This window comes from Urtica dioica, chromosome 1, assembly GCF_054948205.1.
Source record: "Urtica dioica subsp. dioica isolate 48M chromosome 1, U.dioica_male_clone48M_v1_H2, whole genome shotgun sequence".
NCBI lineage: Eukaryota > Viridiplantae > Streptophyta > Magnoliopsida > Rosales > Urticaceae > Urtica > Urtica dioica.
This window is the reverse complement of record NC_142756.1, coordinates 58594524-58655471: the sequence shown is the minus strand read 5'-3', so window position 1 is coordinate 58655471 and position 60948 is coordinate 58594524. Positions and strand designations below refer to the sequence as shown.

At 38.7% G+C, this 60948-nt stretch overlaps 2 protein-coding genes across 2 annotated transcripts; one reads left to right on the top strand and one right to left on the bottom strand.

Annotated features, from left to right (window-relative positions):
- The first annotated feature begins 18420 nt into the window (after positions 1–18420).
- Positions 18421–21276, top strand: LOC149408246 (proline dehydrogenase 2, mitochondrial-like). The gene is made up of 5 exons (XM_089616393.1): positions 18421–19124; positions 19736–20116; positions 20182–20446; positions 20524–20764; positions 20931–21276. The coding sequence occupies exons 1-5, from the start codon at positions 18579–18581 to the stop codon at positions 20965–20967; spliced, it is 1470 nt and encodes a 489-aa protein (XP_089472519.1). The 5' UTR covers positions 18421–18578; the 3' UTR covers positions 20968–21276.
- Positions 21277–35524: 14248 nt separating this feature from the next.
- Positions 35525–36229, bottom strand: LOC149408245 (uncharacterized). Its single transcript, XM_089624620.1, has 2 exons — positions 35961–36229; positions 35525–35882 (listed from the first exon to the last, which is right to left on the bottom strand). Exons 1-2 carry the CDS (start codon positions 36227–36229, stop codon positions 35525–35527), a joined length of 627 nt encoding a protein of 208 aa, XP_089480746.1.
- Between the last annotated feature and the right edge of the window lie 24719 nt (positions 36230–60948).

Below are 60948 nucleotides of genomic sequence, written 5' to 3'. Positions count from 1 at the left end.
GTTCCGTCCCGCTGAGCTCCGGTTCGGCGAATCTCGGCCGGAACCCCCGGAAAGCCAGACTCTGATCACAACTTGATTTTCTCTTTCTATATATTTTTTTTGTTCTGCACCATGTTCTCGACATTTTAGTTCACTTTTGTTTATTCATGTTGGAAAAACAAGTTGGTATCAGACACGAACAATCACTCTGATATCACTTGTTCGGAATTAGACATCTCTATTACGGTTGCGAAAAATAAATAATTACGCTAACAAACTAATTATTTATACGATTATATAAACTAGATGTAGATTTGCAGATTTGAATAGAATAGAGCTATATTTGAGAGAGCGATTCAAGCAACCGATTGAAAGACGAGTTTTCATATTACTTACATGTTTGGTAATATGTTATTGACACTTCAATCGAGTTCTTCAAGATCCAATTCTGAGCTCCAATAATTCGATCTTCTAGTTTCAGTTCCGATCTTCACTTCGGGAACGACGACAGGACTCTCGTCGTTTGGATCTCGAGAGATAATATCGTAATCTTTCGAAATGTAATAAGAAGAAAGTGTGGGCTCACTTGTTATCTCACAGCAAATTTAGATATTCAAGGTCGTGTTTTTGGGAATGGAATCATGAATTTCGAGGGAAAGGGAGAGAGAGAATAAATCCGTCCACCTTTAGGATGTGATGGGCGAATTTTGCTACTGCACTTGTGTTTTTATTGTGTTCTCATTGACCCCTTTTTATAGTGCTAGAAATGAGATATCCTAGGAAGCTCGTAGAGATATTTTATTTTCCTTTATTCTTTCTTATTTTGTAGTTAAGCATGAACCATTGGATATTGACTGCAAATTCTACTTTTTCTCTCATCCAACATATCAGAATGTAGGATATTATATTTCCTTATTTTTCTCATATATTTAAGGAATCTAGATATTTGAGAATAATGAGGACAATATCTTATTTCCTTATTTAATGTAGAGAATATCTCTACCATTATTATTCTCGTAGACATTAGGAAATTAATATGATAAAGAATAAATGACAATATCTTATTTCTTTATTTAATGGAGAGAGAATATCTCAACCATTATTATTCTCTCTCTTATTTGTTTAGTTACATGATTTCTTTTCCACAAATCTAGCAACTAATTAAAGAGAGAATATTGGGTAATTGATATTCGTAGTAGGCGCCTACCATAGGGTAATGGGCCAATGAATTTTCGAACTTTACAATGTCCATAATGCCCAACTAAAAGTTTAATTAATTATTTACTTGATCCAACGATAAAAAATTAATTCCACAATAAATGTCTTGTTATGTCAGAAAATAGTAGAACAATTGTCTGCCGATTACACGTATATGCCAAATAGACTCGGTATTATAACAAATGAAAAGACGGGATTGTTCTTATATCAGATTAATCTCAATATAAGAAGTACAAATTACAAGGGAATTCAAAGTAAAGGTCAAATAAAATTGATAATTGTGGGGGGTAGAGTTTGCCTCCTTCTAATAAAGCGACATTGGACCGTACAATAAACTAAGCCCATCTTATAAAACGACACGTAAAATTTGTCGTTTACTATTCATTGATGTCAACGCTTAAAGAATCATTTGGGTCTGGCCGAAATCAATTTACAAGCACAAAGTAACTTCGTCAAAGATCACGATGAAGTCGAATTCAGCGTAGGAGACACGATCTCGCCTTGAAACCTGAAAAGTTGTCGACTTATGTTATAGGGTCAAAATTGACCCTCGAAAAAAGATAAAATACGATGGCCATTCCTTGCCGCCACGGGACCAACCTTCGACCAACCCTGGGTGAGGCCCAAGTAGACCTCTCGAGCCTCTGGCGAAGCACATCCTAAAGGGCAGGCCTTGCGGGCCTCCAACAATTCCCCAAACAACCAAGAGGTCCCGCCAAAAGGATGGACGAGGCCCAGCTCGCTGGAGCAGGCCTCGCGAGCTCCCAGCGAGGCCTAGCCTCAGCAAGCTTTGCAAGTAATCTAGGGCAACCCCACAACAGGGCCCCGCCGGATAGCTTAGGGAGGCCTCACCCACCAACGGGCAGGCCCCGCCTCGAGTCCCACAGGCCTCACCCACGACGGGCAGGCCCCGTCTATGACCCGCACCTCCAAGCAAGGCACATAAGCCCCCGCGCGAGCCTTCTCAGCAAGGCTCCACAGGCTTACCTCGGAACTTGGGCCGCGCACGCCCTCAACCCGTCCACCTATAAATATGGACTCCTACCCTTCATTATGTAGGTCAAATCTTACTCGAGAAAGCCTAAACTCTCTCAAACCTTCATAAACTACTCTAAACGCTTTACGAGCTAAGATGACGTTCGTCCCATACATATTCACGTTACACCAATACTAATGTTGAGGATCGGATTGCCTAAAGAATGGAAACCTTCCAGATCCCTCTAGTTCACGTTTGTTTCATTTAACAGGTGACATGCAAAACCTGACTCCCGATGATCTTTTAGAGGTGGGTGATCTTAGATGTTTGACGACATCAGCCTGCAACCTCAGGACCCGACCTTAGGTGGAACCGCCAACGGCTCTTTAGTGCTAATCCGATTTCCAAGCGTTAAAAACTTCCACCAAACCAATTCAAATAAGGAAGTAACTTGGTAGAAGGATAAGCAATGGAGGATAAAGTCGCAATCACATGCCTCCAGAGATACCGCACCTCGTCATAGTATAAATTCTCTTCTCCTAAGAAAATTTGAACTTTTATTTCTTTTTGGCTATTGTCGAAAACATCTATCTATCTATCTATCTATCTATCTATCTATCTATCTATCTATCTCTCTCTCTCTCTCTCTCTCTCTCTCTCTCTCTCTCTCTCTCTCTCTCTCTCTCTCTCTCTCTTTATTGTATCTTAGAGTTCGTCAGTCACTTATGAATTGCCGAACTCGTCATTTGTACTTGATAAAAATATCAATAAATCGCTCACTTTCTTATTTAATTTTCGAATACATTCTTATAACTAATTTATATTTGTTTCTATACAATGAGTTTATGAGATCCACATAATAAATTAAATCAAATCAAATGTTTAATCCCTTTCTGTTTTCTTCGTGATTGTCAAGGCTCGGAAACGACATCAACAACAATGTTGTGCAATGCAGGTGTATTGTGCGAATGAGTCTCCAACTTTTTTTGTTGAGGGTCTTGTGCTTTTTATAGGTGGAGGTCGTGTACGGACGTGGGCCAGATCAGTTTTTACTTCCTAGGTGGTTACTTGATAACCGTCCATATCGTGTGATATAATTGTTCTGATAACTGTTCGTGGGTTATCGGAAGTTATTGGTGCTTACGTGGCCATTAGAAGTTTTATTTCGATTAGTCTTTCTTATACCGAACACTTCTCCGAACTTTTCAGTTCTGTCAATCGGTATTCGAAACTTAGCTTAGATTCCTGATCATTTCTCATACATTTACACCTCGAACAATTTTTGTTCGGTGTTTTGTGGATGTTCGGTGTTATGACCAATTTCGATCATAAAATGTTTATTTTCTAATAATTATTGGGATGACAAGTGTTTTTTTAACGTGTTCAAGCTAAATATTCAATTAAAAGTAATTAATTTGAAAAACAACGAAAGTTTATATAAAACTAATGAAATAACTAAAATATACAAGTATTAAATTTCAAAAAAAAAAAATCGATCTCGTGACTACATTTTTTAAAAGTGATAAAAATATGTATAGAAAAGTGACAACGTCGTCAAATAATTTTAACAATAACTTTTTTATTTTAAATTTGTTATATTATTTCGCTTCATGAAATTTCCTTCATCATATCTTAAGTGACGGATCTACATGGGGTTCAGGGGGGTCACGTGACCCCCCTCAATTGTTTTTTTTACATTTTTAGACAATTTTTAAAAAAATTAAAAAATTAGCCTAAATCCGTCGTCACTGAATATATACATAATAAATTTTTAACGAGGACTTGACAAAACAATACACATAAATCACAATCTCATTGACACTCTCTCCTTCTGAAGTCCTCGTTTAAATACTCAAAAGAGATTTATGATAATGGAAAGAGAAATTTCATTAATTAAGCTTAATAATTGATTAAATATCTAACTTAGACCCTAACTTAATGAAATATCTTAAAATGGACTTTTGGATCAAAAGCGGACAAAAATAATCCTGGACCATATATGTCTCACTCATTTCGCTCGCTCTCTCTCTCTCTCTCTCTCTCTCTCTCTCTCTCTCTCTCTCTCTCTACCTTACTCGAAAAAAATGAAAATCAACCCATACGATTTCATACGACCATATACGAGTTCATACGAGCTTATACGATTCCATACGAGCATATACGATTCCATACGAGCATATACGATGGCGCACGATGGAGTTTCCGGTGGCGGGGGATCTCAAAAATCTCGAGCTTCAAAACCAAGTGAAAATGTAAGTTTTCATCTAATTTCTTGTTAAACTTCATTGAAAATAGTTAGCATAGGGTATAGGACTTAGTTATTATCTGATTTCAGTTGATTTGAGCTGATTTGGGTCGGATTTAGAATGTTAGGGTTTGAAATTAGAGCCAGTATACGATGAGGTTGATCCATCGTACGATGCCGTACGATGACATTCATACATCTGTACGATGTCATACGATGTCGTATGATGCTGTACGATGGGTTTAAGAATTTCCAAAAAAAAGTCTCGTACGATGCCATACGATATCGTACGATGTTGTACGATATCATAAGATGCTAGACGATAGTTTTAAAAAATATATACGATGATATACAATGTAATACGATGAAATATGATTCTCACCTTATTTTGTCATTTTAAGACAATTTGAAGTACATATACAACGTCCCATTCCCGGGGCGTATCACCTACGGTGGGACGGGGATCTTGACGCTGGTACGGAGGAGATTTGATGAGCTCGGGATAAAAGATCAAATCCTCGAGACTCCGTTCGAGCAATTTTTTTGGAGAGTGAGTTGGTTTCTCACCGGTGCTCGTATATACTTTCCTTCAAAAAGAGATCGAGGCGACGGCACGGGGGGAGATACATTTTCGTATAAGAGGCAAACTAGTAAGATTTGGACGCCTCGAGTATGCACTCGTCTTGGGGATGAGCTACGAAGACGGTCCGACCAAGGCCAAACAAGACGAGCGCAACAACGACCGATTGATGACGGAGCACCTGAACGGCGTTGTCGGATGCAAGTTGAGCGTGTTGATCAACGCGTTCAACATATGTCAGAGCAATGACGATGCATTCAAGCTCGGGCTCGTGATATTTGTGTATGGATATCTTTTAGGGCAGCCAGCCAAAAAATTCATCGAGGAAAGGTGACAAAAATTTATGTACATCGTTGAAAACATCCCCTTCTTCTTCAAGATGCCTTGGGGAAATATAAGTTGGCCGGAGACGTATTCCAGCCTCTCGGTGAACCTGAGGCACTATCACGAGACGTTGCAGAAGAAGTTGAAGAAAAAGCCGGACGTGGCTTAGAAAGAGGCCAAGTACACATTGACGGGTAATCTCCATACCTTTCACTACTGGGCGTACGAGGATATCCCAGAGATCGTGATGAGGTTCGGGTCGAACCAGGGGATTCGTGTGCCCAGGATGCACTCGTGGTCGAGTAACGTCGTCATCATGGGCAAAGACATCGATGCCGTCCTGAATAAAAAAACGGTAACTTTTTATTATTTAACTTTTATTGAATGTATGTTACATTATTTTGGAATATTAATAAGGGTAATTAAGCTAAGTAGACTCCTGAAAATAGCCAATTTATTTTTAGCCAACGTTCTGTAAATAAGTGGTAAATAGCCAGGAGGATTTATTTACAACAAAAATTGGCTGAGACTACCCTTCCAACCGTTCCCGCCCATTAACATGCTGAAAATAAAACATTTAATACAAAATATTCTGATATAACCGCCCATTAATGTCATTAAGATTATTAATTAAGATCATTAAGAGAGAAGAAAGAAGAAAGAAGAAAGAGAGCCGAGAGAGAGAGAACCGAGAAAGAGAGATCAAGAGATCGGTGGCTGCGACACAGGTGAGGGCGGCCGCGAGGAGCCGCGAAAAGGCGAAGGCGGCCAAGGCGGAGTGTCCGCGGTGGAGGCCGAGATGAGGCGCCTCCGCGTCCAGTCCGACCAGTGGAGGAAGGCCGCGGAGGCGGCCGCGGCCATGCTCTCCGGCGCCGGCGACAAGATCTTGGACAGGGCGGGGTCCTTGGACTACAACAGCCCTGGGCCCGCACCCAAGTTCGGCTCCATATTCGGGGACGACGCCGCGCCCGAGGACGACGATGACTTGCCGAAGATGAAAAACGGTAACGTGCTCAAGAAGATTGGGGTGCTTTGGAAGAAGCCGCACCAGAAATAACAGGGGTTTTTTTTTTTTTAGAGCCACTTGATGTTTTATATGAATTGTTTGTGTAGTTATTTTGAAAAAAAAAGAGGTCTTTCTCTGAATGTGAAACACGCTGGGAATCAAGTTCATTCATGTTCCTGGAACGCATGTGCAAATCGACAATTTCTTGCTGAGAGAAGTTTATGGTTTTTTTTTTAAATACAGTATGTTCGTGTTAAAAGATAGCATATTTACAGTATGTTCGTGTAAATAGATAGCCTATTCACAGTATGTTCGTGTAAATACGAAGCTTAGTTACAGTATATTCACTGTAAATACAAAGCCTATTTACAGTGTATTCGTGTAAATAAACTGAAAAATTCTGGAAATATTTTGAGCACGAAGATTCTGGAAATTATGAATATATGGAAGACAAAATAATATCAATGAATGAAGAATTAATTCGAAATTAATTACCTAATGAATTGCAACGAAAATAGAAACTAATTACCTAAAGTCAACATTGAAAATTTCCAAAAACATAACAATAAATGGGCTATTAATTTTCAAAATCTGCAGGAAATTTCAAATTTGAAAACTTCCCTATTCGGTTTCTGCGAATTAAATAAGGGCAAAAGTGTAAACCTAATTTAATTAGTAAGCTGTCACGTAAGCAATATGGCTATTTACAGCATATTAACGAAAGGTTGGCCAATTTTAAATTGCTACACTTTCCGTGGCTTAAGCAGCCAATTATTTCTATTAATAATTGTTTTTAATTTTGTAGGTGGGTGTTCTGCAGATGATGAGACCAAAGGCAACAGAGAAAGAATTTTTCACTCTCCTCGAGACGCAGACGAGCAAATGTCTGTATCCGATAGACGTCGAGGGAGAAGACGCGACGAAGCCGTGGGATATCGAGGAAGAAATAGATCAAGTCGCGACTGTCGCAGACGAGGCCGATGTCATCGTCGGAGACTCCAACGACGAACACGTGTCAGACACTCCACGTGTCCGTCTTGGTAGTCCGACCACTCCCGCAGTGGGATCGAGGCCCTCAGCGACCCCTCGTTCCGACGTTCTCGAGCCCTTTGTCTTAACACGGGAAATGTGGGAAGAAATGCGAGCCTCACAGGAACAAATGCTGCAATCACAAGGAATGGTTTTACAAGCTCTTAACACGAGCGGGCGTAGAATCGCGCGAATCAGGCGAGACCAGGTTAGATTTAATTCAAGTTATGTTTAAATTGAATTTTAAATTTAAGTTATTTGTAATTGAATTTTAAATTTAAGTTCATTTTAAATTTAATTTTAACGTTTTAGGGTTAAGTTTAAATTTAATTTTAAATATAATTTTAACATTTTAGGGTTAAGTTTAAATTAAATTCTATAGTTAAGTTTAAATTGAATTTTAAATTTAATTTTAACGTTTTGGAGTTAAGTTTAAATTTAATTTAACGTTTTAGGGTTAAGTTTAAATTTCATTTGCATTTTGGTGACAAGTTTAAATTTTGTGACATATTTTGTTACTTTGACTTGCATGTGGCGATGTGGATGAGGCTGAACATTTTATTCGAGGTCCTAACGGGCTTGCATGTGGGTGAGATTCCCACGACCGAAGCTGATGGTCGTCGTAAACGCCGGACCACTTCTCCTAATCCTCACCCTCATCCTCATCCTCCTCCTTCGTCTGCTCAAAAGTCGGCGTCTTCATCGCAACGCCGTCTTATTTGCATCGCGAGTCATCGAAGAAGTCAAAAAGCCGTCTTCATCGCACACACCGCCTTCTTCGCATCTCGAGTCGTCGAAGCGATCAGTGAACATGCCACTGACTTCGCCGACGTTGTCGACGTCTTCTTCGTGTCCTCGTAGAGAAGACGTTCCGGATAAGCTACGCCCGCTCACGATTATGCTTAAAGGGAAAAGCAACAAGGCACAACTTACCCCGCCACATCCAGATTGGCAAGTGCGACAGAAGTCGTCACGTTGGGCCGATTTCACTGATCCGACGAGGCCCAAGTATTCAGAGAAGCCGATCCCCAAGTTCAACCCATTGAAGGACGCGAATCTAAAGGAGTTTAATAATTTCGTGAAGTGGATGCGGAGAAACGACAGATTCATGAATTCTACTCGCCTGAAGACTTGCAACGGAGATACGAATTTCTTCGACACGATGTTGACAGAAACCAAATGGCTACATGATTCGGTACATTATTTATTATATTTTGCATTCCCTTTTAATTTAAAGTAACGCTATATTTTTCTTATTTCTCAACATACTGATGCTATAATTCACATGATTCGGGCTCGCTAACGAGCTCTCGACGTATATCGACAAGACGTCCGAATCATAGATTGTCGGTGGGTCCAACACGTGTCTGGCCGATTCACAAAGGAAGAAGCGAACATCAAGAAGGCCATCGAGCTGGGGACGGAGCCCGAGCCAGTAGACTGGGACATGAGGGCGACCATTACCCCGATGACTGGGTATAGGGACACCGATATTTTTCCGTGGAATGATGCTCGCGAGATCATGTTCGTCGTGAACTTCAAGAACGTTCATTGGTTCACATTTCGGATCGACATCGAGGGTTGGACCATTACCGTCCTCGATTGCCAAAAAGATCTCATGCAATCACCGAATAATCAAATGGACTTTACGGAGATGATGGAGGTACGTAAAATGTTATTCACAATTATTAGGTTTATTTGCGGTTATTAAAATTAGAAGGGTTATTTGTCGTTGTTAAAATGTTTATTATTCAGACCAGGACTCGAGCATTCGCTAGGATTCTGGCCATAGGTGGTTTCTTCAAAAATCATCGCATGTCTTACCGGGAGACTGAGCACGGTGAAATTAAGTTCACATACCCGACATGGCTAGTCGATCAAAATGTCCCACAATGTGCATACAGATAAACATGTTTACTTTTTTTTTTTACAAGTTATGTTAAAAAAGTTTTTTTTGACAAGTTAATTCAACTTTTTTTTACAAGTTTTTTACAAGTTTGTTTTTTTTTTTTACAAGTTATTTTATTCAACCTTTTTTTGACAAGTTTGTTTTTTTTACAAGTTATTTTATTCAACTTTTTTTTGACAAGTTATTTTATTCAACTTTTTTTTTACAAGTTATTTTATTCAACTTTTTGTGACAAGTTTTTTACAAGTTTGTTTTTTTTACAAGTTATTTTATTCAACTTTTTTTTTTTGAAAAGTTATTTTATTCAACTTTTTGTGTTGTAGCGGTGATTGTGGGATGTTCGCAATGAAGTATGTCGAGCACATAGTACTGAACGAATCATTTGACACTCTTCAAAGTGTCAATATGAGAACGTTCAGGAAGAAATGGTGCGTGGACTTATTCTACAACCACCTTATCCCGTGATTTTGTATTTTCGGATGTTTTTATTTTGTACTGTATGTAATACTACCTTATATGTTATGTTATTGTTATTTTGTGGTTTGTGTTATTGTTTTTAAAGTTAAAGTAAATGAACGTCTAAAAGTTTTTAAAGAAAATAAACGTTAAACTCAAATAAACGTTGAATTTTTAAACTTAAACATAAAAGAACACCACGTCTATAAGTTTTTAAAGAAAATAAACATTAAACTCAAATAAACGTTAAACTCAAATAAACGTTAACATGACTTCTTCAATCCCTCCAAGTGCATGTCTTTCTGTTATGTCCCCTACCACCACATTTCCCGCATTTTCGCTGGATAACAACCTTTTCGCCTTGAGATGGGGTCTTCCTTGTTTACTTTTCTTTGGTCGACCGACTTGCTTCTTTTCAACGGGGTCTGAAACTTTCATGTTTTTTTTATCTCATCCGGGACATCCCACTGATCTTCATTGCCAATCGGATATATGGCTTCCTTGTGCATTTCAATCCACGTCATCTTCAAATAAAAGTCACTGCATAACGAGTACACGTCCACGCTTCGATGTTGGGCTGATGCGATGGAATGCTCGCATGGGATATTCAATTGTTGTGGTAGTCTGCAAGTGCATGTCTTCGCCATAAGGTCTACATCGAAATCACTCTTGCGTCTTTGATATGACATTCAAATAGACCAAGCCCGTACGCATTGACGAATTGTGCCTTATTATTTAGCTGTGCGAGATCATTTTGCCACGCCGTAATGGGAAACGTCCTAGCATTCCTTGTTTTGTTGTTGAAGCTTTCTGCGTTGTTGCTCGTCATTAGGTCGTACCTATATAAAAACAGCAACGTTGATGTAATCAACAACATTGAATTTCAGTACACAAGAAGTTCTAGACTTTTACCGTTTTCCAGGAAAGAAAGCTCTAGCCCACCGATCGACACCAACTTCTTCGAGATACTTTGCCATCTCGACATCTTTCCGTCTCAATTGTTTAAAATTAGCTTCGAATGCTGTTTTACTGAAGGCGTAAGCAGCATCGTACAGTTCAAAGCGACAATGATCTGTCTTGAACTTGTGTTGGACATTCAGTTGTAAATGATGGTAACATGCTCCGTGAGGGATACCAGGAAACACAACCTCGACACCATGTATGATGCTAACGTGACGATCAGATATGATCGCCAAATTAGGTACGTCTTCACTGATAGCTTCTCGCAATCTTCTCAAAAACCAAATTCAAGAAGTATGATACTCGCTATATACAACTCCAAATACAAGTGGATATAATTGTGAATTCGCATCCATTGCAATTGTCTTCAGAAATGCACCGTCCAATGATATGTCCGATCGACATGCTTTGAAGCCTCTACGACACGCCCTAATAGAAAAGAAAGCATACTTGAATTTGTCACCATCTTGCACAAAGTCTGTTAACGTCACAGGATTCTTTTGCTTCAAAATGTACAGCCAAGACGGTAACTTCTGTAGGTGAAACGGGCTCGCATCAGACACGAACAATCGCTCTGATACAACTCGTAGGAGATGATTCCACCATATAACCATATTAATGCGGAAAAATAATTAATTACGCTGATCATAAGCTAATTAAATTATGGTTATAATTAACAAGATCTAGTTATGTTTAATTCACGTGAGCATGTTTATCAAGCAACCGATTTGAGCGAAAAACGAATACTTACATTGATTTTCGGTTCAGCTACAGAACGCTCCAAACCAATCGCGTACTCCTTGCGTCGTCTTGATGAAGGACTCGAGGATGACACCTTAGTCTTCCGAAACGTAATCTCCGAGGCGAATAAGAAAGATGAGTGGGCACAGTCTTTATCTCACTAGATCACGAAACTAGATGTTCCGAGATCTCGCTCTTATTTTACTAAGAATGGAAACGAATTTACGAGGGGAGGGAGAGGCAGATGCACGGCCAAGGGAGGCTAGTGATGCACGAAATTTTCACAAAATAATTGCTTATTTTTGCCTTCTCATGAACCCCTATTTATAGTAGTAAAATGAGATATTCATGGAATCTTCCAGAATATATTATTTCCTTTTATTGTGTTCACACTAGAGGATTTAATCTAGGCCATTGGATCTCAACAAGTGAATCATACTTTTTCTCTCATCCATCAGATCAATATCTATGGGATATTATTCTCTATTTAAATAGAGAATATATTATTTAGTGAGAGAATAAATGAGAATATATTATTTCCCTTTAAATATATTCTCATATATTCTCCTAAATACTTTCCTTTAAATAATGAGAAAATATACGACAATATCTTATATTATTATCTCTTCTTTATTTAAACAACCAAAGAGAAAATATTGGTAAATACCAATATTATAAAAATCGAATTTTAGGCACACGGCCAAGGGGAATTTGCGCAAACCCTAGTGCCAAAAACCTAAATCCGATTTTCATATTTTGTGCAAGGCCCAATTGCTTAAAACCCAATTAATTATTTATTTACTTGGTCCAACAATAAACAAATAATTAATAATTGTTTATTTACTTGATCAAACAATAAATAAACAATTATACCATAAATATTTATTTAATTATGTGAATACCCGTTTTCCAGAATTAATGCTGTCAATCACAATTACAGCAAGTGAGATTAATAATGATAAACATTATTATACGAAAGTTCTTATCCGCCTTTATCAGAGCCGAATCGGGGACTATGGACCTAGTAATAGAAGCTTAACAAATCCGATGAAAAAGACGAAATAGTCATTTCTCTTTTTCCATCGATTCGTTTAATCTTGGTCAAATACTCCACCTTGTAAGCCAAGACTGAACTCTTCTTTATACTAGAATTATATTTACTCATCGTGACGAGTGTCCACTGATATAGTCAGTTCGTGATCAAGATCCTCCAGGTTCAACCCGTATCGAGAGAAGTCAATTTTTTCGTTATACTTCTCTTGATACATATCAGCCCTAAGCATTGTTGCTTCCCCAGTGAAAGATTCTTTCGAACGTTACTTACTTCGAAAGTGCTAGCAATCTATCGGTTCTGGAATCAACCCTTAGGTGAGAGAACATTAACCTTCTTTCAGGAAGGCTGGATTCCGTATCTGTAAATCATTTCCCACTCGAATTATGCTCTGAGAAAACTCCCAAGACATAAGCTGTGATTAGCATGAATAGCCTTTTAGCGAATGAGTCAAAGAGCTCAGTAACATAACCCAGTGTCCATGATCACTTCAGGATTTAGATCAAGTCTCACTGTGACCATCATAGTGGCCTCAGTTAGTGTGCCGTAACGGTCCTTAAACGACACATCTACACCAAGACCTGTCCAAGTCGTACACTTACCACAAGTGTAGAATGCTCTCACATAGTGATCAGCCTTCACCTATGTGTTCCACATATATGACTTTAGATATAGCTTTCCAGGCGTATATCAGTCATCGACCTCGTTTTAGCTCACCGCCCGAACTCAGGTGCCCAGCACGTGACTCAGTTTAATACGGAGGCTATGGAAGATAGTTGTTATTGATTCTAATTGTTTAGAACTCAACCCACTAATCATATAATGCTAATAAAGTAATCTTATTATCGAATTTAGTAATCATTTATTCATTATCTTCAAGTAGGCAATATTCGCAACAACTCCTGGTAGGATTGTTCCGGTGTACCCCGCACGTACCCAATAGCTTTCTCTTTGGATCTCAAAGCTTTCAGATACGATATATTCACACCTCATCTTGTCTTCACTTCTTCCCTGGCGTTATGCGCCGAATACTCCGCCATAGAGCTAATTGAGTACTTGTCTTTAAATACTTGACCGACTACCCATGGTGCAGCTCCTCGATGGTCCTCTATTCGAACAACACGCGCACATGAGTGTTTACCCTCGTACGATGTAATCTCCCACATCTCAGACCACTGCATGACACCCCTCAACCTCCATGTGTATTTCTCGTCTTTGCATAGAAAATACCATCTCTTTTTCGAAGAAGATTTCACTCTAAGTTCGAAATTATTTTTCAACGCGTACACGTGGATATGTTTCTTCAATTCAAGTTTGTTTTCAAACTGCTGCCCAATATATATTTCTTATATGCTACCTGTTACTTTCAAAGGTTAACTAAACAATAACTTAACATATTTTACTTGAAAATTTAGATCCACTTAAATTACCTGTAGAAGAATGACTTGGATAATGACTCGGTTCTTCCTTTACAACATCATCGGCGGTGAACTTGGGTGTTTTCCAAGAATAAGGAACGATATGTGATCCGATCATCAGAGGCTCATGCTGACAATGACCCGATGGCTCACAATGACCCGTTGGTACTGTAAAAGTTTCCACAAACTCTTCATATTCTTCCGGACTGGTGAATTCTTCAAATTTTTCACCTCTACCATTGTTATCTCCATCATCTCTGTCACCTTCGTATTCATCACCATCGCCACCATCGTATTCATCACCTTCGTCACTATTGTGTCCATCATATTCGTCACTGTTGTGATTACAATCTCTATCACGCCTGTATACTTCGTCACCGTTTTTGGCACCCTTGTACTCGTTAAACAAGTCATCGTCCCATCCACCGTCTTCGTTTTCAATTATAGGAACATTTTATCGATCCTTGATAACAAGAGTATTCCGTCTCTTCTTCGGTTCATTGCGAGACACCCTTCCAACTTCCACATCTTTCCATTTACGTACTCCTCGATACACAATAGGCGCAATGATCTGTTTCGGTACCAAACTAATACAAATCTATTACGATAGTTGTGCTTCATAAATTACGAAACGTCACCATTGTCCTTCAAAACGGCAGGACCCATCGGAATTGTACCCATTGTGTATGAGACTTCGAGTTTTAAGTCGAACGTGAATCTGTCTAATAACTTGAGCTTCTCGTGTATAAAATCTACTAACTCCGTGTACGTTATCTCTCTTGGAATTTCGAATGCACGCGTCTCTGCATTGGTGAACCTCCATATGTGTCCTTCCTTCTCCCAAGTGCCATTAACCATGATAAAAACTGCAAAAAAAAAAAACAGCCAAACTATGTAAAATTAGCTTATCCATCGTACATCACCGTACAACATAACATCGTACAGCATCGTACAGACCATAACTTTTTTTTCCAAATTTCATCGTACAAAAAAGTTAAATCTCATCCTATCATCTGGTATACCATCGTACAAAAAAGTTAAAACTCAGATTTTGGACTATGTTTTTCAGATCTGATCAATTTTTATCGCTACATTCTATCATATACAATCAAAACTTATTAAAAATGATTAAGTTAGTAATCTTACCCATGATTTCTTTGAAATTCACTTGAGTAGAGAGGATTTGAGAGTGGGAGAGAAGATTGAAGTGATAAAATGAAGAGAAATGAATGAGTGAATGAAGTATATGGTTCAGAATGGTATTTTTGTCCGATTTTATGTCAAAAATCCAGTTTTAGATATTTTTCAAAATTAGGATCTAATCTTGATATTTAATCAACTATTGAGCCCAATTAATAAAATTTCTCAATGAAAAAGGGATATATTAAAAAAAAAAAAAAAAAAAACACATAACTTGCACTACACCACCACCTATAATAGAAACGAAATGGTGACGTCGGTGGATAGAATCTCCTGGATGGAGTAGATTCCGTGGATCCCGTGTAGGTGATACTGACAAGCCAATATTGTCATTAACAAAGCGCGTGAGATTCTTTTTTTTTTTCTTTTTCGGACGAAGCTCCATCGTCCTGTCCTCCCGCTTATAGTCTGATCGAGTGCATTCGATCACAACAGCATCAACTCGTCCACCTTTTGTGGGACCCAACGATTATTTATTTTAATCACTAAATTTAAATTAATTTAATACTAACATGAGGATGGAAATCTTTTTGAGAAACACGAGGATGGAATTCTTAATATTATCAGCTCGCAATATTTAATTACAAGTGGAAAGAAAAATAATAATTAATTGCTTTGATTTAGTGGGCAGTTTATCTAAATAAAAAATAATAAAGAAAAGTTAATATTTGAACGATTTTTTTGAAACGAAAGTGTCTTTAAATTTGTTTGGGAAAAATAACACATATATACCTTTTGTTTTAATAAAATGTCGAATTAACATTTATTTTAAAAAATCTCGAGTTCATATCATCTGTTTAACTAAAACGATGAAATTATACCATGAAATAGACAACAAAATCACGAATCTTCTTTTAATTGATTTTTCATTTACTTGACTATAATATTCATATATAAACATCAATTATCTTTATTCATTCTCGTCATATATGTAATTTATTTATAAAAATAAAGTCTTTTAATCGTGAAGAACACCATAAAGAAGCAAAGATGTAAAAATCGACAGTTGATACTCATCAAAATCATATATTCGAACAGAGAATCCACAATTTAGAGTTGTAATTCGAATATGGGATGAAGTCATCTCTCAGGATATATGAATTTTATTATTTAATCTCAATTTAAGGCTATTTTTATTTCAAAATTGGGAATTTGAAAGTTATGGTACTGGTTTGGATTTGATTCGATTTTTCTTATATAAGAGTTAAGATCAATGAAAGAGAGATTTGTGACACTATTATCCATTTAATAGTATAATTTCGTCAATTTAGTTAAACATAAGGTATGAACTCGGAATTTTTGAAAATCAAAGGTTAAGCTCGACATTTTATTAAAACACTAGATATATATGTGTTATTTTCCATTTTTTTTTTAAACTAGGACCATTCTTCTCATTAGAATACCACTAAAAAAAATCGTACAATGGAACGTGAAATACAAGAAGGATGATCTAGAATCCAATTAACATCGTTATGAAAAGTAAATGATTCCTGAGCAGATGTGTGGGCCACGACATTGCATTTGCGTGCAACATGTGAACAAGAACCACCATCCAGCTCGAAAGAGAAGCCTTCGAATGTCGATGATGATTGGATTAACAATCGTTGAAAAGTTTGGATTGACCGCCAAGACCACCTCCAAATAGTCTGTCTCTGTCGTCTCCAATTGAACATTGTGGACTTTTGCAAAACAATCTCAGTGCAAGGCGCTCTACAGTGAAGGCGTCAAACGTGGTAGGCGAGATGCTGCATTTCACTCCCAAAACCAGAATCTCGATCATCGCTTGGAATTGCCGCGTCCCTGTTCAATTTGAAAGCGCCCATCGACCGAGGAACCCGGCAATCCTGAACGGATCTCGTCTCGGCCCCTTTATGTCGTGTCACCATCCACGCCTTCTGGATTTCCTGAATCCATCTATCAGCTTTCATCGGTATTTCTTCGTTTGGAGAGCACTTGTCTTGATGAACCTTCTCATTTATGCCAGTCCACAAGAGAAAACAACAAGCACACAATAACTCATGCTCACACGAGGATAACCCTGGCCAGATAGCCATCAAGAAGCCCATCGTCGATGCCTGACAAGGTCTGTGAAGCTATTTCCAGAAAATAGTGCCACTCTAATGTTCCTACTCCGCAAACAACGAAACAGGGAGTGAAAAGCGGTCTCGTAAGCACCGTTGAAGGGGCAACTTTGAGAGCACAGAACCCGCTATATATGAGCGCCACTTGTGATGGGAGACCGTCGTGGATAAGACACCGCATAAAGACTTTCATCTCCGAGTGAATATTTAACCTCCAAAGAGAATTCCAGAATTTGAAAATTCCACAAGTCAATGACAAAGACGAAGCAGACTTGTTAAAGACACGATACCTAAACCGAATGGAGTGATGTCCCGATTTTTCAAAATCCCAGATTATCTTGTCCTCACTCGATCGAATGCCAAGAGGAATGCTCAGAATATCGGGTATATCCGATGGCCATAAAGTTTCCTTGAGTCTATCGCTATCCCACTCTCTCGTATTAGCGTTGAAGAACTCTCGGACTAACAAGTGTCTCTGTTGTTCATTCTGGATAGTGATTGGTCGAAAAGACGAGGGTCGTCGGGTCCATTTATCTTCAAAAGCCATCACTTTATCACCATTACCGATCATTCATTTGCATCCTTTTTTCAAGATCTCCCGACCTCATAAGAACGAATGACAAATAAAAGAAGGTTTACTTTTTAATTCAGCGGAGAAGAAGAGAATCCATCGGGTAGTACTTGGACTTGAGAATATGAGCCGCGAATGAGTTCGGATTCGAAATAAGCCACCAACCTTGTTTTGCTAACATAGCTTGATTAAAACGACCCAACTCCTTGAAGCCTAAGCCATTCATAGACTTGGACTTGCAAAGTGACTCCCGCGATTTCTAATGAATATTCTGATGTTCTGACGAACTTCCCCACCGAAACCTCACCACAAGGCTTTCCATATCATCACAAAACACACTCAAGTGAAAGTGGGGAAGTGCCGTTAAAATTTGTCTACATATATAACGATTGAGAACCTTGATCTCCGTAAAAATTCAAAACACTATCTCAAAATTGCCAGAATCGTAATTATGATGCTAAAAATACTGGTATTACGTTGGAAATTTAAAATATAGAAATCACCGCTCAATAAATATCTATGCAGGCTTGGATTGGACAGTTTCGTAATTTTCATATGTAACAAGATTGTATCCTAGTCATGGTATACGCATTCTATGATTCTATCAGAATCCTAGTAACATACAACTCATCCCCAATTTGTACATCAACTTGTATAAATCATGAATTACCCAAAATAACCCTATTTGCGGAAAGCCAAAAATACAATTTCCTATATATAATCCCACCACCATTCCATAAAGCATTTCGCTCATAACCAAAGAAGGGAAAGAAAAAAAAATTAAACACACAGAAAATAGATATAAAAAAAAAACAAAAAATAATCAGCCGATTGATGGCAAGCCTATTTTCGCGCCAAGCCCTCCTTCTCCGACGAAAGCTACCCCGGAACACCGCCGCGAGAGTTCTCAACTCCCCTTTTTGCTCCGCCGCCTCCGTCCATGCACCGACGCTGAGCTCGGCGGAAAACTCGCCCGAGGAGCATCCAGTTTCCTCGGCGGCGCTGGATCTAGACGACGCGGAAAGGCTTTTCTCAGCGGTTCCGACGGCGAGATTGCTTCGCGCGGCGGCAAATCTCCACGTGGCGGCGTTCGAGCCGGCGGTGGACCTCGGAAGCCGAGTTATGGAGTCGCGGCTCATGGAAACTCCGATCGTGAGATCAGCGGTGCTCGGAATTGTTCGGCACACGTTTTTCGAGCATTTCTGCGCCGGCGAGGATTCCGAAGCGGCGGCGAAAGCTGTGATGAGGCTCCGGGAGGTTGGGATCAGAGGCATGCTGGTCTACGCTTTGGAGTACGCGTCCACCAATGAGGCCTGCGATCGGAATCTCGAAGGATTCATCACCACCGTCCGATCAGCCAAGTCGCTTCCTCCGTCGTCGGTGAGTCCCTTCTGGTCATCTTATTCTTAAAATTGCTCGTTTCCAGGTTGTGCCTTGTGCGCATGGGTCAATATTTTTACTTAAAAATAACGGAATTAGTAAGATTACGCCACGTGTTAAGTATCGGTTGTCCCGACGAGGACTTTTCAGAATGCCAATTATAAGACGCGAGGACTCTTTGGAAATATAACTTCTTAATTACTCAAATTAATTATATGATGTTAAGAAATAGTAACAATATATTAAAATACGTATGTGACGTATGATGACAAGACTTGCTAATAACACCAACGAAAATAGGTTTTAATCCACGGTTAAAGAGGCTTTTCGATTATTTATTTTTTGAGAGAATACAAATCATCTATTTAATATTTTTGTTAAATTAGAATTATTGAAATTTTAGAATATTATTTTGTATATCGCTACACTTGAGGTTTAGCGGTAAAAAATATAGTTAGCGTAAAGAAACTGTTATAAATCTTTGTTATACTAAAATATATATATATATATATATATATATATATATCTCAAATCTTGTGGAAACTCATGTATAGCAAATTAGACAAAAGTTTCTGACAAGGACGTGTTTCTTTGCACCCAAAAAAAAAAAGGCGAGTTTTATAATAGCGAAGATAACGGCGATATGGCCAATGAAAGTGCTGGAGCGCGTGAGCGACTTGCTGAGGTGGCAACACAAGAGGCCTTGGTTGAGGCTGCCGTGGAAGGTGAAAAGCCTGCCGGTGTTGGCGGAGTCGAGCCCAACGTACCACACTCCGAGTGAGCCGCCGCCGCTGAGCTCGGAGGAGGAGCGCGACCTCCGGCTGGGCCACGAGAGGCTGGACAGGCTCTGCCGCGAGTGCGCCGACGCCGGACTCCCTTTGTCCATCGACGCCGAGCACTCCGCCGTCCAGCCCGCCATCGACTACCTCACCTACGCCGCCGCCGTCCACCACAACTCCCACGGGGCCCTCGTTGTCTACGCCACCGTACAGGTACGCGCGCAATCTCTTTTCATATTCCCTCTATATGTGTGACTAATGCTTGTGGTTTGCGGCAGGCGTACTTGAGGGACGCGCGGGAGAGATTGGAGGCGGCGGCGAAGGCGGCGGATGATATGGGAGTGGCGCTGGGGTTCAAGGTCGTGAGGGGGGCTTATATGTCCAGCGAGGCCAGGATTGCGGCGGCGCTTGGACACCACTCGCCGGTGCATACGAGTATCGGGGACACTCACCGCTGTTTTGATGACTGTGTCTCGCTTATGATGGAGAGGATCGCCGCCGGGCCCGGCGGCTTGGTCCTCGCCTCGCATAATGTTGACTCGGGTATTTCCTCGAACACTTGTTGTGCAACAAAGTTGTTTTACTTGATGACTAATTTTCGATGTGGGTTGCGATATCAGCGAAATTGGCGGCGGCAAAAGCGCACGAGGTGGGGATGGAGAAAGTGAAGAGGAAGCTGGAATTCGCGCAGCTGTACGGAATGGCTGAGTCGTTGTCGTTTGGGGTCAGGAACGCTGGGTTCCAAGTGAGCAAGTACATGCCTTTTGGGCCCGTTGACAAAGTCATCCCATACCTCCTCAGGAGAGCCGAAGAGAATCGAGGTCTTTTGTCCGCTTCCACTCATGATAGACAACTCATGAGGTAAACTTTTTCTATCTTATCTCCGGATAATATATACAAATATAGACACGATTAAGTAATGTTTATTTCTCAGTCAAGTACGAATGTCAAGACCATTCCAGATCATTTTTATTATTAAAATAACTCAACTATCATACATATCCTAAATTTTTATTATTATGCATAGGACGGAGTTGATGAGGAGGCTGAAAGCGGTGATCTGAGGTGTGGTACCGATGCGTTGGATGGAATAGCTGCCAGATTTGTAAATAGAATATAAAGGGTAATTTGTGTTGGCGGTGCATTTTATTTATAATTACAAAAAAAAAAATGTAAAGCTTAGGTAAATGCCTAAATGCTTGATTGTGTTTGTCTATGTATCATCAAGTTATCCATGAGGAATGGAAGAAGAAGATATATGACTTTCCTTTGTGCCCAAGTTAGAAATTGTGATCAAAGAATGTTAGCGTACACTTGTATTTTTCTTATTATCTAGATCATATGTATAATGCAAGACCTGATTTCCATGGTAATCTACTCTCATTAGGTTCTTGCATTTGTTTTCGCCGCAAACATGCTGCATTAAACTCTGTCTCAACGTGTAGACTTAAAATGGTTTATTATTTGAATTTATCATATTAATTTTATGTGTAGGAAACGTAAGGTTAAAGCTTAATATTACTTATTATTTGTGATATAAATTACTGCCTTTATTTAGATAAGTATTTTTTGTAAGTATTAGAACGTAAAACATGAATAACAACTCCCATATTTTTATAGAAATTGCCACAACTAGGAGTATATTATGGGATTTGGACACATTACTATCTTTTTTTGAAAAACGGCACATCTAGGAGTGGTTATTTGAATCTGATGTGTACATTTACAAATATGCATTTGTCCCTAATTATTTCCCTCTTTTCATATAAACGTTCCTTATATATAAACTTCCCGCGACTGTTCATTTCCTCTCCATCTCTTCAACGTAACCAATGAAACCACCGCCGAGTCCTTCACCGTCATCCTCTCTTTCCTTCACGTTCCTGTTTCTCCCACGATCTTTGGTTTTGTGGGTGCGTTGATACCTAATCCTAAATAATTTCTTCCAAATCGCAAACCCCTAAATCGCGAACCACAAATCCCAAATCGCAAACCCGAATCGCGAACCCCAAGTTCAACCACCATTACCCTTGTCCGAACCCTGTACCATTTACAGATTACCCAAAAATGACGAAAAGAAAGCTTGTAAAAGGCCATGCAAACTCCCAAAAAACCAAAAATCCAAACTTCTAGATCAAACTGCACCGCGGCGGAGTGTTAGGGTCGGTTCGTCGTCGATGAAGAAAAAGGCGAAGAAGAAAACTGAGGCCGAGTCGTCTAGGTCCAAGAAAAAGAGTCCGGCAAATAGAACCCCAAATTCAAAGCGTCGGAGAGTGAGCGAAGGCGAGGAGTCCGATTCCTACTATGACGTTAATCTGAGGCAGGAAAACTTGATTCCAGTGAGTTTAGGTCATTTTTTCAAAACTTGTTTGGGTGGATATTTGGATCGGTTGTAATGATGTTGAAATTTGTTGGTATAGGCTAATTTACTCATAATTTTTCATGACTAACCAATTTGGTTGTGAGTAGAAGTTTGATTTCGAAGACCCATGGTTGAAGACCATTGTTTGTGACTAATTTTGTAACGTTACTATTTTTTTTAATTGTATAGGGTTGAAATTGATTTGTTATATCTGCTGGTGTTGAAAATGATTTGGTATATCAGAATAAACTCTACCCATGGTTGAAGCTAATACACAAAATTTAGTTTTCACTATGTAACTTACATGTGTATTAGTTACAAACATGTAACTAGGTCCTGCTTAAACAAAGTATGTAACCACTAGAATCTGTTAAATGTAATTAATTTAGTAATGTTGCTGTTTTATTTATTTATTTATTTATAGGGTTGGACCAGATACGTGACAGATGATTCTGTGGGGCAGTTCAGCTTCAACTTCCACGGATGTCGTTCATTGAAGAAGTTGCCATGTCGAAACAGGAATCAAACTTGTTTAGAGAGTCCTTCTTTGGCCATTTTTTGGAGATGTCCTCGATAATCATCTCCTCTAAGATCCTCAGTAACCTTATGCTGAGGACGAGTTACTTTGACGGACTTCCCAAAGCAGAGGATAGATTACATTTAGTGACGTGTATGTAACTAATTCAGATAGTTATGTTCCTTTATTTAAGGATAGATTAGCCAATCTGGAGAAAGAGTTCAGTAACATGCATACTGATTTCATTGATCTTCATTGAGAGATCAAAAGGATTTTAGAGGACATGAAGTATGTCCTGGATACGCTGAACAATTTCTCGGCACAAAAGACTGCGAAGCAAAAGCTTATGGAGGACCAAGCAGAGAAGTTGTCGAAGGAGAGAAGGAAACGTGACCAGGAGGAAGAGAAAGAGAAAGAAGAGCAACAAAAACAACAATAACAATAAGAAGAAGAGAGAGAAGAGAAAGAAGAGCAAGAAGAAAAGGAACAACAGAAAGAGAAATATGGGAAAGAAGAGATAGCAGTGATTTCCATCACTGAGAGGTCTGTCACAGTTTACGACTCGTTGCTGATCGGGAGATATGTTGTTATCGATCACATGGCGGAGCTAGTTCCAATAATACTCTGTAAACGGGTTTGGTGTGTTCGCACAGATGAATATCATATCTCATTGCCTTTCGACGTAGTGTAAGCGTCTTTCATGCCACAACAACGTAACGGGTAATGAAAACCTATTATACCATTTCAATTTATGTGATCATGAGTTACTTGAATTTAACAAAACTACTTTTGCGACCTTTTTGTAGTGGGGATTACGGCATGTTCACCATCAAAGCTGCATAATTTCTTGTGCATTACTCTCCATTGGCCAATCTGAAACAAGATGACATGGGAATGTTTAGACAGAAGCTGTGTATCGAACTGTACAAGCATGGGGCACTTAAAAACGCAAGTCCAAATGTTAATTCGGACTCGGAAAATTATATATAGTGTTACTATTTCGGGACAAGTATCTGTTATTAACCATTATACGTTGTATTTTGGGATAAGTATTTGTAATTAGGTAACTACGACAAGTATGTGTTACTATAGTTCTTATTTTGGGACAAGTATTTGTAACTATTTCTAGAAAAATATATTAACTCTAAAAATATGTGTAACTATGTCGTGGATAAATATATTAAGTCTCAACAACCTTGTGTAACTATTTCTAAGATAATATATTAAGTCTCAACAACCTTGTGTAACTATTTCCAGTACTTGTAACTAAATCATAACATTAGTTATATATACGTAACTAAAATCTATAAATTAGTTACATAGACGTAACTAAAATGTATACAGTAGTTACTGATATGTAACTAATTCATAACATTAGTTATATATACGTAACTACAATCTATAAATTAGTTACACATACGTAACTAAAATCTATACATTAGTTACTCATTTGTAACTAATTCATAACAGTAGTTATATATACGGAACTACAATCTATAAATTAGTTACACATACGTAACTAAAATCTATGCATTAGTTACTCATTTGTAACTAATTCATAACAGTAGTTATATATACGTAACTACAATCTATAAATTAGTTACACATACGTAACTAAAATCTATGCATTAGTTACTCATTTGTAACTAATTCATAACAATAGTTATATATACGTAACTAAAATCTATACAGTAGTCATATGTAACTATTTCATAACATGGCCTCTCCCAGGCCCAAGAAGCCCCAAAATACGAGTACGTTTATAATATGGAATTATTTCATAACATGGCCTTGCGCTTAATTAGTTACAAACAGGTTGTTAAACGCGTGTTTAAAGGTTGTTGGCGGCAATAAATGTAGCTTTAAATTAAATGCCCTCAATTGTTAATATATGAAGCATTGATGCTATTTAATATACTCAACAATATAATTGTATCAGGTTTGAAAGCTGCATTTATCGTTATTAAATGCCCTCAACCATAATGTTTAAATCTGCATTTATTGCCGTCAACAACCTTTAGTTACCTGTTTGTAACTAATTCAGTGCGTTTACTTACCTGTTTGTAACTAAATGATCGATTTTAGTTACCTGTTTGTAACTAATATAGCGCGTTTACTTACTTGTTTGTAACTAAATGATTGATTTTAGTTATCTTTTTGTAACTAATTCAGCGCGTTTACTTACCTGATTGTAACTAAATGATTGATTTTACTTACCTTTTCGTAACTAATTAAGCGCGTTTAGTTACTTGTTCGTAACTAATTGATAGGGAAAACCCTTCTCAAACGCATAATTAAAAGTTGTTGACGGCAATAAATTCAGATTTCAGCATTATGGTTGAGAGTGCATTTAATAACGATAAATGCAGCATTATGGTCGAAGTCAAATACAGATCAAATTCAAATTCAAAGTCATATACACCATAAAAACAAAATTAAAAGTTTATAACTAATTTATTATTGCATTTGGTTCAACGGAATTGGACTGCGACAAGTTGCCCGATTGTGTCCTACTCCTCCGCATCGAGAACATTTTCGACTACCAGTGATATCACCTTCTCCTTGAGATGGTATTCTTCTCTTTTTCGGTCTGCCAGCCTGACGTGCGTACATTCGGGTTGTTTGACTATGACTTGTTTCACGTTGTCAGGAATCACCCATGATTCAACGTTGCCGTGTGGTTGGATTACACCTGTATAAGAAGATTTCCAATAGTCTGTAGTGTAAAACAAAGAAATGTAGTCCTCAACAACATAGTTCCGAAAGCGACAACATGCGATCCCGTGGGGAGATATATAGTTGTCTATTTGAAACATATGACACATGCATATCTTATTCGTCAAATTTACAGCTCATGACTGACCATCCCTGTCAATGACCTCGAACTCGTACACCGACGATGGTCGTACCTTCACAATCACAAAAAAATCTATTTTAGTTCCCTATATGTGACTATTAAATTTTAGTTCCCTATACGTAATTAATAAACGTATATTACTTACGTATTTGTAACTAATTACCAAAGTTTAGTTAAAATACGTAACTAATATATATTTATTAGTTACTTATAGGGAACTAATTACCAAAGTTTAGTTACGTAACTAAAATGTAAACGTAACCTTATCTGCATTCCACAAGCTTGTCCGATGTACCCGATAAGCTTTGCATTCGAATCCACGGAGAGAGCAGTCATGGTACCAAGAGATTTCTCTCTTCTTTCGTAAAACCATTTTGTCATCCTCTGACTCAAAAAATCAAAGATCTTCGCGATTGGAAACTCCCGAGCTTTGAGAAGTATGGAGTTCAAAGATTCGGCATTGTTGGAGGTCATGATGGAGTACCTTTTTCGGTGAAATGTGCGCAAGCCGACTTCTCATGGCCTACCTCCTTCTCAAGGTAGGTTCGGATTCCTGTATCTTCTTCATCAAGCATACCCATAAACCTTTCCCACTCGACGTGTGTGTACGCCTTGGTGGCATCGGAAAATTTCCATGTCGCTTCTTTCGTCAAACCTTTGAATTTATTCCGCACGTTTTTCAGTAGATGGTACATGCAATACCCGTGATCGGATTCTCTGAAAACCTTTCCAATAGCCTGAAGTATTCCTTTGTTCCTATCCGACACAATCACTTGATATTGTCTTTCCCCAATTGCTTTTTTTTTTAATTGTGTTAAGAAGTAAACCCACGACTCTGTAGACTCTGAATCATCAATGCCAAAGGCGAGTGGATAAATCTGTTTGTTTGCATCCATCCCGCACGTAGAAACAGCGTACCTTTGATGTAATTCGTCAGAAAAGTTCTGTCGATGATAATTACTGGACGAAGATACTTCCATCCCCTTTTTCACGCGCTAAGAGACATAAAGAAGTATCTAAAACGGCGGGAACTTACAGTAGTCACAAGGTCGAATGAAGAACCTGGATTGGCCGTCTCCATCATTTACCTCAATGTAGGTAGCCTTGCGAACGATCCATCCTCAGTCCCATATAACGATTCTAAAGCTTTCTCTCTAGCCCTCCTTGCTTTTTCATAATTCATTTGTACTCCGTAATCCTGCTCCATGTGCGCCATGAAGTCTTTAGGCCTACACGGTGATAATGTTGGATCTACGAGTCTGTGTTTCACAACCTCCCCAACCAAATACATGGTCGCCTGAGGATGTTGTGCTTGCCTGTATTGTGCAGCACAAGTGTGCTCAGAGTCAAATCTACAAACATCAGGCACAATAACAAGTTATATGCATGTATACTGTTTTACATATATAAGTTACAAACTGGTAGCTAATTTACATGTCTTAGTGACATTAATGTAACTAATACACAAAATTTAGTAATTACACCATTGACATAGTTACACTACTCTAATTATTTTTGTAGTATTACCTCCTTACATGGAATAATAGTGTTTTCCTCAGTCTAACTGCATGCACGGTCCACTTACAAGAGTCATCACGACAAACCACGTGGAGATACTGTGTAGTAGATGTTCTAACCTTGAATGTAAAATGATTGTTGATTGCATACATGCTCAAATGTTTTTGCAACGTAGCTTTGTTAGCATACAATCCTCCTTTACATACCCTTATGGGAGAATGTATGTCCATCACGTCCAAGAGCGTGGAATCTGATGATGGAATCATTGTCGCTCCTTGAGAAGGCAAAGGACTGCTCGGTTCACCGAGAGCTGGAGGACGGGGCTGGTTCAGTTCACCGGCGGCTAGAGGAGGGGGCTGGCTCGGTTCACCGGCGATAGGAGAATGGGGCTGGCTCGGTTCACCGGTGGCTGGAGGAAGGGGCTGGCTCGTTTCATCGGCGGCTGGAGGAGGATCACTCTCACTTGTGTCAGATATGTTTCCGTCGATGTGGATATCAGATTGTTCACCGGCTGGCAGAGGGGACTCTTCAGAGATGTTGTCGGGGATATAAGAATCACGTTTCATAACAGGCGGCAAGAGAGCTGCTCTTGGATCTGCAGTTCCCGGAAAACCACTCTCTCCGGTGTTCGGAGTGGAACCAACATGCGCATAAAGTCTTCAATGAATCAAGATCCAAAACCAGAGACATTAATCATGTATTAGGTTTCTCTTTCCGAATATGTAAATAACATGCCAAACTAATGTCGGAGTCAATTACTATTGGTTTTACCGCTCCTTCTATTTCGTATTTCACACTCAGAACCTTATGACTGTTTTGATTTAACTTTCCCCCGGAACACGTGAATAGAACTTTTGTCAAATCTTCATACTTGGTCGTCAGAGGTATGAGAGCCGCATACGAAACACCAGCCTGATAATGATCATCTCTGAGCCACTCACCTCTATGCTTGACGTACGTGAATATATCTCCTTTCATAGCCGCTGCAAAATTATTAGTTACAGAAAATTACACTCCTTTCATAACAGTGTGGCGTGTTAGTTACGTGTACGTAACTAAAAAAGAAAACTAGAGGAATTAGTTACAGAAACATAACTAAACATAAAAAATACATTTCTTAGTGACTTATTTGTAACTAAACTAAGTAACGTTTAATATTGTTTTTTGGCATGTCAATCTGGGTTTCAGATTTTTTTTATCAACAAAATCTGAGACTAACCTGTATTGAATTGGTTGATGCAGATCTGGGCCCGAAATTTACAGGGATTGGAAAATTTCTTCACAGCGGTTTTATTCACACAGAGACATCGGCGAGAAAGGTGGGACAGCGGCGGGAATGACTGAGGCTGAAACTGGGATCGGAAGTGAATTTTTTTTTTTTTGGGTTAGCAGAAGAGAGCCGAAGATGATGACGAAGAGGGCTGGGTTCGGTGGGTTCGGTTGAAGGCTTAAGAGGCTGGGTTCGGTTGAAGAGAGAAGAGAAAATAGGGGTTAGGTATATAAGGTGGTACAACTTTGTAATTACGGATTTAAATAGAAGTTAAAATGGGTAATTTTTTTCTCCTCTCTCAGTTCTCCAAGTTTATCTCTCATTTGACTACTCCTAGATGTGCTATTTTTTAGAAAAAGATAGTTATGTGTCCAAACACCATAATTTACTCCTAGTTATGTCAATCCCCCATATTTTTATTACAAATCTTATCAGGATTGAAAGTTGCTATGATAATTCTCATTATAACACATATTGATGCTCGCGATATTGGCTTGGTTAGTCATGGCATTTTTGCTTATATCTTCACTGAAATCTGTTGCATGTTCTGATAATTTTGTTGTTGGGCTAAACTCATAAATATTTCATTTGCTTAGCACATTAAAACTGGGCACATTTGGCTCAAAATGAAAAATGGAATGCGAATGAGAATTACAAACGAATTGAAATAAAAAGTTATTCACATGTATGATATATCTTTCTAATCAATTAAAACACCATGAAATAAATTAATAAACGTTAAAAATACCTGTAGTTTCTGAACAAAAAAAAGAAAAAGAAAAGGTTATTGATACACACAGTAACATTTTAACAGCCATTAATTTCAAATTGGATTTTGCTCCATGAAAACATAACCTAGAAATAGTGTTCATACTCTAGTGGAAAAATCGATGGTCAGACTAAATCAAACAAACGATTTAATGGAATGAGAGATGTTCTTGGTCGCGGCAACACATGACTGATAGGAAGTCATTGATGACCGATAACAATTTGTAGTTTGAGGAAGTTAAAAAAGACGCGAGGATAATTTCGTAAAAATACATAATTATAATATGTTGATGTCAGAAAATAGATACAACAATTGTCTCGATGATTACACGATGAATACCAAATAGGTTTCATATTCTATCTAATGTAAAGACATGATTATTCTTATATAGACCATCCAACCTTTCTTGTTATGGTCTTGTGCTTTTTATAGCCGTGAGTCAGGTGTGAACGTGAGTTAATCAGATCCATGTCTTGAGCGGTTATTTTATAACTGCTCTAATCATGCAATGTAACCATGTTGATAACTGTTTGTGGGTTATCTGGACCATTATTAATGCTTACGTGGCCATTGTAAGCTTTAGTTCGACTAGTCTTTATTATATCGAGACCTTCTCCTACTTTTACAATTCTGCTGGTTGGTATTCGAAGCTCAACTTATGCTTCTGATTGTTCCTCACGTTTAGACACCTCAAACTGTATTTTGTTCAGTGTTAAATTGCTTTTTGGAGTTAGTAAATTCTGATCATAACACTGCCCTCCAGATTCTTACTATTTTTAGATTTCATGCTTAAATAATTGGATGATCGGAGTCATCCATGATTCCCTCTCTTCAATCATCTGGACATCGCTTTGTAGATGCTCAACATTTCGATGTCGATGATTGGTTGTTCCTCTCTTCCTTCGGCCTGCCTGGAACCGAGCTTAGCTAGGATGTCCGCCTTAGTGTTTGCCTCTTGATTGATTTGCTTGAACTCTACATGTTGCAATGCTTTCGCCAAAGCTCTTGCTGTACTGGCGTACTGCATCATGCTTTTCCCCCCTCACCCAGTATTCATTCGTTATTTGATTAATAACCAATTGAGAATATGAGCACACAATACTTTCTTTATATTATAGAATTCGGTTATCTTTAGCCCATTAATTACAGCTTCATATTTGGCTTCATTGTTAGAAGCCTTAAATTTGAATTGTAAGGAAATGCTTAGTTGATAGCCATCTGGGGCTGACTAGACCATTCCTGCTCCCGAACCGTGGATTTTGGCTGCTCCATCAAAGTACAATTCCCAGATCGGTGGCTCGATTGGTCGGCATGTGAATTCTGGTAAAATATCTATAACCGCTTGTCCTTTGATGGTTGGGTTGATAGTTGATGTCGTATTGAGTGAGCTCGATCGACCATTTCATGAACCGAACGGAGACATCAGGCTTTTGCAAGACTTGTTGAAGTGGGAAATTCGTTAACAATGTGACTGGATGAGCTAAAAAGTAGTGGCGAAGCTTTCTTGATGTTGCCACAAAAACTAACGACAATTTTTCTAATTTGAGATATCGCGTTTCGGCATCCTCTATTCAACGAATCGTGTAGTACACAATGAGTTGAATGGATCCTTCGTTCTTGATTAACACCAAACTTACAGCGTGCTCGGACACTGCAAGATATATGTCAAGTGGCTCCCCTTGTTGAACTTTCATCATTTGGGGCGGCCAACTTAGGTATTACTTTAATATTTGAAAATCCTCGTTGCACTATTTTGTACATTCGAAATCTTTGGATCCTCTCAGATTATCGAAAAAATGGACGCTTTTATCGGTTAATCGTGAGATGAATCTCCCTAAAGCTGTGATCGAGCAGGTCAACTTTTGCACTTTTTAGATGTTTCTCTTCTGGTCGGTTTCATGTTGAGTAATGCTGCCTGGAATTTGCTCAGATTGGCTTCTATGCCTTTTTCGTTGACAATAAAATTGAGGAATTTTCCTATAGAAACACCAAATGTACATTTCAAAGGATTAGTTTCATTCTAAACTGTCTCAAAATATCGAAAGCAGTTGCAAGATTTAAAACATGTTCAGAGGCAAGTCAACTTTTGACTAGCAAGTTGTCGATATAAGTTTCCATGGTGGTACCCAATTTATCGGCGAACATTAAATTCACCAATCGTTGATAGGTTGCACCTGCATTTTTTTAAGCCAAACGACATGAGTGTATAAAAGTACAATCCACGATCGTTGAGAAATGTAGTAATGTCTTCGTCACCAATCGACGGAGCGCGCCACGCACACTATGCAGAGTAGATAGGTGCGATGTGCCAAAGTAGGGTGCGCCACGCCTTGTGCTAGACATAACCGCACGTGACGCACGGCTAGATAGTGTGAGCCACGACTGGTGCAGTGCTGACGGGCGCGGTGTGCAAGGAGATGGCGCACCACACCATTCGTTTGACTTGGACACGCTGCACGTCGCGTTGGGTTCCTTCGGAGTCTTGTTCGAATATGTTCTCAACGAGATTTCCTTTGACGATATTTTGTGCTAGAACCTAAGGGAACTGATTGCTCACATGGGAGGAGCACCATGCTCGCTGGAGCACAGGCGCACGTGGGAATGAGCAGACTGGCACGCGTGTGATGATTGGCGTGGCCCGCCTGTCTCGTAGAGCGGCACGAGGTCTCGTGGTGTGTGATGTTGAGGCGTGTGTGCGCCGATAAGGGTTGGGTCCATTTTGGATGGGCTTCGTAGGCCCAAGTTGGGATTTTTCGCAGAATGGCCCAATGAGCTTTTAAAGTGGAATTCGTCGCAAACCGCGACGAATTTTTTTGATAATGTCCGACAATAAATGTATATTTTGTTATTATTACGTGCGCAATTATGTGTATATCGATTTGGTATTTTATTCTTATTTACCAAAGTCAGAGATGCAAAAGAGTTGGTTATCAAGATGTTTGGATATTCTAAAATATTACTTAATTTGTGTATTTTGCACAAATTTACACAGTGGTATATAATACAGTATATGTCATTTAAGGGTTCAAGATCTCCCAAAATATTGATCTATACGTAATTACAGGACCCGATCTCCATTTAAAACATTTCAACAAAATAATTTCAAGAACTGAATCGAGCTTGAGGAAATTTGGGGAAAACTTTCAGAGAGAAATTGAGACGAGGAAGAAAAACTAAAGTTCTCATTAATTTGAAAAAAGAAAAGTACAAACATATATGCAAACAAAACAACGGTACCAAAACAAAAGACTAAACGACCCCTTACTTACATAAGTTAAGTAAGGGTAAAATAGTAAAATATTAAATCTAACAAGAGCTCATAAAACGCTGATAACATTCAATACAGTGAGTTGCCGTATGAATGAAGCAACTAAGCTAGACTACATATACCAATCAAACTCCTAAAGTGAGTAACATCATCTAGGAGAACACCATCTTTAGAGTTCAAAATTACATGTGGACTCATAGGTGTAGAAACAGGTTTAGAATCTAGGAACCCATAGTCTTCAAGAATTTGTAAAGCATACTGCATTTGATTCACAACAATCCCAACAGTGGATCTACCTATCTCCAGTCCAAGGAAAAAGTTTAAGGGACCTAGGTCTTTAAGTTTGAATTTGGACTGAAGATAAGTCTTTACTGAGTCTATGACCTTCTGATTAGGACCTAAAACAATTATATCATCTACATAAAGGAGGATGAGAACAAAATCATTTCTAGAACCACGAGTAAACAAAGAGTAATCGGATTTAGACTGTGTAAAACCATAACCTTATATAGCATGTGTGAATGTGATGTTCCACTGTCGAGAGGCTTGTTTCAAACCATATATCGACTTGTGCAACTTGCAGACACGCTTTCCTTCACCTTTTATTTGCTCCCCCTGTTTCCCATAACCCATAGGTAAGTCCATATAGACTTCCTCAAACAAGTCACCATTCAGGAAAGCATTATTAATATCTAACTGAGCCAAAATCCAATTTTGTGAAGCAGCTAGAGCTAATAAGACTTTAACAGTAGTAAGTTTAGCAACATGAGAAAAGGTATCAATGAAATCTACTCCCTGTCTTTGATTATACCCTTTGGCCACTAATCTTGCTTTGTGCCTTGATAGTGTACCATCAGAGTTGTATTTGTTTGTGTAGATCCATCTACATCTAATGCTTTTCTTTGTTGGTGGCAGAGTAACAACAAACCAGGTATGATTGTCCTCCATAGCTTTTAATTCTTCAGACATTGCCTGCTGCCAATGCTTATGCTTACAAGCTTGGTGATAATACTGAGGTTCATAATTATCTGAGATAGAGAGTACATAGTTCTGAAAATTATGTGACAAAGAATCATAGCAACAAACATTAGAAATATGATGAGGAGAAGGGGCTTTAACACCTGGAATTGCTCTCACAATGCTACAATGGTAGTCTTTGAGTTTAGTTGGAGGCATTCTTGGTCTGTCTGATCTCCTCACATGTTCAATAGTCTAATAATCTTGATCCATATTCACATGTTCAGGGTCAGTGCTTTCAAGAGAAACACCTGCATTTTCTGATGCTGGTTGTGGTACCTGCTTTTCAAGGGTCTTAGTAACAACATATTCATTATCAGAGTGTTCTATGACAGCAGGCATTGGTAGAACAATATTTGGAAAAGGATCAATAATCATATTTTTCACTTGTTCATGATGAAAAGGAAAAAACCAACTCATGGAAAACAACAACACGAGATACAAATATTTCTTTAGACTGAAGGTCAAGCAACTTGTATCCCTTAATCCGAGGTGGATAACCCACAAAAACACACTTTCTTGCTCTTGGCATGAACTTAGTTCTATGTCCCTGCAAAGTGGAAGCAAAAACAAGACAGCCAAAAACCCTCATGAAGTGATAATCAACATCTTTATCAAATAAAATGTTAAAAGGACATTTATTTGACAGTAAGGGAGTTGGAATCCTGTTGATGAGATACACAGCAGTCAAGATACACTCTGACCAATATTCAATGGGAATTTGTGCCTGAAAGTACAAAGATCTTGAGACATTGAGGATATGTTGATGCTTGCGCTCCACTACAGAGTTTTGTTGAGGAGTTTCAACGCAAGAGTATTGGTGAAGAATCCCATATTGAGCAAAGTAATCTGCAAAAACTAGCTCCTTGGCATTATCGGATCTAAAATGTTTGATAGTGCAAGAAAATTGATTTTTGACCATGGCACAAAATTTAGGAATCAAATGATGAACATCAGTTTTATTTCTCATGAGATATACCCAGCAAAACCTACTACAATCATCAACAAGAGTTAAAAAGAACCTAAAACCTAAATGTGAGGTCACAGAATATGGACCCCATACATCACAGTGGATAAGATCAAAGGTCTTTTTAGACATGTGATTGTTAGAGGTAAAGGCAATCTACGTTGCTTAGCTAAGGGACATATGTGACAAGGATAATTTTTATTTGAAGAGGTATAAGAAAGCTTAGATTTGAGGGAATCTAATCTCTTGTAGGAGAGGTGTCCGAGCCTATTGTGCCAAGTCTGAGCAGTGATGTTGTTGACATGTGTAGCTTGACTACTTTTCAGCACATAAAGCCCTTCATGTTCCTCACCCTTGCCAATCATCCTCTTCATTAACATATCCTGTATAGTGAAGGAATCATGTGTAAAGGACACCATCACAGATTAATCTAATGCCAAAGTATGTATTGAAATCAAATTGAATTTGAAATAAGGGATGAATAAAACATCTTTGAGCATTAGATCATTATTGATTATGATATTTCCATAATAATACACAGGTATAACAGTGTGATTAGGTAGAGTAACCGTAGAATTCTTCAAGGTTTTCATGTTAGCAAAAAGAGATTTATTTGTACAAACATGCCTTGTAGCACCCGAATCAATGATCCAATTAAGATTAGAGTGAGCAATACAACCTGAACTACTATTTAAACAGTAAGAACTTGTGTGAAAAGACGTCATGTTGATGTCAATATGACCTTCTTGTGGTGCTGGAGAGGTGATTTGATTTGACAGCATGCTGATGATCTGGTGGATTTGATCATTCGTCAGATTTGCTATAGAGTTTCCACCCGATTCTTTCTTTCCATCAATTGTGCTCTCAGCAATGTTAGTCTGGTTCTTTCTCTTGGGTTTGTATCCTGGTGGAAATCCATGGAGCTTGTAGCACTTGTCCACAGTGTGGTTTGTCATTTTGCAGTGTGTGCAGTAGAGACGCTCCTTCTTGTTGTTGGATTTCTTCTGATCATTGATAGCCATAGCAACAGCATTTGATTGATCTTGCTGAGCGAGGTTGTTGTGGCTCATTGATCTCTACTTCTCATCTTGGCAAACCATTGAGAAGACCTTGTTGATAGGCGGCAGAGGGTCTAGGAGAAGGATCTGACCACGAACTGTGTTGAAAGAGTCATTCAATCCCATCAAGAACTTCATGACGTATTCATTTTGCATGAAATTGAGAAGTTCTTTGGATCCTCCGCACGAGCAAACACATGGTGGCCTATAAACGCTCAGTTCTTCCCAGAGAGTCTTGAGTTTCGTATAGTATACGCCAACTATTTTCTGGTCTTGAACGAGATTCATGATTTCCCGTCTGAGTTCAAAGATCCTAGGACCATTACTCTGCTCATACCTCTCTTGGAGATCCTTCCAGATGTCTGTCGCTGAATCGCTGATGACAATACTCGAAGCTATTTCTTTGGTACATCAATTGAGGATCCAGCTAATGACGATGTTGTTGTTTCTTTGCCAGGCGTTGAGAAAATCGAGATTTGATCCATCTGGTTTTTCAATCGAGCCATCGATGAATCCAAGTTTGTTCTTGATCGAGAGCGCCATCTTCATTGATCTGCTCCAAGAATGGTAATTCTCTCCATTCATCGGTTGAGTAACCAAGATCATCCCCGAAGAATCTGAATGATGCAGAAAATACAGATCAATAACCTCATCGATCGAGGTTTTCCGTGAAGCGTTTCCAATCGCCGATAGCTCTCTGGTCAAAGATTCTTCAGTCGACATTGTCGAATTTGAGTGAAGAAATCAAAGAGAAAGGAAGAGGATGCACAGAAATTCCGATCAGTCTCAGAGAAGCGAAAGTCGCTCTGATACTATTTCAAGAACTGAATCGAGCTTGAGGAAATTTGGGGAAAAATTTCAGAGAGAAATTGAGACGAGGAAGAAAAACTAAAGTTCTCATTAATTTGAAAAAAGAAAAGTACAAACATATATGCGAACAAAACAACGGTAGCAAAACAAAAGACTAAAAGACCCCTTACTTACATAAGTTAAGTAAGGGTAAAACAGTAAAATATTAAATCTAACAAGAGCTCATAAAACGCTGATAACATTCAATACAACGAGTTGCCGTATGAATGAAGCAACTAAGCTAGACTACATACAAAAGCCCCGCCCCTGAATTCTAATAAATAAGGGCATTTACCATTGGATATATCAAAGCTTATCCATTTGTAACGCATGATCCAAAGTTATAGTAAAATGATACTTAAATATATATTATATAGAAAAAGAACAAAAAACACCACGCAGGAACTCCTATCCGCAACGAGTAATTAACATGATAGGTAATAAATAGGTCTATATCTCCTGAAATATTGCTGAAATTGGGTATTTTGGACCAAGTTACTCAGTCTGGTATATGCAGTAGGAATCTCCCATTTAAAACATTTCAACAAAATAAGTGTATTTACATGTTGGATATAAAAACTTATCCATTCATCAGATTATGTAACGTAAAATCATTTATGATAAATTGACAGAAATATAAATTGAAAAAACTATAACGCGGGAACTCCTATTCGCAACTAGTATAAATAGACGTTTGAGTATGACTTGTTTGTTGCACAACACTTTGAAAGTCATATAGATCATCACAAACACACACGTGCTAGAGAATTATTGATTCACAAAGTCAAAACACTATGAAGAAAGTTTCTCTGAACATGGCTTCCGCTGCATTGTTTCTACTTATCATTGCTTGTCAGTCTGTCTATTCTCAATGTTTTTCTCACCTTTTCATTAAATTGATTCATGAACGCACCATATTCTCTCTTCTAACACACCACGTATAAAGATATAATTACACACATTTCAGTGATTGTGAACCTTTATTTTAATCATCATTGGTTTTGACACTACACACAGGTGCGGAAATATCGCTGATGACGTCAACCGTAGAGGCGCTGCGCTGTAGAGAGACTCGGATTGTAAGAGACAGAAGTGCATTGATGCGCCGTCTAAAACTTTTTGTCTGAATGGAAATTGCAAATGCCCTGATCCTCCGGCGATTACCATCACCGGATCAAGAAAGATTAACCCGTCCACCAATAATTGAGGATGATTTACACTTTTATGTTTGAAGATTGTCTTATGCTTGAGTCTGCAATCAAATAGTTGTAAGAGACCGAAATTTGATGAATAAAAATAATTATTTAAGCTAGACATCCCATGTCCTAAACACTTTTCCTGAATCGAACCTCCGAAACTTAGTTACGCTTTTTCTTATATATAGCCTGTTCGAACAGGCTGTTTGATCAAATATCATTACATTATCAAAAGTTTTCTCATTCATCAATATCGCAACATTATCTCTTCTATAGCAAATATTTCCCACGTGAGGACCATGGGGGAAATATCTCCCCTTGAACTTTATAAAACTATGACCTTAACCATAAATATTTCCATTGAATTATTTTCTTAAATTTTCCCCCTTGGATGCAATTCCTGGCTTTGCTACTGGTCGAGCATACCTAAAATATGTTGAACATAAGCCTAGTCACATAAATGCCACACAAAAACAGTCACACATCATCTTTGCCCGACAGAATTCGTGGATCTTCTTCCAGGATAAAATTGTTGGTTTCAAATTCTGAAAACTTGCTGGGGAATTTGATCGAGCACCTTATGTGCACAAAAGAAAAACGCATAGAGCAAAGGAAGCTGTGGGAGTTTTTTACTCTGATGATTTTTTATTCTCAAGTGAAGAGAAGAAATACAAGGCTGGATGTATCAAAACAGCTTCAACAACAACACCTATTTATAGTAAATAAAAATAACGTAAACATAAATTGCAATACATAATGTAACCATTAAAACCTCTTTTACTCCCAAAAAAACTACTCCATAGTCATTATTGAAAGCTCCATAACGTATCTCAGCTCACGTTCAAAGTGCTAGACCAAGTCAGGCTTATTCTCACAATCTCCCCCGTAAGCTTGACTTGGTTCGAGGTTTTTCACGCCGAGCAGCTCCCGCATCTCTGCAAACTTGACTCTTGCTATGGCCTTGGTAAGAATATCCGCATGTTGCTCTTTAGTGCTTACGAACTCCACCACAATCTGTCGGTTCTCGACACACTCGCGAATGAAATGGAAGCGAGTGTCGATGTGCTTGCTGCGTCCATGAAACACCGGGTTCTTGATCAGTGCGATTGCAGACTTGTTGTCGACGTAGAGAGTTACCGGCTTTTGGCTCGCATCCGCTCACCTCGCTCAAAAGACTTCTCAGTCACAGTGCTTGGCACGATGGTGCAGTGGCTGTCATGAACTCTGCCTCACAGGATGATAGAGCAACGGTTCGCTGCTTCTTGGATTGCCAAGTGATCAGATTCCCGTTGAGATAAAAAGCCATCCCTCCGGTACTCTTTCTGTCATCTATGTCACCAGCTAGATGGCTGTCAGTGAAACCGACAAGTTCTTCAGCTCCTCTTCCTCTTTTGTATTGAATCCCGTAGCTCGTTGTTCCCTTCACGTAGCGGATAATGTGTTTCACCGCTTGTTGGTGTAGAGTAGTAGGCTGCTCCATGTAACGACTCACAATGCCAACTGCATATGAGATATCGGGTCGAGTGTGCGTCAAGTACCTGAGACACCCGATCACACGCCTATACTCCGTCGGATCCACTAAGTTTCCGTCCGCATCCTTTCCGAGCTGCAGCTTTGCTTCCATCGGATACTTGCTCGGGTTGCAATCTGCCATCGCGAACTGTTTCAACACCTTCTTCGCATAAGTCGCTTGCGTTACCTCGATGCAATCTTTCTTCTGGTCCACCTCGATACCGAGGTAGTACGAGAGCAGCCCGAGATCACTCATCTCGAACTCCTTCATCATCTGCTTTCTGAACTCCTCAACGCCCTTGATGCTTGATCCCATCACGATCAAGTCATCGACATATACGCCAACGATGAGTACTTCTTCTTCATGGTTCCTTGTGTACACAGCCTGCTCTTGAGCACATTTCACGAAGCCGAGACTCATCATTCTCTTGTTGAGGCAAGTGTTCCACGCCCTTGGTGCTTGACGTAGTCCGTAGGGAGCCTTGGATAGCTTGTACACCTTGTGCTCTTTATTCTTGATGATGAAGCCTTCAGGTTGAGCGACGTAGACTTCTTCTTCGATGCCACCGTTGAGAAATGCTGATTTGACATCCAAGTGATGGATCTTCCATCCACGGTGAGCTGCGAGAGCTAGAATCATCCTGACGGTATCGAGTCTCGCCACCGGTGCAAAGGTCTCCTCGAAGTCAACTCCTTGCTTCTACACGTAGCCTTTCGCTATCAATCTCGCTTTGTGCTTGAGGATGTTGCCTTCGCTGTCTCTTTTCAACTTGAAAACCCACTTCAACCCGATGGTCTTGTGACCGGGTGGCAAGTCGATGAGCTCCCATGTCTTGTTCTTCTCGATGGACTCGAGCTCTTTCTTCATGGCCTCATTCCACGCCTCTTCGGTTGCCGCCTCGTGATATGTTGTTGGCTCGTCGGTGGTGAGCCACAACAATTCATCAAGATCCATATCTACTAATGGTGCCTCCGCATAGACATCGGTGAGGGAACGGAGTTTGATGGGGCCATCTTCGGTTGTGGACCCACCTGAGCTCTCTTGTTGACGAGGAGAGTTCGGTGTAGCTGTTGCGTTCTCCAACTCCGTTACGTCGTCGTCATCTCGTAGGATTCCAAACTCCACAGAATTTTGTACGAGCTCATTGTTGTCGTTGCACCACTCCCACTTCTTCTCCTCCTCGAACACGGCATCTCTGCTCACACGGATTTTCCCGCAAGTTGGATCAAGAAACCTGTGTGCCTTGCTTCCGTCTTCGACACCGAGGTACACCATGGCTTGACTTCGATCATCGAGCTTCTTGAGATGTGGTCCCGCAGTCTTCACATGTGTGGTACACCCAAACACTCTCAAGTGCTCCAGATGAGGTCGCTTACCGGTCCATGCCTGGTAAGGGGTGCAATCTCCTAGCACCTTTGTCGGCAAGCGGTTCAAGAGATAAACCGCATGTCACACCGCCTCTCCCCAGAGGTTTGTCGGTACTTGCATGCTCTTGAGTAGGCTCCTCGCAGTACCCATCACGGTACGATTTCTTCTCTCCGCCACGCCGTTTTGCTGTGGAGTGTACGGTGCCGTGAGGTGACGTTCGACTCCTTCCTCTTTGCAAAACTCCGCAAATTTCTGTGATGTGTATTCTCCACCTCGATCAGTTCGCAAAGTCTTCAGCTTGTGCACGGACTTGTTCTCCACGAGCCTCTTGAACTTCTTGAATGCTACAAACGCTTCTCCTTTTTCTCTGAGCATGTACACCCACATCCAGCGACTATAATCATCAACAAGTAGAAGAAAATACTTGTTACCAGCGAGTGATGGCGGAGTGATCGGACCACACAGATCCGCGTACACAAGCTGTAGAGGATGCTTGGCTCGAAAGTTGGCTTGGGCAGGAAATGGAAGCCTTGTTTGCTTTGAGACCAAGCAACTTTCACACACTTGGTTGGGGTGTGTGATCCTGGGCAGCCCCTCGGCCATCTCATTCTCCCCCATCATCTTGAGCGCATAAAAGTTTACGTGCCCAAGTCTCGCATGCCATAACCAAGCCGGATCTGCTAGCGACGCCAATAGAGACACGGGTTTGCTCGTCTCTAGGGAAATCTTGTACAACTGATTTGGCGATTTCTCCACCTTCATCAACAGGACGCCATTTCGATCGAACATCTTCAGGAATGAGCCGACTAAGGTGATCGTATTGTCTTCTTCTGTCATCTAACCGAGACTTAGGATATTACTTTTCAGTTTTGGAATGTAATATACCTCGGTTATTAGTCGTTGATCGCCAATCTTGCATTGGAATAGGATGGATCCTCGGCCCTTGATCTCGACGAGTGAGCCATCTTCAAACTTCACATCTTCTCGTCGAGCACATTGAACTACTCTCGATGGCCCATCATATGGTTGCTTGCTCCGTTGTCGAGGTACCAGACGTCAGTGTGATTTTACTCCTCGCCACTTGCGAGGAAGTTCGCCATGACCTTCTCTTCATTGAGCATCAACAAATCGGGTATCTCCTTGGCCGATGTTTATGCGAGCTCCTGATCATCTCCATAGTCGAGGTTCGACTCCTCATCTTCGGGAAATGGATTCGCCAACCCCTCAGCGAACATCAACGCTGGCTCCTCGTCATGGAGACTTGTGAGATTTGCCTCCTCATCGGGCTCCTTGTTTCGGCACTCGTTCGCGTAGTGCCCGTACTTTTGACAAACGTAACACTTCACCTTACTCTTGTCTTTACGAGGTTTGGTGTCTTCTGGTTGAGGTGAGCTGCTCCCTCGACCTCGTCCTCGACCTCAGCCACGACCTCGGCTATCTCCACCGTTGCCGCTGCGACTCGATCCGGAAGAAAAATCGGCTTCTCCATTTTTCTTCATTCGTGACATCCATTCTGCATGCGTGAGCAAGAGGTGCTTCTCCTCCTCTCTATCACCGTATCCGCGAAGTGTCTCCTCATGGACTTTAAGACGACCGACGACCTCCTCAACCGTCATGTTTTTTAGGTCATCGAATTGCTCAATCGCGGTGACGATTTGCATGTATTTTTGTGGTACGGCTTGAAGGAACTTCTTGACGACGGAGATCTCCTCCACCTTCTCGCCCAGCGAGCGGATACTTGTCACAATAGATGTCAATTTCATGGCAAAATTATCCACCGATTCCCCGTCTTTCATTCGAATTGCCTCGAAATAAGTCCTCAAGGTTTGCACTTTCGCCTCATTGACTCGCTCCATGCCAACGTGCATTGTCTTCAATGTCTCCCATTCTTTCTTCGCGAAATCCTTCTCGGCCACCATGGGAAGGACGTCCTCCGGAAGTGCTTGATAGATGGCAGCGAGGGCCATTCTATCCTTACGCTCTTCGACTTCGTCTCGCTCCACGGCGTCCCACACTCCTTGCGCTTGTAAATTCACCCGCATCTTCAACGCCCACACCGAGTAGTTTCTCTTCGTGAGTAACGGGTAAGAGAGCGTCACGTTCCCTTCTCTTCTGATCTTCGTTGCCGCCATATCTCCTCCGGTTGTTTTGCTCGGTGACGACATGTCCTTCGGCTAATGGCTCTGATACCAAATGTTAGTTTCAAATTCTGAAAACTTGCTGGGGAATTTGATCGAGCACCTAATGTGCACAAAAGAAAAATGCATAGAGCAAAGGAAGCTGTGGGAGTTTTTTACTCTAATGATTTTTTATTCTCAAGTGAAGAGAAGAAATACAAGGCTGGATGTATCAAAACAGCTTCAACAACAACACCTATTTATAGTAAATAAAAATAACTTAAACATAAATTGCAATACATAACGTAACCATTAAAACCTCTTTTACTCCCAAAAAACTGTATTACATTTCTAGGTTAAGATAGATAGAAATTGAATTTGAGAATTTGGGAAAACTAACTCTCTTCTTGAATGATTGAGAGTGAAAATGTTTATTCCAAAAACTTAAAGAGAAATGTACAAGAATAAGACTTTATATAGCCATGAGACATTAAAGAAATAAAGGAAAATACAATGAAACAAATAAAGGAAAAACAACTTGTTCAACTTATCGTTTATTAGACATAAACGACACATACAAACTTATTTGATCTCTAATACACCCCCGCAAGATGAACTTTCCCAAAAGTTCATCTTGGATTGAACTTGGATATCGGAGAAGACAATTCGGAGAAGACCTCGATCGTATGAATGAAGAAATGAATTGACTTTGTGAAGAAACGATCTCGTTTTGAGAAAAAATTTCTCAGAGACATTTTGTCGAACACCTTGAGTGCATATACTAAAACAAACACCACTTGCAGAACATAACTCTCCATTTCTTCAATTCTCACGCTCCGACAGCCATTACCAACCGCGTCAAGCAGCTCCGACCGATTCCACTCTTCCTCTTCGCAGTCGGAGTAGTAATCGTCGTCGAGCCACGCCGCCGAGGCCGATCCGAAGGCTCGGCGCGTGACAGAGACGCCGAAAAGTCGGCGCGCGAGAGACGGCGCTGCTGAACTGAGGCGGCTGATCGTTCCGGCAGCCATTGCGGCGCTAGAGAGAGGGTTTTAGCGCTCGGCGGCTTCCTTGCGCTCGGAGCCGGTCTTGAGCGTGTCGACGATCGCGATCCAAGTGTCGAAGGCGAAGAACAAACCCACGACGAAATCAACGAAATACCACGCGATTTAATCCTCTGATTTTCTCGCGACGAATGAAATCGGACGTGAAAATCGCATATGTCCAAGGATGCAGAACAGAAGCGAAGAGAGAATGTTCAACCGGACGAAGCGTCTGAAGAACTTCTTCTTCGTACCCTGACTGAGAAGACCAGTCTCCATGGTAATCGATGAGCTTTTGGGTTTCTTCTTTCCGGTTTTTGGATTTGTTGAAAGACATCGATGGAGTTTCTTTCTCTCTCAGCTCTTCGTTCTTCTTGGAATTCTTTCTTCTTTTCATCATCGGCACTGAGAGCTCATCTTGGAGCAACCTTTCTTCATTCCGAGTTTTTTTTTTTTTTTTTTTTTTCGAGGATGATTCTCGAGAAAAGATTTTACGCGGCAGGATCGGTCGGATTGGGATCGTGAACCCGTTGATACGACATTGAATCACCGAAATAAAAGATCTTGAAGTCTTGACAAAGCGGAAAATCGCCGGAAGAAGATCTTGAAAGTTAACACGGCTTGAATCGCCGGAAATAGATTCTTGTTGATGAAACGGCTTGAAATTCCTTGGCAAGAATCTTGATAGATGACACGGTAGGACTCACCGGCATAAGATCTTGAAGCCTTGACACGGCGGGAAATCACCGGAAGAAGATCTTGAAACTTTAACACGGTGGGACTCGCCGGGAGCAAATTCTTGATGAATGACACGGCTTGAAATCACCGGCGATGAATATTGATAAAAACACTCCGAACTTCCAATGCGCTTCGTTGATGAAGCTTCTTCCGTCGATGAAGCGATGGTGAGAAGAACTTGAAATCGAGAAAAAGAGGTGCCAAATAACCGGAATACTTGGAGGTAAAAGGAAATTGACCTTCGTGAAATTCCACCGGGCTCACGTCGGAGATCTTTTCCGATCGTCGAGGAAATCGGGGAGGACGAAATGAATTCCTCTAACCTAGAAAATCTAATGCGGAAATTCGCTCTGATACCATATTACATTTCTAGGTTAGGATAGATAGAAATTGAATTTGAGAATTTGGGAAAACTAACTCTCTTCTTGAATGATTGAGAGTGAAAATGTTTATTCCAAAAACTTAAAGAGAAATGTACAAGAATAAGACTTTATATAGCCATGAGACATTAAAGAAATAAAGGAAAATACAATGAAACAAATAAAGGAAAAACAACTTGTTCAACTTATCGTTTATTAGACATAAACGACGCATACAAACTTATTTGATCTCTAATAAACTGCTCCATAGTCATTATTGAAAGCTCCATAACGTATCCCAGCTCACGTTCAAAGTGCTACATTAATGCTGACCAAGTCAGGCTTATTCTCACAAAAATGTCTGTGACGCAATGGATTTCACGTAATATTTTCACCCGAAAAATGTACTTTCGCGATTTCTGGCGGGCATGTAAGCGTGAAATATATATCTACCTTGCAAACTGCGCAAATTAGGTGGAATTTATACATTGTTATCATTTATGTTGGTAGAGGGCTCCATCCTTGAGGCAGGCCCAATGCATTAAGCCCAAGAGTGTCAAACCCATCGAAAGCAAGGAAAGTGGCTGTTGCGAAAATCTTGCACACGCAAGTGCTCGTGGTCGCAATAGTAATAAATCGCAAATGCGAGTCGATCCCACGAGGACTAGCTAAATTGAAGATTCAAAATTCACAAGTTTGAATGAGAACCCAAAAATAATGATAGAAGATTTGTCACAAAATTATCTAACAAGTAAATAAAATAAATAAAGAATGGTTCTACGATTATGAAGACAGAGGACTATGGTTTCACGAGTTCAATCTACGGTTCGGATTCACGGAAATTACGCACGATTATTGTTGTTCATATATTACTACTCGTACTCACGCTAATTGTATCACTAAATCTCTCTCGAGCATCTAGCAACCTAAACCCAATACCGGAGTTTTATCTCTCGATCTCAACTCCTAAAAAGAACAACAACCATTCACAACAAGAGTACACACACGAGTCTATAACAACATAGCTATCTCTAGCCTAGGAATGAATTTTAGTAATCCAAATCAAAAGCACAACTACCTAATCTTTCTCAAGCATTAGTTAGATCACATAACATGCATAAGGTAGCTATTCTCATACAAGGCATTAAGCATGGATTTGAACTAAGCAACATGACAAGAACAACAACAATAAAATCAATCTAGCATTAGGAATCCATAACCGTCAAGAACTCGCTACACCATAGCCATATAGAGGCTTAGTTCATGGTGATACGAAGAACAAAGCAAACATAAACCAAGAACAATGAAACCAACATAATCTTCATAAATAAATGGAGTTCGAGAGATAGATGAAGATGATAAAACTATGGCGGTGGTGGCTGGACGAATTCCGGTGAGATGGCACTCTGATCTCCTTCTTCTCCAAAGCAAAACCAAGAAAAACTCTAAGGAAAAATGAAGAGAAATGAAAAGCTCTCTCTCACATGAGATGAGATGATATCTTCAAATCCTTACTTGTATTTGTGTTTTTAAGGCTGAATGGGGTTATTTTCAGAGCCATATGGACCTTTCATTTTGATCCAATGGCCAAAATCCGCTCAGAAATGCAACATTGGAAAGTGCTGATTTCGGGACCGCGCGGCGCGCAGTCCATTTTTTTGGCTTCGCACGGTCCGCGCGTACGACCCTGGAGGCAAAAACGACAAAATTTTCGTCCGCGCGCTTCCTACTCGCTGCACACCGTTTTTTAAACGGTCGTAACTCCTAGCTCCGACGTTCGATTTTCGCAATTAAATATGCGTTGGAAAGCTAAGAGAGAATTCTGTCCAGTTCTGGAAGTGGATCATCCAAAGTCAACATTTAAAAATCCCAGAATCCTGCAGAAGAGGACATCATGTTCCTTGTTTCGCTCCAAGTTGTCCAAATGTGTATGAATCTCCTTGAAATTGTTCGGAATCGTCACATGATGCGCTAATAACCTCTTCAAGACCCAATTGACCTCTTAAACTTGAAAATCACTCATAAACACACAAAACTATTAAAAATACTTGATGACTCGTTAGTTTTTAGTCCGGGAAACATGAGTTTTACGCGTAATAAACGCATCTATCACTGGCCAAAGATTTCGACCCAGTAGGAGGAAAAAAATAGTCACGCATCATTTATGGTTGGAAAATAAGCGTTGCTCATAATATAAATTTTAAACTATGAAACCGATGTATTAAATAGGTTATTCATTAATTGTGTATTGATTACAGGAATATTAACTTACAAGTCCTCATCGAATAAGATTGACGTTGATATTTGTAGTATAAATATGTAATGTGAAGCCCAAGGGGGCATGAAATTCTCGACAATATTCAACACGATACGTTTTTAGCAACTTTCTCTTTTCACTAAGCAAACATTAACATAATATATAAAAGTCTAAAGTTAACTACTAATTTTTTAAAATTCTAATGCTACAAAATTACATATAACAAATTATATAGGAGAGCAAAAACAAGTCTATCACTAACAAAATAAACTAGTTGTCACTTGCATCTTCATCACCATCGTCCATCCAATACCTGGAACTCGTTTCCAAACTTCATTTTCGTAAAAGCTTTGAGGTGGTCAATTTATTTGCCTATATTCTTGTTCTCCTTGCGTGTATCCGATATCGATGAAACTTTGGCAAGCACATCTTTTTGCCAACAAGCACGTTCAAACCATACACTAGAGTTTTGAATGTGGTGAAGACGTGTACATGGCTCTCATCAAGTGTGGTGAAGTACTTGATCGGATAGAGACGAGCACATATTAAATATATTTAATCTTTTGCGTATCTAGTTAATCGATCTCGCGCTAAACACGTCTCATTGTCTTCAATCTTCCATTGATCTCATGGAATTGCCAAAGCTTGTACACCTAATCGAGATGCTCCCTCGAGTTTCTCAACCAATATTAATAGCCCTTGTCTTCAAATTTAATGTCTAGGGTACCTAGGTATGCGTTGATGGCTCGGATGCTAAAGTCGACTCCGCTTGTTTTGTTTTTGGAAGGTCCGGTGTCGACATATTGTTTTTGGGGGCCCATTTTGGTTACATCCTCATTGAAAAAAGTCATGTGGACTAAATCAATTTCAATTCAAATTATGTAACATCAACAATTTCTAAAACCATCTACTAACACGTAAAACTCAATTTTAAACTTATCTACCTATTCAAATTCAACTCAAATTTATTTTCTAATATTATTTACCAACAATTCAAATTCAATTTCTAAAATAATCTACTAATTTAAACTCAATTTCTTAAATAGTCTACCAACAAACTATAACATATATTAAAAAAATTCAATCTCTATTACTAACATTCCCAAACAATTAACAAAATTTCAAATTTTCAAAAACTAATCAAGTTCTAACACATTAACAAACTTAATTTCAATTAAAGATATATTACAATTTCAAAGAAATAAAACAATTTCAAACATAAACAAGTATAGGTACTCATCAATTTCAAGAAAAACTTAAAAAGTCAAGCAAAACCCTATAATAATTTTCATATGGACTTCAAACAACAAAGAGAACAAATGTGCCTTGAACGGGATTTGAACTCCGGCGAGTTCAGAGGATGGTGTGGTGACAGAGAAAGCTCGCGCCGGCGAGGTGAGGTCGACAAGAGGGAGTGAGAGCAACAAGGAGAATGGGTTTTGAAGAGGGAGGGAGAGAGGCGGCGCATCGGCAAGGTAAAGGAGAGAGGGCGAGGGCTGTCAGAGAAATGATAGGAAAAAAATGAACAAATTGATGTTTATACTCGAACCCTAATTTTTATCGGGGTCTTACCATAGTGATATTGCATAGCTTACACAAAAGGACATTTCTCCGGCTGCGTAAACTTCTTGCCGCAGCGAGATTTCTCCTCACTGCGGAGAGTTTGTAGAGTTAACACAATAGGACATTTTTTCCGTTGTGTAAACTTCTCGCTGCAGCGAGAATTTGTTTTGCCATTGCAAAAGTTGAAAATATTGGACATTTTACAACGGTGTAGAAAAAATCGTTATAGAAAGTGGTACTTTCAACAACATTTTAAAAAATCTATTGTAGTACTAGTTTTTACAACGGTTTAAAAAATCGTTGTAGTGCACGGCTAATCTCATCGTGATTGTATCCTGAAAGACATTCTCTTAATGATTCCAGTTACCATGGGAAGGGATAAAAAACATCGATAAATTGTCCAAGTAACCTCGATGATTCTTTTATTTGTTTTATTTATGATGTCAATGATAACTTCAAAATATCTTGTATTTCTGTTTCCATATTTTTACTCTAATGTTTCATTTTGTAGTTAATTTTAAAAATAAATGTGAACATCTAATATTCCCACAGTATTGTTTGTAATAGTTGCTAAAAAAAACTATGCATTTAAATTTTTACTTAATTATTGGGGAAAAGGGATTGATCAATGGCTTAATAAGTATTGAATTTTAATATCCGATATAGCAGTACTAGATCTTACCAGATATTTGATCACCAGGGCTTATCTTTGTGCTAATTAGAAAAGTCCGTTATAGCATATGCGTAATTAAGAGGTTTGATATGCAAGTTAAATCTTGGATACGAAAGCGTATCGCTTATTAACAACGTATGATTAAATCTTGTAAATTGATAATAAATATAACATATGAACTTGCATCGAAAAATTGTATATATAAACGTGTGTGTCAGGCTTTCTTGCACAACAACACGAAAGTTTTTATAATCATCACAAATACTAAAGAAGTATTAAAAACAAGAAAAAAAAAAAAAAGAAGCCGAAACAGTATGAAGAAAGTTGGTCTGAACATGACTTCTGCTACATTGTTTCTGCTTATCATTGCTTGTTAGTATCTCTCTCTCTCTCTCTCTCTCTCTCTCTCTCTCTCTCTCTCTCTATTTATCTATTATTATTGCCCTTCGATAATGTTTTGAAGTATTCTTTCACCTAATTATTTTAATTGTTGATCATGTATATTTGTTTGCGGTATTCAAGATGTAAAACATATTTTTCTTATTTAAAAAGTGACAATCCACTGAAAGAAAGTGGAATCTAAATTCATTCCGGAAATTTTTTTTTTCTTAAACTAGGTTATTGATTCAATACAATACTAATCCATACTAATTTTTCTTACTTTTTTTTACAATGTAGAATCGTTAACATATCATGTTTATAGACATCAAAACTTTTTATTTATTTAGTTGACTTCTCTCTAGATTTTGTTCTATACATTTAGCTATATATATTATTATTTCATTTTAACAATCCAAGATTAAATTTTTTGTTTCTAATGTTATCCTGGAACTCTATACAAAAATTATATATGAGAATATTTAATTTTTCCTTAAATTATATTTTCTTAATAATTTTACTGGCAACTTTTATAACAACTCTTCGAGGTTCAATATAATTATGATTCCATTGCATATATATATATATATATATATATATATATATATATATATATATATATATATATATATATATATATATATATATATATATGTAAATAACTGGCTTTAAAAATAAACACAGGTGCGGATTTTTCAATGATAACGTCAAAGGCTTTGGTGGTGCCCTGCAAGAATAACTCGGATTGTAAATTACTGTTTTGCCTTCATAAGAGAAGTGCATATGTTTGTGTTAATTGATTTTGCAAGTGCCCCGATCCTCCAGCGAGTACTACTAATTTCGGGAAAACCACCCTATCAAGGAAGATCAACTCGTCCATTGACGACGATTGATGGGTAATTGAAGACATTTTATGTTCGATTATGGTGCTATGTTCTGGTCTGTTTGAGTTAGCAATAAATTTGTGCTGTAAGAGAACGAGAGAAAAAGAATTTTTAGAATAAAAATGGTTGATTATAAATATGTAGCTTGTGTATCTTACATACTTGTTAACCAAATTCTAAAATATCCTACGCTTTTTCTTATACATAGCATGTGTTATCTATTTGTTTGAACAACCAATTTCAAACCGTTAATCTTTAGTGGCGCCGCCGCCCTGGTCTATCATGTGGCGAGGCAGCCACACTGGTCTATCGTAGGCTTTACAAAGCCTGGTAATCTCAGTTGCTCGATGATCAATGGTAGCGGACTAAGAAGCGATTTTCATAAAGAGACGTTGTGGAGAAAGAAAACATTGAAAAACTAAAAAAATAAAAAGAGAAATCAAGAAGTTCGGAAAATCCTAGAAGTTTGAAAAAAAAAAACCTTGAAGCTCAAAGAAACAAGAAACCTAAGGAGAATTGGGTTAAAACGCAAGAGGTTTTTAAAACCGCTAGAATCGTAATGATTCAAAATCGCTCAAGCAAATACGATAGTGCCACATGCGATCACTACTACAAAATATCCATTAGAAGTCGCTATATTTGCGTCATTTACATTTTCAGCGAAGCACAAAATAAATTTTTGAACTCGGTTGACGTGGGGCATTGTGAGAGGTCCAGCTGGTGTAGAGTGTGTGTCGCTTTAACAAAGAGCGACGCTAGATTAGGAAATTCGCGGGTAAAAAGAGTAAAAAGAATTGGGCGTCACTTACTGCACAAAGGACGAATAAAATAAAGCGATTCAATAGAAAACATCACATGAGCAGACAAAACACAAAACAGCCGATTATTTGAGGGCCTAAACATAAGAATTTGGCTTAAATCACATGAACACAGTTATTAGCTTTGGGTCCTCTTTATTATGTTATTTCCAATTAAAAAACACAATTTTAACGTCCATTTTCGTTACAGCAATCTCAAGTTCCTAAAAAATGTAAAATAGTTTGCCATGCATCATTCTCCCATCGTTTGACAAAATTCGTCCTCGAATTCGGTACATCTCGAAGTGGTGTGAATGTAGGATAATCTTCTTGCGAAACTCTGGGTAACAAAATTCGACCTCCAATGAAATAAGTGCATCAACAAAATCCTTCGGGGCTTCATAAGTTTCATTGCTCACCGAAGTAGTTTTGTGCAAGTTTTCATCTTCATCGTCACTTTCATTGAATACTGGACTACTCCGGTCCATTACTTGGAAATAATTTCCACTTCATCTTCACTTTCATTGTAAATCGCTTCACGAAACGGCTAAAAAAATATTCTCCTTTTTTGCTATAAAATTTGAACACTTGTGATAGTGGTAATGGGTTAACATCGGTGGGAACGACGATGAACAACATGATTCATGATTGTCTTCGGCTCTGATACCAACTTATGTAGCGGGAGGAAGTTAAAAGGCTACACAGCCACGACTGTTGATTTTCTCACGAATACCGGTTGACGATTCTTCAAAAATATGTTTATTCGTTACACTACGAATATCAGATTAAGGGAATCTTGAACTTGTTGTTTCACAAAGAATACCGAAAACAAGAACTTTTGAGAGGACTGTCTTTTCTTTTTTCGTTAATTAAAATCTGTCAAACACAAAATAAGTCACCAAGATTTATAGTGCATTTTGAGACCATTCGCAACCCAAAAAAGAAAAAAATTAAATACAAAAACCGACCGAACACACATTAACACACCGAATTAAAAATAACAAAACTAAAAATTGCGAAAACGGACAAAATACAAAACGGCCGATTTGAATGCCTAAACCTCAAAATTTGGCTTAAATCACATGACCCTATTTATTAGCACATGGTCCTCTTTATTATGTCGTTTCCAATTAAAAAACAATATTTTAACGTCCATTTTGTTAGAGCAATCTCAAGTTCCCAAAAAATGTAATCCATATTGCCATGCATCATTCTCCCCTCGTTTGACAGAATTCGTCCTCGAATTCGATGCATCTTCAAGTGGTGTAAATGGAAGATAATCTTCGTGCGGAATTCTGGGTAACAAAATTCGACCTCCAATTAAAAAAGTACATCGACAAAATTCTTCAGGGCTTCATTAGTTTCATTGATCACCAGAGTATTTTTATGCAGGTTTTCATCTTCATCGTCACTTTCATCAAATATTGGACTACTCCATGACTCGGAAATAATTTCCACTTCATCGTAAATCGCATCATCAAACGGCTCAAAAAATATTCTTCTTTTTTGCTATAAAAGTTGAACACGTGTGATAGTGGTAGTGGGTAATATCGATGAGATTGACGATGAACAACATGATTCACGATCGTCTTCGGCTTTGATACCATTTAATGTAGCGGAAGGTAGTGCAAAGGCTACTCAACCATGACTGTTGATTCGCTCACGAATAACAGTCGATGATTCTTCCAAAATCTGTTGATTCTTTAGACTACGAATATGAGATTAAAGGCATTTTGAACTCATTGATTCACAAAGTATATTGAAAACGATTACTTTTTTAGAGAACTCTATTTTCTTTTTCGTTAATCAAAATATGTCAAACATAACATAAATCACCAAGATTTAAAGTGAATCTTGAGACCTTTCACAACCCAACAATTAGAGAAACTAAATAGAAATAAAGCTATTTAACACACATTAACACACCGAATTAAAAACAACAAAACTAAAAATTGCAAAAAACGTACAGAATACAAAACGGCCGATTTGAGTGTCTAAACCTAATAATTTGGCTTAAATCACACGTTCTTAGTTATTAGCACTAAGTCCTCTTTATTAATCCGTTTTCAATTAAAAAAAAAACCCTACTTTAACGTCTATTTTTCGTCACGGCAATCTCAAGTTTCCAAAAACTGTAATCCAGTTTGCAATTCATCATAAACTCTTATCTCTTGTATTTTGCTTCCTTACAATATTATAATTGAGCTTGATAAATTTAATTACTCAAATTGTTTATGTGTTTAATTCATTCTATTCTATTATGTATCTTATATTTTTAATTCAGCATCCAATTGCCTTCAAAAAAAAAAAAAAAAAAATTCAGCATCCAATTAGCTTCAATTTATATTTTTAGTTTAAATTTAGATTTTAATACAAAATTTTATATCCTAATTTATTAAATTCAAATCGAATTTACATGAGGTTCGTAGTAACTGTTTGACAAGAGAAATTAATCCAGATTTCTTTGGTATTTATATTTAAAGTCCGATACAGCAGCATCAGTAGTTAAGAGTTCTAGATCTCCCACGATAATGATCAGGAAATTTATTAGTTTGTGTCTCGAGTTTAGTGCTCTGATCTCCCATTAAAACATTATCACAAAATAAAGTTATTTGCATATATACAATATGAAAGCTTATCTCTTTAGATTTTATAATCAATGAATTATATAGTAAATTTATAGAGCTTAGGATTAATTAGTATAACCAAACTAATATAAATTAACGTTTGAAAATGGTTTGTCCTTGCATTACAGAAGGAAAGTCTGATCGCTCATCACAAACCAACAAGAAAAGGAAGAAAACGAAAAAGCGAAAACAGTATGAAGAATGTTTCTCTGAACATGGGCTCCGCTGCATTGTTTCTACTCATCATTGCTTGTTAGTCTCTCCCTATCTATCTATCTATGCATAATATGGCTGTCCTTTTGCTAATGCGCTGCATAAATTTATCTAAAACGTTCATCTATTTTCCTTAGTCATATTCAAGATGGAAAATATATATAGTATTATTCTTTAGAAGGTGACAAATTAATCCACTGAAATTCAAATTTTTTGTACAATATTTTTTTTCATATTGATCTTAAACCAACAACTTACTAAATCCAATTAAAAAAACCCATCAACCGTCTTTTATAATATTTTGACCATATATAAAAAGAAGCATATATACCAGTTTTTCGTACTTTTATAAAACTAATACCACGTAATATATACAACACATATATAAATGTATCAATGTATAACTAGAAATTCAATAAAACCTTTTATTTATATATTTTAGTGTTCTTAGAGTTTTTTTTTCTTCTCTAGATATATAGACATATGAAAACTCTAATATAACCAACTTGTGATCAATTTTAAGCCACAAAATTTTATTAACAAAGTAAAAAAAACGTTAATAATTATAAATAGTCGTTAATAATTATAAATAAACCATCAATATCTAATGACATGAATGAAATGCTAAAAATGTCTAAACAACACCACATCAGCATAATGATTATTTTCTTAAAATTTACAAAAAAAAAGGGCTATTTAGTAAATCTCCAAATTTTAGTAGCTTAGAGACTTATAAATTTGTAAAGCTTATCGATCTCCATTGAAATTATAAGTGTATTATAGGCTTTCACAATAAATCCAGGTGCAGAATTGTCTATGATGTCAGGGGTTGAGGCGCTCCGCTGTCACAAAAACTCAGATTGCAAAAGATTAGTGTGCCTTCATAGGATATCTAAAACTGTTTGTATCAATGGAAAGTGCAAATGCCCCGACCCTCCGGCGAGTACTACTCCTTTCACCAAAACTACCGGAATCAAGAAAGACGGTTTTACCAATCAATACTCCCCCATTGATGATTGACCGAAAGTTTGGACTTTTCCAGTTTGATTATGTCCGTATTAGTGACATTTATAACAAAATGACGCTGTAAGAGACCGAGTGTCAAATAGTTTACATAATAAAGCTCATGAATTTTAATTTTTGGTCTATATATGATTTCGCAAAGGATTAACATGGCTGAAAAGCATCATATATATATATATATATACATACGTATATATATATATACATACGTATATATATATATACATACGTATATATATATATATATATATATATATATATATATATATATATATATATAATGCATATAAAACAGGTATAACTGGTGTCTATTTAATGAATATCCTGAACCAAACTCTTCACATCTACAACAAACTGGGTCAACAACCACGACGGTATTTAGTCGCGACAAATGTGATACAGTCATGACATGTGCCGCATGTTTCCAATTTCAATATTTCATTTGCGCGGCACTTGCCACTACTTAAAAAAGTGGCTTGAAAGACACCAAAGAGTCGCCGTTTTAAGCCTTGGACGATATTTTTTTTGTGTGTTGTCCAAGCTTTGACGGTAGTTTTTAGAAATAACATACTAGATTCTTTTAAACACTTTCGTTGAAGCAGTGTTCAAAAGGCGTTTGGTCTCGGCGAAGACACTGTGATATTGGAGAAAGCTGAGGAATACAATTATGATGGAAGAAATTTGTCGAGTCAAATAAGATGAGCCGAGCCATAGACACACACATAGTTTCTACAACAATAAAGAAAAATATGAGAAGGAATTTGATTTGCAAGGAAACAAAGTAATTCTGGAGAGATTTTATACTATTCGATTGCAGAATAATAATGAGTTACAATTAACACACTATCGGGTCTTTAAATACAAATAAATAACTCACTCCCACTCTCTTAGATCCACTAAAATAGGACTACAAATAAGGCCACTAACACACACGTAACCACCCACTACAGACTACACAAATGAAACCACTAAAATACTAACACAAATTTAGGGATATTTGACCACGTTTTAATAAATTAAACAAATAAAATATCATAATAATCTAGATTAAAGCTAACAATTTCCCCCCTAATCTAGATTTTCATACTCATCTAGTTCCATGTTCCGCGATGACTTTATCCCACGTAGATCACAAAAGTGCTGGTTCTTCGTCGGCATCGTAAATGAGGTTGGCTTCCTCTTGATTACGGCGGGGATTTTGGCACTCCGACGCGTAGTGACCGTACACATCGCAATTGTAGCACTTGACTTTGCTTTTATCGCGACCTCGGCCACGGCTATCACCGCTATTTCCACCGTTCTTCTTCGTCCGTGACACCCACTCCGAGCGTGTGAGAAGCAAACCGTTCTCTTCCTTCTCTTCGTAACTACGAAGTCTCTCTTCGTGAACCTTGAGACGACCAATCATCTCATCCATCGTCATGGTCTTGAGATCTCCAAATTGCTCGATCGACGTCACGATCTGCAAAAACTTTGGTGGGACGGCCCGGAGAAGCTTCTTGACAACGTAGACTTCTTCTACTTTGTCGCCCAATGCTCGGATGCCGTTGACAATCGCCGTCAACTTCATGGCAAAGTCATCCACCGACTCACCATTCTTCATGCGAAGCACCTCGAATTCACTCTTCAAGGTTTGCACCTTCGCCTCCTTGACGCGCTCCGCGCCCATGTGCATCGTCTTGAGCATCTCCCACGCTTCCTTGGCCGAGTCCTTCTCCGCCAACGTTAGGAGTAAATCTTCCGGGACTCCTTGATAGATGGCGGCGAGAGCCAATCTATCCGTTTTTTCGTCAACTTCGTCATGCTCGATAGCATTCCACACACCTTGAGCTTACAAGTTGACCCGCATCTTGATCGACCATGCACCATAGTTGCTCCGTGTGAGCAACGGATATTGAAGCGTCATGACTCGCTCTCTCCTGCCCTTTTGCATCGCTACATCTGCGACGACCCGGCTTGGCGACGGCATTTGCTTCGGCATCCTGGCGCTCTGATACCAGGGCCGGCTTAATGGATTCCGAGGCCTAAAGCGAAATTCAAAACTAAGGTTTTTTTTTTTCTACACAATCAACAAGAACTCTTTGTGAGAAAGAATTAAATTTTATTCTCTTCATTTCATATTTTTTTACTTACATAATTAGCCCTTGCTTATATTCAAATCAAATAAAAAAAATTGGCAACGCACAACAATTTATCACACACACACAATACTAATTTAAATACAACATGTAAGGGGTAAACTAATAAAGTGAAAAAAAAAGAAAGGCAAAACCAAGAGAGATTATAAGTGAAAATCATAAAAGCAATTATAAAGATAGGAGAAGTAGTGTTTTTTTTAAAAAAAAAAAAATTGGAGAAGTAGTGTTTCATTTTGTAAAAAAATAAATGGTATAGAGAATTGTGGAAAATTTAAAGGATTAAAGGTAGATACAAAAAAGATTAAAATTTTTAAAAAATTAATGGGCTTTGTGTTGTCTTTTGCTAGCAAATGAGCTTTTAGCCTTTTAATTTGGTCTACACTTAGACGTTTGCATTGTCTGCAAAATTTTTATTTTATTTTGTTCAAATTAGTATGGGTTTCAATTTTTTTTGGGCCTCTTTTTATGAGTGGGCCTAAAGCAAAAACTTTACCGCTCTTATAGTTGGGCCGGGCCTGTCTGATACCATTTGTTGGATATGATCCCTAAATTAACACATCAAAGTCATAGACACGTAGTTTCTACAACAATAAAGAAAAATATGAGAAGGAATTTGATTTGCAAGGAAACAAAGTAATTCTGGAGAGATTTTCTACTATTCGATTGCAGAATAATAATGAGTTACAATTAACACACTATCGGGTCTTTAAATACAAATAAATAACTCACTCCCACTCTCTTAGATCCACTAAAATAAGACTACAAATAAGGCCGCTAACACACACGTAACCACCCACTACAGACTACACAAATGAAACCACTAAAATACTAACACAAATTTAGGGATATTTGACCACGTTTTAATAAACTAAACAAATAAAATATCATAATAATCTAGATTAAAGCTAACAAGAAGAACTCCAACCGTAGTAGTGGTAGAGATGAGTAGTGCTAGGGCTGGAAAAGAGATATACAAGATGATCCATGAATTACTTTGTTAAAGACATAAAAAGCAAAGGGAAGTGTAGAAAGCCGAAAGCAAGAGAGGACAATGTGTAACACGAGAGGACATGCTACTAGAGAAAGCGAAAGGATTGAGAAGAAAATAACGAAACAAAATAAAGGAAGTGTCCTCCTACAACAATTTTATGTGGTGATGAGATGTGTGTGAATAAAATATCCACAATATGATACACTAGTTAGTAATATGGAGGATATATTTGATAAAATATAGATTTTAATGAAACGTGTCTCTTCAACATGTGCAATCATGATTTGAATCTTTAAGGCTCATAGTATTGGACTCTTATTCATGACCTAGTGTTTCTCCGTTTGAAAAAGCAATCAAATAATAATAATAATAATAATAATAATAATAATAATAATAATAATAATAATAAAAATAATAATAATAATAATAATAATAATAATAATAATAATAATAATAATAATAAGATAAGCTAGATAGGCACAGAGGCAGTGCCTCTTGCACGTGCTTCGATGCTCAACATTAGTCCGATTGCTATATTTGAGGATGTGACACCAATATTCATAGAGAATAATTTAGGTTTGTGGCTTGAACAAAGGAAACCATGAGCGAAGAGTGCTTGGCAGTGTGCAGAGGAATGATGAAAAACCCTCATTGGCAAAGGGAAGGCGCGAGCGGGAAGCCTTGGCGTGTGCGCGCGCACCTCATACTGTGAGGCGTGCGCGAGAAACAACCTTCATCGTGCCAACATGGCGCGTAACTTGGTCCACGTAGCCGCTGCGTGCGCTGCTTCGGCGTGTGCGAGCGTGGGCTCGGCTTGGGCCCCATTCGGATGTGCTTTTCGACTCCTTTGTGCCTTCGTTGGGCTTTTCGTTGCCAGGCCCAATGAACTTTTCGATATGGAATTCATCGAAAGTCGCAACAAAATTAATGTTTCGGGTTTTTCGAGAACGACCAACATCATTAGACCCGCGAATTTGTCATTTTGGGAACCCGGGAGATGAACTACAGAAAAGTACTGGAGGTTTGAGGAAAGACACGCTTTGGCTCTTGTTCCCCTAGCAATCATGTTCTTGTTTTGGCGAGTTTGCCTTTGCGCGGGTTATGCCTAGAGAGTTGCTTTTTAGCGATTTTGTCGTGTTATTGATGTAGCTATTTTTGGCATCGAACCATCTTACGGGCTAAGTTCGTTGTCCCATGCGAGCGTGATTGCTTGAGCAAGCATGCTGCGTTTCATGGGCTAATACATATGTGACGCGCTTGGTGATTGGTTGGGCTTGTTGCCTTTGCCTTGGGCACAAAAACCGTTATGTGGTTTTGGTTCTTATTCCCGAGCGAGCATGTTATCTTTGCAAGCGTGTTGCATTTTAGGATTAGGGACTCTTGCACTTAGCAACTAGGTGTTCTTTTAGCCTTTTTCCTTTGGCACAAGACCATCTCGCGGTCGTGATCCTTGTTCCCATGTGTTTTTGAGTTGGGATAATTGTGATGCACTTAGCAATTTTTGGGCATGTAGCCTTATGGCATCGAACCATCCTAGAGCTCATGTCCTTATTCCTGGGCGAGCGTATTGCTTTGGAAAGCGTGTCACGTTTTTGGGTTGAGACTTGATTTCTTGATGACTTAAAAACCTCAAATGGATCGGATTTTTTTGAACGAAACAACCTTACTTTTATTGTAAATTGAAAATTTTAAAAAATCCTAAGACATTGGATGACTTATTAAATTGAAAGCAATAAAATGGGGGGAATTTCATTTAATGGTAGTACTGCCTCAGATGCTCTGTATTATAGGGATAGGTAATCGGAGTCCTATCCATATATTTGATGTAATAGGTCCCATCGTAAATCACCTATGGTCTTTCCCAATTTGGGCCGAGGATGCCGATGCCTTGCACTTGGGTGTTTTTGAAACACCTTTCTGAGTACAAGGTGAGTGAGAGCCTAAGACATCTTTTCATTGACTAGGTACAACTCGAGGCACATTGCCTTGTCATTGGTTTGCTCGTTGACAGTCTCAACTCGACATGTAGGGATCTTGGTCTCAATCGGCACCATGACTTCAATCTTGTGAGTGAGGGAGGATGGTATCTCTCTAGTAGCATTTCGGTCGGTCGTCCTTTAAGCCCACTGGATATATGATAACTCTTCGGCCCATGTGTCTTTCCTTTCTTGAGATTGTTCTTTATCGTCTTGTTGATTGCTTCGACTTCGCTGTTGGGTTGTGGATAGCAAGGTGTGAGAATGTTTTGCTGATTATGAGTGAGCACAAATCTCTCTTACCCGAGCGTTGTCAAATTGTGACCCATTGTTTGTTACAATTGAAGCCAGGATCTTGTGGTGGAAGATGATCTTCTTGCAGATAAACTTCGTGGTGTTTGCCTCGGTGATCTTGGCTAGCGGCTCGACCTCCACCCATTTGGTGAATTAGTCTATGGCGGCGATGGCGTACTCATATTATTTCGGTGCTCTCAGGAGCTTGCCGATGATGTCCACGCCCCATTTGGAGAAGCATCGAGGGGCGATGATATCACTACTACAAATTTGGTTTTCTGATGCGCATGACTATCAGGTGCGACTAGTCGCACCTAAAAGTCGCATCTAAATGACTTTCGGGTGCGACTGGTCGCACCAGATTGTCAACCCGAAGTGATAAAAATTTCGCTAAATTTGTTGTTTGCTTTTGAGTATCAGGTGTGACTAGTCGCACCTGATAGTT

What these genes read in the sequence shown, in the direction of transcription:
- LOC149408246 (XM_089616393.1), top strand. Translation starts at nt 18,579, where the DNA reads ATGGCAAGCCTATTTTCGCGCCAAGCCCTCCTTCTCCGACGAAAGCTA. An exon ending in AGTCGCTTCCTCCGTCGTCG is followed by an intron (nt 19,125 to 19,735) that starts GTGAGTCCCTTC and finishes AAAAAAAAAAAG; the next exon opens with GCGAGTTTTATAATAGCGAA. An exon ending in CTCGCATAATGTTGACTCGG is followed by an intron (nt 20,447 to 20,523) that starts GTATTTCCTCGA and finishes TTGCGATATCAG; the next exon opens with CGAAATTGGCGGCGGCAAAA.
- LOC149408245 (XM_089624620.1), bottom strand. Translation starts at nt 36,229, where the DNA reads ATGTCGACTGAAGAATCTTTGACCAGAGAGCTATCGGCGATTGGAAAC. An exon ending in CTCGATTTTCTCAACGCCTG is followed by an intron (nt 35,883 to 35,960) that starts GCAAAGAAACAA and finishes TATTGTCATCAG; the next exon opens with CGATTCAGCGACAGACATCT.